Below are 70,181 nucleotides of genomic sequence, written 5' to 3' on the forward strand. Positions count from 1 at the left end.
GGCTGACCCATTGGAATGTTGCAGGGCTTAGACCCTGTTGCATCACAATGCGTGACAGCCTCTGGCTTGGGGTCACGTGACCACGTGGGTCAGGCAGTGCTGGCAGTGGTGGGCAGAGACTGGCAGGAAGTGAAACCAGGCTAGGAGGAAGGGGGGGGGGGGGCGGGAGCACAGACTCCAGTCAGACTGAATGCTAACGCTAACTTGCTTCCTGGTGAAGGTTTTCTATGGCGCTCAGCCTTTGCAGAACATCCATTTCCAAAGATTTCCAAAGACTTAAAAAATCTTGTAGGTATTCAAATATCTATTACCAACACCCATATGCTTGCAATCACTGCAGTTAAATGCCATCGTTGGTGACAATGGTGCCCCCATCTCCATAGTGCCCTTACAGGCTTCCTGGTAACCCAGCACCCCCTCCCCCCCCCCCCCACAGAGGTATATCCCCACCCCACTGTCTACACATGGGCTTCTACCGATAATCAAACATGCGCTCCATATCTTCACAAGTACCTTCAGGGGAAATATGGTAATGTGATGATTCATTTCTCACACATTGAACCCTTTGTCACAAATGTGCTTTCTGCTTACTTGAGGACATAAAAGATTGCACAGGGACAGCGTACAGCAGAATATCGTCCAGATGCAGATGTAAAATGAATGCTGCTCTTTTCAGTTCAGGAAACGCCTGCTCGTATTACAAGTTTGGCATAGGCTGCCGTGAAATTGATGTCTCTGTCCATATAGTATTACCACTCGCCGCATGTTCAAGGTGATGTTTCTGCGGATAGAATGCGTTTGTTTTCAAATACAAAGTTGTTCGTGGGTGATACACTTTCTCTGAGATGAGCAGTACTCCTTGGCCAGCCACACTCTCAACGTACTTTTTAACACACCTCCACATCTTGCTAAGGACAACTCATTTTGCATGACTTTCGACACAGTCCACGTTAAAGTCTTCCTTTTTTATAACACGTATTTGAAGCGCGCAAGTAGCAACTTTGTCACACAATGCACTGAAAGTCGCGCGAAGGCAGCAACGCAAAAAGGGTGTTGCACATCACAGCGTCGTTTTTTTGAGAGCGCAGTCGGATGGGGGAGGCCGCGCGTTCAGGCCGCCTCAGGTTAACGCGGGCGACGTCGCGCACGCGTCGTGACGGGCGAGCTCGGCGCGTCGCGTTTCCTTCTCGTCCGATTGGCCGCTCAGCTTCCTCTTCGCATCGCGCTACTAAATGCTTGTTTGTCTAATGGCTTTTAACAGACGAGCCTTTCTGCAGACGCGGATGTACAAACGCGCTAATGTACACAATTTAACTGGAGCTGTGACTCCGAAGGGCATTATTGGGACAGCAATTTAAATGCCATTTTTTTAATGAATAATGAAATTATTAATCATTCATTAATTTACCCCTGTTCTTCCTCCTGCCTCTAAGAAGTCAACACATTTTAGAAAGCAAAACATTTAATATGTAGCCTACAGGCCAGCTCTCTGAAAAATGAATTAAAATAATATGTGCTGAGTTCAAATTTCTTGGAAATATATGGTCATAAACAAGACCAGGTCAAAACCTAGTACATGGCTGGACCGGCCGACCAATGGCGTAACTTCGTAATTCGGCCGACCGATGGTGTAACTTCATCGCTCAGTGACTCAGTCACAGACATTCGCGTTTGTAGGGCTGGCCCCGCTGTTGCGGTCCAGCCAAAAATGACAGTCGAGTCGATCTACCATTGCAGACTGAAAACACATCTGTTTGCATTTAATTTTGGCTCAACTAACGCTGAACTCACTACACAGTCAAACCCATGTGCTACTTAAATCATTAAATTCTCAATGTCAATTGTGCTCTTACTATAACAATTATGTCATAGGGTTATGTACTGACTACTCATATAGGTGGTGATGCTGATGACTTGGGGGTCATATGACCCTGCTCATTGCCTCAGCTTTCATGTGTCCATTTTTGTAGTTTCTCTGAATAAGTACTGTATGTCTGCTCAGTGCCTAAATCGGGGGTGCACAGCTCCGGTCCTGGAGGGCTGATCTGCGTGCTGGTTTTTGTTCCAACCGATTATCATTTCTGACAGCTCTATAAACTACACTGCTTCATTCCTGTACTTGAGCACAGTACAGTCTCTAGGATACACTTGCAGTCTGTGGCTGTAGCTGGTGCTTATACACATGTCAGATCAAGATATGATTGGGCTAATCAAATAAATGTTGGCAAATGTCCGCACAAAATCCTGAAATGGATTGGCCCTTGTCGTGCACCCCTGGCCTAAATGTAAAGGTTAATGACACTGATTAATGAAGCTCTTTGCAAGAGGTAACGTGGCACATACTTAAGAATGTGACGTACCTGGGCGAGAATGAGTCGGACATTATGTTTTTTAACCCCTGGAATAAAGTAGCCAGCCAGACGGTAACAGGGCATCCAGATGTCAGACTAGCAGCGTGGTCTTCTTGCCAAGTGCTTTCGAGAGACGTCCGATTGACGGCAGTGTGGTCGTAACCTGTGTGCCCGAGGGCAGCGGTTAGGGCATGTAAACAACATCGGTTTGAACGAGATGAGGAATTTTTGTCCCCTTATTTTCCGTCTGTGTCTCTGGATGTAACGGTTCCACTCTGTATTGATTTCACTTCTTGTTTTCCAGTGCGTTTAGCGCGCAAAAAAAATAGACGGCTTAATTTCCCCACTTTCTGACCATGCACTTCTCCCTCTTGAGCTTTCGAACCATGCTTGAGGGAAAAGTGACAGCCTTAGAGTGACAAAAAAGTAGTAAAACACAGTATCTACCTGGCTACCCTGGTGACAGGTCTACACTTTTGCGCTGTGTGAATTTCATGCTGTCAACATTTATTTATGGTTGTGCTGTTACTGTGTCCAATGGTGCACAAAAGGTTTGAAGACACATAATTTGAGCAAGAAGGCTCATTTAAGATAATTTAAAACCAGCAGTTAAAATAATTTCACAATGCATCTGGCAGCTGTTCTTCTTTGTCCACACACTAAATTATGATTTAAGCAGGACCAGCAGTCTGCCATATTGTAAACGTATTTTAAACTGCTTATTTTAAATTGTCTTAAGTGAGCTTGCTTGCTCAAATTATATGTCTGAGGAAAGAATGTCAAAATGTACATTGCACACCCTTGGTGTTTCTATTGGTTTATTTAAAGTATGCATTGATGATATTTATGCAATCTGTTTACTTAAAAACCCAACGTCAACTTTTAAAGTGGCGGAACTAGATAAACCTGTGCCCGGAAACAACAAAACAATAAGCGGCTGCACGAAGCTCTGCGCCCGGTTATTGATTGATTGGCATGCCAGCCACTAGATAGTCCTCCCGCCTCCATTACTGTAGCACACTGTTTTGTTTATCTGCTGATGATGACGCTATACTGCAGATCCTCAGATGACGTCACCCTCATCTCGCGAGTTTATGGAAAGCGATTCCAAACTAGCCCGAGATACAGCTCTCTGCCCCCCTCCCCACGCCCCAGTGCGCTGTGGGATAGTATAAAGTATATCCTGTCCTCACAGAGAGATAAGAAACCAAGGCAGGAGAGGGGATGAAGATGGCGGACGCCAAGCAGAAGCGGAACGAGCAGTTGAAGCGATGGCTGGGCTCGGAGACGGACCTCGAGCCGCCCGTGCTAAAAAAGAAGAAGACGAAAGTGAAGTTCGACGACGGCGCGGTGTTTTTGGCCGCCTGCTCGAGCGGCGACACAGAAGAGGTGCTGAGAATGCTGGACCGAGGTGCCGACATCAACTACGCCAATGTGGACGGTCTTACCGCGCTCCATCAGGTCTGTTCTGCTCGTTTTAGGTTTTCGCAGTTACGCGGCTAATGAGGTGTCGGATCTCAGTGACCTGTGTTTGCAGGTGAACCAAAGCCTGGGTCGTTTATGTTTACACGGCGCGCCGACACACTCGTACAGGCAGGGCCGACCGTGAAGCTATGTTGTCGCTCTCTAGGTTTGAATTGAACACGGGGGCTAAACAGAACAACCACAAAAAGGTTTTTGGGTTGATTTAACTTCGCTGATGTTGTGTGTTTTCAATGACGTTTCATTGGCAAAGATGGGCGTGTTGGCTGGCTAAATAGCTAGCTATCGTTAGGCCAGGGGCTTTCAAAATTGGTGCTGCCACCCCCACCCATGTTTGTGTTCTGGACTTTCGGTTAACGTTTTCCATAATTATTCCCACAATCTTGTTTTTAACACCGTGTTGGTTTTACTAGTTGCCATTTGCTTCGCATTTGAAATAAGACAATGTTTTAATTGCATGTACAGGTAGCGCAGTGTTCAGATGTTAGCCACTGATATCACCTGTCATGGTGCCATTCTGTAGTTCTGGCTAATGCGTTTTTAAAAGAAACTCCTTTCTAAACAAATCATTTGCCGCTTGGCACTCTGTAGAGAAATGAAAGTTGATCAGACTGATTGAAATTCCTGGGTTGCGAGCATGAAACATGAATTCTTCAGGCCAGGCAAGGCTGTAGCTATCTGGCATAATGTGGCCTCTAAAGCCTAAATCACGCCTCTAATGATGTGGAGAACGATGCGGAGAACTCTGGCGTTGCACTTATGATTGGAGTGAAAACCAGTATGAACTTATGGCCTCAGACCGAGCTTGAAAGACCCCGAGGTCTTGGCTGTAACATTGGCTAGCAAGCTTGTTAGGAAATTGATATCACATGATTACTTAGCGCTATGTCAAACGTCCATATATATATTTAGCTAGCGGTCTAGGCGATGTCTGGTGCGGCTGGCTGGTATTAAGTTTTTATTTTTGTTGTTTCTCTAATTGTATTCGAAATAGCTACCGATTTAGCTATTGCTAATCAAGCAACGATAAAGCTAGCATGCTTACTTGACAAGGTATGTAACGTAACTGTATTTGTTGTGTTGTGTTTGTTTTGATAGCATAGCACCAATGTGACCTAACATTACAGGAAAAAAATAAACTATGTAGAATAAAGAGTGTTCATCCTTGTTCCTGTTCCGTCTATTTGGAAATCTGAGCGCTGAAATTACTTGGCTATCTGGGACGAGCGCATTCCCTGATGTAATATATTTGGCGAGCAAACTAATATTCAGCCTGTGCTCCGCGCAAGTTGAAGGGGCAGAAGTTGTGAGTAATGTTTCGGAGGGACAGTCACAAGTTAAGGATAAATGTGACATTGTCTCCGAATTTTCCATGCGTAACTTGAGCCTCGATGCCAATGTATTGGTTTATTGTATTCTCCTGCACCGACAGCTAAATGTCAAGATGCTTTTCAGACACAGAATTGCGCCTTTGATTTGACTTAATTCGGACTTTTTTTTTTTAGAACGTCCACAGTTGACAAGTTCATGGACGTCGTCCAAAGGCTAGCAGAGGCCCGCGTGCTTGCTAAATTAGATGGGAATCACCAGCTGCGCATTTGACATCAGCTGTGCAGACACTGATGTGTATCTACTGCGGCTGATTGGATGGCCAGGTCTCTCACCAGTCACTTTGCCCTTTTGGGAAAGTTTTGCTGAATTAAACGGTGGTCGTTTGTTGTCGTCTGTTATACCAGCTAGAGACAGCAGTTTGAACGTATTGGAGTCAGTTGCTGTGTACTTCATTTGAGCTCAGAGTCGGGTTGAAACTGCCAGGCCATGGCAGGAACTGCATGAGAACTAGAAGAGCTTCATGAATTTGTGACACAAGGGCTAGCCTAGTTGTTCCAGTTGTAATGCCTTTCTGTGGTCTAGGGGTTTAATCTCCAGAGGAAACCACAGTCACTCACAGAGTTTGAGACCGGCTACTTGCAGGAGTAATGTTTACTGGGAGTTAATGGCTTTACATGTCGGTTTTGTCGCTGGTGTGTTCTAACCAATTCAAAGCTTAGGTGGTGTAGAATAACTATTTGGACTAAACCTGCTAAGCATCATGCAAGATTTGCAATAATATGTGAAAATATTTCGAACCAAGTAATGTTTTTGGTTTTTGGATCTTTCAGATAACTTCTGTGGTAGATGATAGCATTAGAACAGCAATTGGTTTGAAAAGCCTTTCGGAGGTTTGTATACAAGGTTGAGAATTACACTGTGAGACTAAACATTTCAAGTATCAATACAGAGTAAATGTAGCATATAGCGCAACTGAACATCTTGCAAAATCCAAACCTGTTCTCAGTTGTATTGTATCATTCTGTTACCAGATACACTGGGCTTGATAATCTGATGGATTGGGCTCGACGCTAACATTTGATTTTAGAAAGCGCATGTGCTCCTGAGTTAAAAATTTTTTTACAAGCACGCTTAATGCACCCCCAATTAGTAGATTACATTACATTAGCAGCAGCAGATCTGCTGCTAAATAATTTTTTCCATTTAGAACACAGCAATTCTGAAAATGCTCCATTACATTACATTACAGGCATTTAGCAGACGCTCTTATCCAGAGCGACTTACACAACTTTTTACAAAGCATTTTTTACATTGTATCCATTTATACAGCTGGATATATGCTGAAGCAATGCAGGTTAAGTACCTTGCTCAAGGGTACAACGGCAGTGTCCTTACCCGGGAATCGAACCTGCGACCTTTTGGTTACAAGCCCAGTTCCTTACCCACTGTGCTACACTCCGTCTCTACTAAATTGGGAGCACCGTAGAGCCCTGCAGGGGGTAGATTTGCCGCTAAGATGTAGCTTAGCATTGAAGCGCGGCGATCCAGTACCGCTAGGCATAGCCAGTGCATTGCAGGAACCTCGCTCTCGGTAACCTGGGTAATGGTGTCTTAATGCACAGGGAAAAATTGCAGCCTGAGAGTTTAGGCTAGGTGCAGGCCGCTAACCGGTTTGCGGATGGGAGGAGTCGGTAGGTTTTGGGGGGGGGGCGGTGCTTTTGGTGCGCCCAGTGCAGCATCCTTACGGACTTGTCATGCGCCCCCCCAACTGGGCGTAAAAAAAAAAAAAGGGACGAGAAGCGAGCTTCGTTTCGAAAAGCCGCGTTCGCGGAAACGCGGCGGTGAGGTGCGGAGTCTCGGTATGTCGGAGCGCGCGGGCCTTGAGGTGGGCCTGGCGCGGCTCGGCGGTGAAAGGAAGAGGCGCGAAACCCAAGCTGTCGGCGGTTTGCAGTTGTGCAGCGCAGCGAAGGTGTCTGTCAGGCCCGGCTGCTGGTCCTTAATTCTGGAACAGCCCCCTGTCTTTAACTGCCCTACATCTCTGACCTGGTCCCCTTGAACGGACTGTCTGGCTTTGACCGTGTCGGTCTATCCCAAAGTGCACTAAAAATGCAGTGAGATTTGGGGCCGTGTTGCAGTGGAAACTGGGGATGATGGTTTGGAGGTCTGTGTGTGTGCGTGTGTTGTTTCAGTGAGCTGGGCTGTGATAGGATCCCGAGCCAGATTCCAGGCCCTTTTTTATCCGGAGCGGGGCCGTCGGAAGTTTGTTTTGAAAACGGGAAGACGGGTCGTTCTGTCCCCGCTCGTCCCCCAGATAAAATGACAGCTGCTTCGCGGCGAGCGGCTCATGCCGACCGGCCTGTGGAGGTTTGCGTCCATTTTGAGCCGAACAGACGGACCTGCTCTCTGAGAGCATTCGCTTTTTTTTGGGCCTGTGCGTCTGGAGGACAGGGGAAGTATACACACACACACACACACGCTGCAGACACTGGCAAACCATGTCTGGAGCAGCTTCTCTCTCAGTCTCTCTCATCTCTCTCTCTCTCTCTCTCTCTCTCTCCGTCTGTCTGTCTCTCTGTGTCCCTCTGTCTGTGCAGGTCTATCTCTGTCTGTGTGCTTATCTCTGTATGTGCATCCGCACACACGTCTGTGGATGTGTTTGCTTATACACATGTGCTGTATAAGGCGTGGGGACGGCTGTGTTTGCTGGTTTTTGTTCCATCTCTTGGTCAATTAAAGCTGTTGAAAACAGGTGTGCAAGTTCTTTCAGAATTGCCCCCCCCCACCCCTCCCCCCCCCCCCCCGAAACTCATCTTAATTGCACACAGGTTTGGCTCATTGGTGACCAGGTGTCAATCAACACAGTTTTGGATCTCGTTCATTTTACAGGTCAGCCTTAAACGGAAAAAAAATTTAACCAGTTTCTCTTTCGCCATGAAAGGTTTCTGCATCTAGGTTTATCCGACTGATGGAAAAGTCCTGGGCTGTTCTGTATGGGGGTGCGTAGTCATTTCAGTCATGCCGTGACATAAGAAAGTACGTCCTTCAATAAGCATTAGAAAGTTTGTTGAGGTCAACAGTCAGCTCGTTACTATTTGGGGTTTCGCTCTGACCGCTCGCTGCTGGAGTGTTCCCCCCACCCCCAACCCCCCTGGAGGCGGGGTCAAACGCCTCTTGGCGGGAGCACCTGCAGTTTAAAGCTGGCTCTGCGTTAGCCTGCCGCTACACGCGTTCATTGTGCTCTCTGACTCTGTCTAACTTCCCCGCCTCTAAGCTCGCGGCTAACTGGCTGGCTGGCTGAAGGTTCGAGTTCAGTCGGACCCTTCGTAAGACGCCTCTCTGCTCTGTCCGCCGCCGCCGCCCTCGCGCTACGGCTCCTCTCGTCCGTCGAGAGGCGTTCGCTCCAATCCTTCCCCCTCCAGTCCTCATCACCCCTATGGCGCTCACAGAATATCTGAACGGTGAGATGCCTCCTTCCTTCTGGAACAGTCTGAAGGAGATACGGGGGGGGGTTGGGGGGGCGTATATACCCGGCTGAGAACGCAACGTTCTCCCAGCGTTGCTGCAACGTTAGCGGCTTGTTTCAGAAAAGCGCGTGAGCCTCGCTAGCTCAGCAAGCTAAGAGCCGGCGGGCTTCTCCTTTGCGTTTTTTTCCAATGAGTTTTTCACCTGCTAAATCATTCTCAGCCTAAGGTTTTTGTGATGGCTGTTTTATACTCGTGTTTTTTTTTTTTTTGGGAGGTGGGTGGTGTCTGTCTGGCTTATTTCACACTCTTAGCACAGAAATGCGCGATGACCAGAAAAAAAAAAAAAAACTTGACATGCACGCATCTTCTGGGTGCGCTTCCTCATTCAGTTGTCACGGCAACGACGTGGGGCCCGCAAGGGGCGTCGGCGGGAGGCACTTCCTGTCCGTTCGTGGGAGAAGGCAACCCAGCTGGCCTGCGCAAGAAAGCAGGAACTGACCTGGGACCAGCGTGCGTTCTGCAGAGAGTTATGGGAATTGTAGTTTTTTTTTTTAAGCCGTGTGTTCCTGTGCTGGCTAAGATCCCGGTTTAGCCTGCAGTAACATGCAGCCTCTTGGGGTAATTCATACTTAATTAACATGAATGTCCAATACCATTTAGCTAGCAGTATGCTACATGTTTCCTTGCTATTCTCCGCTAGCATCTAATGCTTTGCAAGTTAGAGGGCATGGCCTGGACATGAATATGAATGCTTGTTTCACAGCTGTGAGCTCTTCAGGCTGTGTGTGTCGGTGGGAGCAGCAGCTGCTGCTGGGTCTTGGCCGCTGGTCAGCCTCCCAGGGTTCCTCTTTTAGGGGACCTTCGTGTGAGTTTGGTGTGAGCTCAGCCGCCTCGCACCCGTCTGAGTTTCGAGCTCATTTCCATTTATTTTCCTGCTTGGTCATTGGTCGGTTTTTTTTTTTGTGTGTCTAGGCAGCGGCAGGAAGTCCTCGCTCTGTGTGCGGCGTGTCTGGTCGTCAGCTGTCCACGTGAAGGTGTAATTGCTTCCCACCCGTACTGAATGCTTTGACAGATTTCCGCTGAGTATTAGGCTGTTGGTTTTTAAAGACATCATATGAGGTTAGCGTGGACTGGTAAATGGACTGCATTTACATAGCGCTTTTATCCAAAGCGCTTTACAATTGATGCCTCTCACTCGCCAGAGCAGTTAGCAGTTGGGGGTTAGGTGTCTTGCTCAAGGACACTTCGACATGCCCAGGGCGGACTAGCTGGCTTGGGGTGTTCGTATCGGACTCGTGCTGGCTAACGAGCTTCCGCGGCCATTTTAATTAGGACCTCAAAGTTGCAGGGTTTTAACTTTAAACAGTTTTAACGTGGGCCGTTTCAGACTTAACGTTATCGTCCAAGCCCTGTTCCCTGTTCTTCCCCGACCTTTGCGTCTTTCCGGGATTTTTTCAACGCAGAAACCTTTTCCGAACGTAGTTTTGCGTTTGAAACGATCGGCCCAGAAACCCGGGCCCCCGCTTCCGTGCTCTTTCGAAACGCGCGGAGGACTTCCTCCGGGGCGCTCTTTAAAAAAATTCGGAGAATGCGGTCGAGGCGATGTCGAAATCCCCGCTCCCGCCGTCCTGTTCTCAGCCTCGCCCGCCTCGGCCTGCTCCGGACGGGGAGCTTGTGTTCCGTGGGCCGGCGTGTTTTTGTGGCAGGGCTTTGGGGTTATTATGGGATACTCACTGCTGAATGACACTGAATGATATAGCAGGGCCCAAGCAGTATAGTGTTGTTTTTTATAATTCATTTATCATATTTGTTTTGATGTCTTTTACAGTTTGATACTTTAAACAAAAATCTTTTTTGTTATTTTCTTTGAATGAAGCCATTCGTCAGCTATATTTACTTCACACCGATTTCATGTCTTATCTTATTTCGGGCTGGTATGCTCCCCTTGTTTCAACTATCTTTTGACTGGCAGTGTGAGACCTGGTCTGCATGTGCAGAACGAGACCCGGGCTGAGGCACCTGGGGGTCATGTGCTATTATATTTTGAAGGTTTTGATGCCAGGCTGTCTCGATCTTAGCCTGGCTGTTTCAGTTAGTTGTAAATATCTATTATGTACCTAGTTAGTGTGATCCGCTCCATTTTCAGTATATACTGTTATGTACCTGGGTCTGTGTGATGCTCCTGGTCTCTCATGTGTCAGTATATACTGTTATGTACCTGGGTCTGTGTGATGCTCAGGTCTGTCATGTGTCAGTATATACTGTTATGTACCTGGGTCTGTGTGATGCTCAGGTCTGTCATGTGTCAGTATATACTGTTATGTACCTGGGTCTGTGTGATGCTCCTGGTCGTCTCATGTGTCAGTATATGCGTGGATGTGTCGTGACTCACCGTTTTGTTACGGCTGTGTGTCAGTGCGGAACGTGGACCTGTGCTGCTTGTCACCCCCCACCCTCCCCTTCCCCACCCAAACCATTTCTCTGACAGGCATACATTTCTGTGCACTTCTGTCAAATACAAAAGTGGAAAGGCCAACACAGGCGATGCGTTTCCTGTGGCGTGACTGTCGCTTTCAAACGCTTCTCTCGCTCTCTCTCTCTCTCTCTCCCCCCCTCTCTCTCTCTGTCTGTCTCTCTCTCTCTCCTCTCTCTCCTCTCTCTATGTCTCTCTGTCTCTCTGTCTCTCTCTCTCTGTCTCTGTCTGTCTGTCTCTCTCTCTCAAATTCAAATTCAAAAATGCTTTATTGGCATGAAATACATTTGTACTTGTTGCCAAAGCGTACACACACAAACAGGAATAGGAATACAAGCAACAGTGAAATACAAACAACATTGTGGTAACGATAACAATGCAATTAACAGTGTGGTAATGGCCACAGCGAGTAGGCTATACAATAACAATAATAATAATAATAATAATAGTAATAATAATGTAGAAAAAAGAAAATGGGGGGGGGGAAAAAAGTTAAAAAAGAATTAATAATTAAAATAAATATATTCGTGGTGGTCAACCAGTGTATGGTTAACAGTCAACCTCTCTCTCTCTGTCTCTCTCTCTCTCTCTCTCTCTCTCTCTCTCTCCTCTCCCCCCCCTCTCTCTGTCTCTCTGTCTCTCTCTCTCTCTCTCCCTCTCTCCGCTCTATAGCGTGTTCGGACCGCGCTGCTGCGAGCGTGTGAAAAGCGTAGAGACGTCCGGGCGTGATAACCGTATACTGCGCACGTCCACTTATCCGATTTAAAAAAAGCCCCTGACTAAACCCTCTCTAGACTCTCTGCTGAGGAGCCTGTGAAGCGTTTGGTAACAGTACGTGGGGCCCGCTGTGCTGCCTTTGAGCTCGTTCCTCGGCGCCGTTTTCGGGTGTCCTCGCCCCGGCGCCTCGTTTACGGAACGCGTGCCCGCTCGGGTTCGACCGCGGACTGGCGAAACGCGGCCGTCGTTATTTCTAAAACGTGAAAAAGAGTGACTCTGCAGCTGTCGCAGTTGTGTGATAAATAAGGCTTTATGTATCTCTCTTAACTCTTAGGATGTGTGGACCACAGGTCAGATTTAAGGTGTTACTGAGATGAGTTTGTCTTGCATATTTATTTTTTTAAATGACGATGGCCGTTCAGGTCGCCATGGTTACCAGCTAGTGCCGCGCGTGAGTTGCGCAGCGTCACGTTCGACAGTCGCGAGCGTGTCAGAAGTCTTGGAACACGGAGCAAGTTGATGTTCACGTGTGACCTACGCCAGCCCATTCGCCCGTGGGAGGAGCACTGCGGTTGGGGGCGGGGCTTCTCGGTTGTCTATTATAACACGTTACGACGCGGGGCGATGCCGGCCAATCGGAGAAAAGGACCGGGGCGCTGAGGAAGCGCTCAGAGCTCGCCACAGGGCTCGGCTCTCCCGGGCTTGACGAATTTGAACGTCCCCGGGCTTTTTTGGACGCGGTTCAAAGCACCCGCCCCGGCGGGCGCCCTGCCCAGACGACGCCGCCGCCCTCGGATCCGGGCCCCCCGGTTAATTTCGGGCCTGGGCGTCCTCGCTGTTTCTTCCCTCTTACGTCAGGCCACGCGGTCTTTTGTGTGGAGCATCTTGTTTTTTTCTTTGTTTTTCTTTTGTTGCTCGTCGTCATTGTCGTAGCCGGTTTTTATAATTGCGCCCGGTTTGCCTTTCTGGCAGACGGGTCCCCGCGGACAGACGGGACGGACTCGCAGAACCGGGCCGGCGTCCCCGGAGAGCGGGGCTTTCCCGCGCGGCTTCCGTGTTTTTCCGCCGCCGCTCGTCTCCGCCGTCTACTTTCCGCGTTTCGTTGGGCGGCGACTGCCGAGCGGCGTCATCGCCCTCAGAAGATGCGCTCTCACGTGTGGGCTAGCTTTTTGTTGTTTTTTTTTGCCTCCCCTGGGGGAATTGTGGGAAATGCGTTCTGAGGCAGAGATGGACAGGAAGTGTGTGTTTACTTCCTTGGTTTCCGTGCCGAGGCAGCTGCTATAGGCCCCACCAACCCACCATGTTTCGGCTATCTCTTCCTCTGCATTACGGTCCACGGTCCTTTAGGTTTAACCTGAAGGAGGCTGTTGGTTCAGCTTGTGGTTCAGATGCCATGGCGGGCAGAGAGAGAGCGTGGGATTATGGGTAGTGAAGTCTCATTGCACGAGTGAGTCGGCGCGCGTGTTCAAGTGAATGTGCGTGGTGGCTGTGTGTGCGTGTGTGTGTGTTGTGTGTGTGTGTGTGTGTGTGCTCTTGTGGGGGGGGGGTTGAGGCATGTTTGTTTCTCCCCTCTGAAGCTCAGAGTGCGGCGCTTCACTTCGCTAACGGTAGCGCGCGGCTCGGCGTGCCCCGGCGCAGGGCTGCTTCCTCCACGGGAATCCCGCGCCCTTATATGGGCAGCTGCAGCTGGCTGTGCTGGAGAGGCCCCTCTACTGCTTCAGCCCTGGAGCACCTATACTCACACACACATGCACTCACTCTCACTCTCACTCTCTCTCTCTCTCTCTCATACACACACACACACACACACTCACTCTCACCCACACACTACACACGCACACACAAACAGAGGAACTCATGCACGCACAGACCGCGAAAAGCCTGTGACATCACGGGGGGGGGGCGGGGCCCGGAGCCTTGTTTACACGGGAATTCCTCCGACGGACGGGGGCTTGGCCGCGGGGCCAGCCAGGTGGAGCGTCCTCCTCCTCTTTATTCGGGTTGGAGGTCTGCCCTTCCCCACAGAGAGCACGGGACCCTCAGTGTTGAATTCCCCCCCCCCTTCCGTATGGTCTTGGCCTGGTAGTCCCATCAGGCCACACTGCTGACTCACAGAGACGTGCAGCCAGGTTTCGTTTTGTCTTTTTGAAACCCAGGCCACTTGACGGATTTCTGTGACAACCACTCGGATGCTGAAATCCATTGCCCCCCTCCTCTACCCTCCCCAGTAAAACAAATGGCAGCAAGTGGTATGAAAACGTATGAGCTCAATTCTGGATCATCCTTAACTCTCCCCCCACCGTTTCCCCAAACCGAAAACGGACTTCTTATAATAACGTTTCTGAGCTCACAAGACTTTGAGGCTTCGGCCGATCGGCGGGACGAGCGCCGACTCTGACGTCGGAAGAACCCGGGGAAAGGTTTCGGTTGGCCCACGTGTCAACCCTTCCCCCCAGGCTGTTATAAGCTTTCATTGGACGCGTTGACCACCTCCATAAAGACTGAAGGTCATGTCAGGCCTCAGTCACCTTCTATGAACACCCACAGCAGGGTTTTATTTCTTTATTTTTATTATTCTTATTTATTTTTAAATCCAAGAACATGGCGGTTTGTGTGGTGTCACGGTCACACGGTCACACACACGCACGCGTGTGCAGAAACGCCCCAACCGCCAGCCGTGTGGACGCCCTACCTGCGGCTCACTCAGAAGAGGGGTATAGCGCTTCTCTCGAAGCCACTTCCTTCCTTTAAGAAAGGCCAAAAAGAAGGCAAGCTGGCAGCCTGTTGGCGCGGGGGGGGGTGGGGGTTGAGGCCCGTGTCACGCCCGCGGCGATGGGCCACTTTCGAAATGTCTTCTCTGATCTCGACGTTCAACAGGAAGATGCGCTTCTTGAAAAAAAAAATCTACAGTTCGGGGCTCACGTGAGGCTTGGTGGGTGTTGAAAGACTCTCCCAGCCTGGGTTTCTTATTTCCTCTTTACTAACGTCCCTCTGCTGCTGCTTCCTTTGCACATTTAACCCTTTGCGGTGTGACATCACAAGCACGCGATTAGAATGTTCTTAAATGGACTTTCTAATGCCGATGTCACAGTGACTACCGGTAACTGAAAGCAATATGACTGGCCATCACTGATATGATTGCCTGTAGCTACGATATTAAAAGCCATTGTTGTTATTATTTTAAGGATGAAATATAGCCTAAAATATAAGATTTGTTAGAAATAAACGGGTGCGTTAATATTTCATAATCAGAAAAATCTTGTCAAGTCTGAGTGGAGCATCTTTTCCCCACAATCTTTTCTATTTAAGTTTCGCCTGGCAACAGTGTTTGTATGCTTTGTTTTAAAAAAAAAAAAAAAATTTGGTTATCATTATTTGCATATTGGCATATTAACGGTGGCAATCATCTGATGCTCAGTTATTTGATCCGATCTCTGTAATGGAGAAGGGGATCCTCGTGTTTGTAAGTGGGGGCGACATAGCTCAGGAGGTAAGACCGATTGTCTGGCAAGTCGGAGGGTTGCCAGTTCAAACCCCGCCCTGGGCGTGTCGAAGTGTCCTTGAGCAAGACACCTAACCCCCTAACCCCTAACTGCTCTGGCGAATGAGAGGCATCAATTGTAAAGCGCTTTGGATAAAAGCGCTATGTAAATGCAGTCCATTTACCATTTAAGTAACGAGATGGTCCCCTGTTGGGGAAAGTCACACCAGGAAGTACTCGCGTAGGCCTGTCACAGGAGCGAGTGCGGAGCGCCACAGGAAGCGCCGCCTCTCCGTTGCGTAACTTCCTCAAAACCCGAGGGAGCCACCGCGCTCGTTCTCCTGGCCTACGGCGCGTAAAACGAGAAGGAGACGCGGAAAACGTCCGAGCGGTCGCCGTTTCGAAAACTGTTATCTAGCGAGTGTAGCATTGTTTGATTTGATGTCACGTTACGCTATTTAAACGTTCATGCTTCTTGTTTAGCGTTTGTTCCCCCCCCCTCCCCCCCAAGTGTTCATATGCATTTATTAGCCCGTTTACGCTCATTTTTAAAGTAAACGTTACTTATAAAAGTCGTTGCTTTAAAGTTTTATTTGATTTAAGCTTATTGTTTGCAGTTAATCATGCTGTAACTAACTAAAGGAGGCTGAGCTAAGGCTATGGCAGTTCGAGTGCAATGCCAGCCGTCAATGCCAGGCCTACAGTTTCTCTTTTTTTTCACCTTCCTTTGTTCTTCTAAGACGTCGTTTGTCTTCCTCTTTTTTTTCGACAGGGTTTTTTTTTTTGTCCCAGCGATGTGTAGTCTTTGTTTGACGGCTGACTGATGTCGGATAATCGTGGCTGTTTCACAGAAACTGTTGACGTGAGGTGTTGAGGTGCCGCTCAAGCAGGTGTTATGACCGGCGATGAAAGCGGACCGCGGGCACAGTCCAGTCAGAGTAGCCGGACAGACATGAGGACTTGTGGGAGTTGAAGTCCTGTGAGCACTGTAGCCGGGTGAACTTCCGCGTGTGCTTCTGGGATTTATTCGACAGCCGAATTTCTGCGTAAATAAATTGCAGAATCGTGCTTTAATGTGGCCTTGTGCGAAAGTCTCTTCGACGTGATGCTGAAATGTCGGTCATTAATATTCATGAGCCCCTGTGATTTTCCCGGGACCAATCACTGCAGCGGTGCAGCGGCCGATGGGCGGCTGTGAGTTGATTATCTCGTTTTGTTCGAGAGGCTCTCTGCGGTGGTGAGGGGGGGGGCCGCGCCTCGCTCCGTTAGCCTGTGGGTTTCGTCACGTGGCCTGTCGTTGGCTTCGCAGACGCTAGCTTAGCTCAGCGTGAATCTTGTAACCGCTGCCCTGCGCCAGGGAAGGTAGCCGCTAACGTGCTAAAACAGCTCGTTAGCGACCGCGCTAGCTCGGTGCTAATGCCCTGTTACCGTAACTGGCCGTATCCTAGCGGAACTCTGCAGGCTCTCTGGTGGAGGGTGCTGCACTGAACTTTCCGGGTTATTTCTTTTTATGAGCGCCTTAATTTAATTTCCTTTTTTATTGGAAGGGTGACTGAGCTAGACTGACAAAAAAAAAGATTATTTTTTTTCCTTTTACAATTCGAGCTGGGAAACCGGGAAGTTGGTAATGCCCTCATGACTAGGAAAGTGTGTGTGTGTGCGTGTGCGTGTGCCCGTACGTGTGTGTGTGTGTGTGTTTGCTCGCGTGTGTGCGGCTGAAGTTTCCTCCTCCCGGGTGCCATTTCGGAGGAAAGCTGGGGGCCTCAGGGCCGCAGACGCGTGACCCCCACCGAACGCGTGTCATCCCAAACATCTGCAACTGCGTTTGGCCGTTCAGCAGATCACCTTAGCCAGAGCTGAGCTTAGCAAGTGCATACTAAATGACAACGAGCATAAGTAGCCTTACTGGCCAATTTGTATTTGTATGGCTTTACTTTGTTCAGTTATTGGGAAAGTGCTTTAAAAATATTGTGTGCATAATACTCATAAAGTTTGCTAATAATAATGATGATGATGGTGATGATGACGATGATGATAATAATAGTAATAACAATGTGTGCAGTGCTGTGGTAGGTGCCCAGGGGAGTTTAAGGATTCAGGTTCTTTTAAGTCAAAGAATGGGTTTGTGCGCACGTCTTCGGTTGCATAACTTAAGTCGTAAGGGTGATCGGCCCAGGACGGCCACCGAGCCCAGGAACGGGGGCCCCCCCTCCCCCCCGGTCGCTCGGGGGTTGGGTTAGGAATGCTGGGTATTTGAGCCCTCTCCCCCTTGTGCGCCGGGGCGGTGTACATTCCCCCCCCCCCCCACGTGCTCCAGTGTCAGAGGTGGGACGCTAATGCTTGCTAGCGCCGCGCTGGGCGCTCCAGGCCTCGGGAGTGGTGGGGCTCCTCCTGGGCCCTGATCCGTCAGTGTGAGGTTTGGCTGGGGGGGCATTTGTCTGCTCTTCCTGCTGCTTCCGGGGAAGGGAGGGGTGGAGGACCCCCTCCTTGCAGGGAAGGGAGGGGTGGAGGACCCTCCCCTTGCAGGGAAGGGAGGGATGGAGCACCCTCTCCTTGCAGACTGAATAGAGTTTTTCAGGCCGTCTGGGTTTGGGTTTGTGTGGGTGTTGAGTTTACGAAGCTGTTGGCGGTTTTCGGGTCAGCGCGTTGGGCTGGGTGAAAACATGGCCGCCTGCAGGCGAGCGCCGTGCTAGCGTGCTAAGCTGGGGCTCTGTGCTGATGTGCGGAGATGTTTCTAGAACCCGAACGCCCTGGGCCCTTTTTTGAAATAGTGCTCCTTCTTCATCAGAGGTGATGCAAGGACGGTGAGCGCGGAGCGCAAGATTAACCACAAAAAAGGAAGCTGCGCTTCTGCTGACTCGTACCGAGAGCGATCTCAGCGGCGCTTCTGCGCTCTGATCTTTTTACGGCAGTTTAGCAGCTCCGCTAAGTTCCAAGGTGACCGATGTGGCCGCACTCTGTGTGTGTGTGTGTGTGTGTGTGTGTGTGTGTGTGTGTGGGCCAGGCCTGCTGGCTGGCTGGCCGGAGTCCCTAGCCGTAGATGTGTGTTGCACTTGCAGAAAATGCATGCCGTGTGAATTCTGTTAGCACGTTAGCATTAATGCTAGGCTGTCGTGCTACTTGTGTTAGCATAGCAAAGCGGGAGACTTCTTTGCTAAGTGCCTAATGTAAACTGTGTCCCACCTGACCTCTCTACCATGCATCCCAAAGGACCATTGGGGAAAAAGCCATGGCTACATGCTACATGCTGTTTCCCTGCACCCCCCCCCCCCACCCCCCAGGCACTTAACCCAAAATGCTACAGAAAAATATCCAGTTGTGTAAACGGATTGTGTGTTTATGAACTCCTCTCCTGGCTTCTTGACTTGATTTAAATTTCATTGTGGCGTTGTTGGATTAGAATGGCGCTATTAGACAAATGGTCTGGTTTCGGGCCTGAGCCATTTCCATTTCAATTTTGTTGCTGGTCTGAGAAGGTGCATTTTTTAGTCTAAACCCAGTCTGAACACAAAATGTCCCCACGATGTGACCAGGATGTCTCGTCAGTGTTCACCCCTGCGCGGCAGCAACGTTGCGAGAGCGTTTTGTGTGTTTCGTTCCTTACTTTGCTACTTCTGAACGGGTGTGCTGTTTCGCCCTCACCACTCGGGGACTTGGGCTGTGCTGGATCAGCCTGCCCCTGTTTTAGCTTAGAGCTGCGATTAAAAACAGTTTTCCTGGAAAACAGGAACCGCGGCCAGCAAGCGATAGACTTGAACTAGCTTGAGGAAACGTGCGTGTGTGCACTTGTACGCGCGCATGCGCACATACAAATACACACACGCACGCACACGCACACGCGCTCTGCATTAATAGGATCAGCTGTGTTTCTTGGCCTTCGGGAGACGGTAGACCCAGGGAATCCAGTCCAGGAGCCGGGAATCCAGTCCGCGTTTTCCACGACGTCCCCGCGAGCCAGGTTCTCGGAGCTGTCTCTCCCGGCAGTGTGTGTGGAGCCCTGTCGCCGTGGGGACCTGTCGTTTAACCCCCCACCCCGAGGCTGTCGCAGTCACACCCGCCGCGCGTCGATCGCGGGCTCTGCCCTGCCGCGCTCGCTGGGCCTGGGGACGATCGGCGTGTACCATGTGACCTACCGACACACAGGATCACGTGTGTGTTTCGCAGACTGTTGAGAGATTCCAGTAAGTAGAGAGGTGTCAGTAAGGAGAGGGAGAGAGGTGTCAGTAAGGAGAGAGGGAGAGAGGTGTCAGTAAGGAGAGAGGAGTCAGTAAGGAGAGAGGGAGAGGGAGAGAGGTGTCTGTAAGGAGAGAGGGAGAGAGGTGTCAGTAAGGAGAGAGGAGTCAGTAAGGAGAGAGGGAGAGGGAGAGAGGTGTCTGTAAGGAGAGAGGGAGAGAGGAGTCGGTAAGGAGAGGAGGAGAGGGAGAGAGGTGTCCGGAGGAGAGAGGGAGAGAGGAGTCGGTAAGGAGAGGAGGAGAGGGAGAGAGGTGTCAGTAAGGAGAGGGGGAAAGAGGGAGAGTGGGAGAGGGAGAGAGGTGTCCGTAAGGAGAGAGGGAGAGAGGTGTCAGTAAGGAGAGAGGGAGAGTGGGAGAGGGAGAGAGGTGTCCGTAGCCTTGAGTATGCACAGTCATTGGATAGAGGTTCTTGCTCTTGTAACGCGTTTATGGGTTTCGGCTGCGTAAAGTTCTGGGCTTTAAGGGGGCTAGGCTCTGGTCAGTCCGCACTGATGTTTAACCATGCCCCTCTCTGGCCAATGCTCACTGAGCTTTAAGGGTGCCTGTCTTTCAGCCAATCCGCACTGAGCTTTAAGGATGCCTGTCTTTCAGGGAGCCAATCGGCAGTGGGCTTGAAAGGGTGCTCATCTTCTAGCAATGTCTCGCATAGCGGACTCCACACAGTGGAAAAAGAAGGGGCCGCAGTCACCATGTCCTCAGATGCCCCCATTCCAGGAGGAACAAAAGTAAAACGGGAGGGTTAGAAACGAAGGTATTGGGGGGGGGGAAATGGCAAGTAGCACGGCTCTGGTTCGAGCAGGGCATGCCGTTTGTGAGCATGCTCAGTCGGGGGCAGTGATGTCAGAGCGCACCCTTTATATATATGCGCACTCTCAACTCCGCCCACAAATGACTGAATAAAGCAGCCATGTTTGGTGTTCCAGTCGGATGGTCATCCAGTGTGTGTGTGTGTACCTCTCTGCCTTACAGGGGTAATGACCTAGGCAAAGGACGGTCGTGACTCCACCTTATCGGTGTAAAACGCGCGGGAGCTCCACCAATCGCCGAATACGCTGCTGACGGCCAGGAGAACAAGGCCGACTGTGATTGGTGGAGACTTAATTCCTGCGAATACCCCTTAGGCACCCAGGAATTATAGCCAGAAAATATCCCCCCCAGTCAGTTATTTGCCGCTACCGTCGTGTTCCGCGATTGGTGGAGGTCCCCTTCTGTTCTCTCTGCGGTGATGTCACAGCTCTAAATCGCTGGCTCTGTGCTGAGGTGAGAGGCGGACGTTTCTAAATTCGGAAGCCTGGGCGTGGGGGGGGCGGGTGACGTCCTTCGAAGCCTTCAGACGCGCGAGTTAGCGACGCTTGCAGCCGAAAGCATCTTCTCCTTCCTGTTCAGCAGCTTCCGTCACTTGCGTGCGATTTGCATATTTGTTGTCGTTCCTTCCAGGAATAATCGGGCTGCTCTGTAATCCGCCGTGATTTATGGCGCTTGCATTCCACGCGGATGCCAGCGTGTGCGCGTGAGGTCGTTTTGGCGGCCGGATGGATTCTCCGTGTACGGTTTTGTGGATGCTTGCATAACCTCGCTTGTGGGCGGAGTTACAGCTGCTCGTGTGGGATTTGAACTGGCAACCCCTGGGGGCTGACTTTACCTCAGAGGCTGTTGTGGTTCCTGGGAGACGTACGTAAGTGAGGAGTGTGGTCAAGGTGAAGTGAACCAGGTGACTGGGTTCTGGCAAGTATCCTAAAGAAGAAACAAAAATATGTTAAATTTAAACTTTTTTTTTTTTCCTGGTAACGAGTGGGCACATTAAAGTACATTTTTTATTCTCCACTTCACAAGCGTTGAAACTGCATGTTTGGTCCCGGTAAATCACGTGGTGTGAGGATGTAGATTGCTTTTGCAATGTGTTGCTCAGCTGTATTGATTGTTGTTCTTAATGGACTTTCAGTATGTTTTACATCCGGTTAAAATGTAGATGCACCCTTCAAAGCACAATTGTGTGTGTGTGTGTGTGTGTGTGTGTGTGTGTGCACGTTTGTGCACTCTCGACAGTTCAAGAAGTTCAGCTTGTCTACCACTGAAACTGAAAAATGTAATTAATCTAATTTGAATATTCATAAAGGGGTCTGACCAAGGATACTGCTACCAGCCAATGGATGTTCTGTCCTGGGGCACGCCTCTTCCTGGATATTCAGTTTTGTAGCACCAAAATATCCCTGTTGCCCTGTTGCCTATCAGGTTAGCCTGTAGCAGGGGCCTAGCCTCCATTACCCAGGTACACATTCTCCGCACACTCCCAGCTGCTCTCCAGGAGCAGGTCCGGGGAGCCCTGTCCAGTGGGGTCTGTGGTGCCCCCTCGGGCGTAGCCGTCCTTGTGTTCTTCGCTGGTCTCACTGGTCTCTCTCCCTCCGCCCCCCCCCAGGCCTGCATAGACGATAACCTGGACATGGTGACCTTCCTGGTGGAGCACGGCGCCGGAATCAACCAGCCCGACAACGAGGGCTGGATCCCGCTGCACGCCGCCGCCTCCTGCGGCTACATGGACATAGCAGAGTGAGTCACATCCACCCGCTAAACTCACATCTATAGCAGAGTGAGTCACATCCACCCGCTAAACTCACATCTATAGCAGAGTGAGTCACATCCACCCGCTAAACTCACATCTATTGCAGAGTGAGTCACATCCACCCGCTAAACTCACATCTATAGCAGAGTGAGTCACATCCACCCGCTACACTCACATCTATAGCACAGTCTCCACCCGCTAAACTCACATCTATAGCAGAGTGAGTCTCCACCCGCTAACATCCTAACATGCTAGCACCTCAAGTTACCGTACAGTGCGATCAGCCCCCGGGGTGATCAGTCACGATTCGACACCCACCCCACCCGCCTCCCGCGCCCGCAGTGGCCCACGCTGTCCAGCAGGGGGGCGGGCTGTGGGAGTGTGGAAGCGCGGGAAACGGCGCGGGCCGCCGCACACTTAACGCCGCACACTTAACGCCGAGGACAGGACGGCAGGACGTGCCCCCCGGCCCTGATGGCATCCAGAGCGGGTCGAATCACAGACAGAAAGCGCTTCCTGGCTAACGGGCGCGCTCTGAAAGGAGCCGTCGCGCCGCAGTTCTGCAGGAAGCGGCCGCGGCGGGGCTAACGCGCGCTCGCTTCCTGTTTAGCGTGCCAGTTCGTTAGCCCTTATTCATTAGGAGGAAGTTAGCTGAAGCGGTTTAGCTTAGCGCCGTCGGCCCTGACTCACGTTTACTTCTTTACTAGGCGGCCTGGTCACGTTTACTTCTTTATTTTCTCCTGTTGAGAATGACGGCTTTGTCCTGCAAGCATTACACTTTCCCTATGATCGCTGATAGGAATGTAACTTCTCCTTATTTGTCCTTATTCAACGAGCAAAAGTCAGATTTGCAGACCCTAAATGTAGGAACCAGTGGTAGCGGACTTAGAGGTATGTAGGTAGGTGGAGGTATATCATGAGTACGCAAATAAATAACTTTTGCCGGCTTTTAACTGTTGATGGTGACATAGCTCAGGAGGTAAGACCGATTGTCTGGCAGTCGGAGGGTTGCCGGTTCAAAACCCCGCCCTGGGCATGTCGAAGTGTCCTTGAGCAAGACACCTAACCCCTAACCCCTAACTGCTCTGGCGAATGAGAGGCATCAATTGTAAAGCGCTTTGGATAAAAGCGCTATATAAATGCAGTCCATTTGGTTTAACCTCAAGCCAAGCTGAAGGTTTTATAAGGTTAACTTGGCTAGGCTTGTAGCGCTGTGAGGCTAATGTTGTCAGGGTCCTAGCACCGTAAGATTAACCTGGTCAGGCTCAACGTACCCTAAGGTTAATGTGCTCAGGCTCGTAGTTCTGTAAGTTCTTGGCAAGGCTGTGACATCACAGTGCAGTAGGGTTAAACCGGCTCCTGGCGTCCTTACTTACCGAAGTGACTCTGGTTAATGTCCACGTCTCCACGTTCGTGCTAAAGCGTGCCATTGCCTCCTGCCTTCTCGCTCAGTCGCGATAGCGCCGTTCGACTGCCGAGCTCACGTACGGTCACGTGACCAGCGCCCCTGGGAGTTGACCCCGCTCCGCCCTGTGTCTGCAGGTACCTGATCAGCCAGGGGGCCAGCGTGGGCGTGGTCAACAGCGAGGGCGAGACCCCCCTGGACATCGCCGAGGAGGAGGCCATGGAAGAGCTCCTGCAGAACGAGATCAACCGGCAGGGTAACGGCGCCGAGACTGCTATGCTTAGCGTAGCCTTGGTGTGAATGGGAGCTGTGTTTAGCCTGCTTAGCGTAGCCTTGGTGTGAACGGTGTGGGAGCTGTGTTTAGCCTGCTTAGCGTAGCCATGGTGTAAACGGTGCGGGAGCTGTGTTTAGCCTGCTTAGCGTAGCCATGGTGTAAACGGTGCGGGAGCTGTGTTTAGCCTGCTTAGCGTAGCCATGGTGTGAATGGTATGGGAGCTGTGTTTAGCCTGCTTAGCGTAGCCATGGTGTAAACGGTGTGGGAGCTGTGTTTAGCCTGCTTAGCGTAGCCATGGTGTAAACGGTGTGGGAGCTGTGTTTAGCCTGCTTAGCGTAGCCTTGGTGTGAAAGGTGCGGGAGCTGTGTTTAGCCTGCTTAGCGTAGCCATGGTGTGAACGGTATGGGAGCTGTGTTTAGCCTGCTTAGCGTAGCCATGGTGTAAACGGTATGGGAGCTGTGTTTAGCCTGCTTAGCGTAGCCATGGTGTGAACGGTGTGGGAGCTGTGTTTAGCCTGCTTAGCGTAGCCATGGTGTGAACGGTATGGGAGCTGTGTTTAGCCTGCTTAGCGTAGCCATGGTGTGAACGGTATGGGAGCTGTGTTTAGCCTGCTTAGCGTAGCCATGGTGTGAACGGTGTGGGAGCTGTGTTTAGCCTGCTTAGCGTAGCCATGGTGTGAACGGTACAGGAGCTGTGTTTAGCCTGCTTAGCGTAGCCATTGGTGTGAACGGTAGGAGCTGTGTTTAGCCTGCTTAGCTAGCCTTAGTGTGAACGGTGGAGCTGTGTTTAGCCTGCTTAGCGTAGCCTTGGTGTGAACGGTGTGGGAGCTGTGTTTAGCCTGCTTAGCTTAGCCGTGGTGTGAATGGTGTGGGACCTGTGTTTAGCCTGCTTAGCGTAGCCATGGTGTGGGAGCTGTGTTTAGCCTGCTTAGCGTAGCCATGGTGTAAACGGTGTGGGAGCTGTGTTTAGCCTGCTTAGCGTAGCCATGGTGTGAACGGTGTGGAAGCTGTGTTTGGCCTAGCTGCAGGGGTGAATTTTGGGGGGCGGAGCGTGTTAGTTTAGCCGCGGCGTGTACGCTAGGGCAATTGCGCTTAGCATAGCCGTGGTGTGAACGGTGTGGGAGCTGTGTTTAGCCTAGCTGCAGGGGTGAATGTTGGGGGGGGAGGTGCTTAGCGTAGCCGTAGTGTAAAAGGCGTGGATGTTGTGTTTACATGCTGGAGGTTGCTAACAAGCGGTACTCTCCACCTAACCAATGATGTGCACATCTGGTGACTTTTGTTTTCAGGTTTTACTGGTCAGGTGACAATGGTTTAAAAAAAAAATGCTGCCTTAAAATATAGCGAACAATATTATCGTTCCACACTCCTTTGATTTAAGGAAGTTATTGCGGTTTTAAGTTCCTCTTCGGTCACAAAGGCTGAAAAAGTATTTTCTTCCTTTTCTAGCAGACGGTTTCCTTTTCAGTTGCAGACTCGAAATGCTCAGCTCTTGCGTGTGAATCTGCGCCGGCAAAGCGGATTATGGTCTCGCTTGAAATTTGAACAAACTGTTTTCAGGAGCAGTTTGCCTGCGCTGAAAGCTGCTTTCTCCGAGCCGGGGGGCCCGTGTTCATCCCGTAAAAAAGCACCATTTTCAGAGATTAAGCCTTGGGTGTTTTTTTTTTTTTTGCATAGTGCTCTATTTTTAGTCGTTTGTCCCTGGAGTGCTACTGGGTGCTGTGCCGTGCGGGTGTGCTGGAATTTGTCTCGCGGCTGTGACATCATGTGCCGGTGTTCGTAAGGGGCGTGGCTCAGCTGCAGCTAGCCACGCCCTTCTTACGTGGGTACATCTCTGGCGACGCCCTGTTTAAATGCGCACTGCTCTGATTACGCCCATTCGCTCTCTCAGTTGCCGACCCCTCCTGAACCTGCAGATTGGTTTGGTACGTTGTTAGGCTGTAGCATGCAACGAGCTTATATCTCTAAGGGCACCTAATGCTTTTCTATTACAAATACAATATACATTACAGTGCAGTGGTTTTCTATTACAAATGCAGTATACATTACAGTGCAATGAACATGTAGAGCTTTATTATATTATGTGCATATACATGTGTTTTGAGGGCTTTATTATACTAATGCTAGTTTGGTTAGCAGTTTTGTTAGCAAAACCTATGGCGGCTTCTTCTTGACTGGCAGTCTGACAGACTGTGTATAAAGGTAACTGCAGCATGGCCTAGTCATTTCGGTGTTTACCCACGCGGTTCAGGCTGGGCGCCTCGGCAGTGCCCTCGCCGTGGAATCGAGCCTGCAGCCCCCCGCGGCGCCGCAGACCGGCTTCCGTTCTGGGAGGAAGTGTGCAAACGCGCAGGCCTCTGAGCGTTTGCGGGTGAGAGGGCGCGCCCAGCGCATAGCCGCTGCTCCTCGGCTTGGGTTTTGAGCGTTCGGGCCGTCCGCGGCTCTGCCTGATCGAGAAGTAAGAGGCCCTCTCGCCGAGCTGAAGGAGTGCTTGTCTCTGGGAGGCTGGGTTATAGTACAGAGGGGGGGCCCCTCCCTCTAATCTCCGGACACTCGGGGGGGCCCATTGTCAGTTTGCTGAGGAATTTTGAGCAGGCAGATCTGCGGCCAGCACACGGACCAGTCCCTCTTTACAGCACAGCCCCATTGGGCCTTTGGATCTGGGACTGTGCTAGCAGTCTGGTAGGTCAAGTAAGAGTTAATGTATCGATTTTACTTGGTGTACATCTGAATTAATTCTACCGAAAAGCCTCAATCTGGGTAACTTCCTGTTCTGGGAACCAAATTTCTTTTTTCCATTAGATAACCCCCCCCACCCCCGGCCACTAAACTGTAGCATTCCGTGCTGCACGTAGCGTCTGGCTGCTGGTCCATAAGGCAGGCTACCAGCGCCAATGGAGCTGCAGACAGATTCAGAGCACTTGGAAAGTGACTTTGTTTATTTCGGGGACCCCACGAACACACCAGGACGGAGTGTAGCACAGTGGGTAAGGAACTGGGCTTGTAACCGAAAGGTCGCAGGTTCGATTCCCGGGTAAGGACACTGCCGTTGTACCCTTGAGCAAGGTACTTAACCTGCATTGCTTCAGTATATGTCCAGCTGTATAAATGGATACAATGTAAAATGCTATGTAAAAATGCTGTGTACGTCGCTCTGGATAAGAGCGTCTGCTAAATGCCTGCAATGTAATGTAATGTAGTGGCTCCTCACTGGGCCCCGATGAGCGTTTGAACGTCGGAATGCCGCACGGTTTCGTTTTCTCCTTGCGCGGCGGTAACCAACCCTGTTCCTGGAGATCCGCCATCCTGTAGGTTTTCATTCCGACACTAATTTGGCACGCCTGACCTTAATAATTAGCGGTTGAACGAGATCTCTGGCTGTCTGAATGAGGTGTGTGTAGCTTTGTTAGGGTTGGAGTGAAAACCTAACAGGACGGTAGATCTCCAGGAACAGGGTTGGACAGCCCTGCTCTAGCTGTTGAATAAGATGCACTTTGTTAGGGTTGGAGTGAAAACCTACGGGATGGTAGATTTCCAGGAACAGGTTGGGCAGCCCCGCTCTAGCTGTTGAATAAGATGCACTGTTAGGGTTGGTAAACTACAGGATGGTAGATCTCCAGGAACAGGTCAGCCTGCTCACTGTTGAATAGATGCACTTTGTTAGTTGGAAACTACCAGGACGTAGTCCAGGAACAGGTGGCCCTCTGCCCTGGCAACCAGTGCGACCGCTCGAGCCATTAACGGCGGGTTGCGCCTTTGAGCTCGTTTTATTGGCTGGCCCGAAGGCCGCCTCACGGAAGAAACCCGGGCGGGTGCGATTCGGGACCGCGCTCCGGCGCCGCGCGCGCCGCGTTACCCCTCGTCCCCGGGCCGCCGGCCGCTGTACGGCTCTCCCGATTTCTTCCCGCTCCCCCTTCGTAGCGACATAGCTCAGGAGGTATGACCGATTGTCTGGCAGTCGGAGGGTTGCCGGTTCAAACCCCCGCCCTGGGCGTGTCGAAGTGTCCTTGAACAAGACGCCTAACCCCTAACCCCTAACTGCTCTGGCGAATGAGAGGCATCAATTGTAAAGCGCTTTGGATAAAAGCGCTATATAAATGCAGTCCATTTACCATTTACCTTCCGTCCGTCATGTTGCCCACTGACTGTGCGTGTCTCTGTGCGAAACGGAGAGTGCCTGTGCGTCCTGAGGGCGTTCCCTTATCCGTACCGTGCATCATTTTAGGCCACAATTGAGAAAACGACCGATAGCTGTAATGGTGTCAGTGAATCTCTTTCTAACTGCGGGGATCTGAATCTTTAAAATTGGGTCACGGCTTCGACGTTCAACGTCGCCCTCTGGTGTACAGTCGGTTTGGTGCATCGTTTTTTTTTTTTTTTGTTTGTTTTTGGTCTCTTAACCCTGGATCATGCATGCGTTATTTTTTCCTCCTTCTCGTCACTGTAACGTGTTAGCATTAGCGTTTGAGTATATATCTCTCCAGACAATATTTGCTATTTAGAGAAATCTGCAAAGTCTAGCTCAGAGAGTAAGACAATTGTCTGGCATCGGAGTTGCGGTTAAATCCCTCTGCTAAGTCAAGTTCACTTGAGCAAGATATAACCCTAACCTTAACTGCTGTGGCTTGATGAGAGGCATTAATTAGCGCTTTCAGATAGATGCGCTAACACGCTGCAGTCCATTTCCATAGGATCTCTTCTGACCTTTAAAAACCAGACGACTGCTTTTTAAAAATGCTCTTTTTGGCTCCGCTCCCGTCTCGCGTTCCGTTTATTTCGATGCCGAAGATTTTCCCCGCAACCCGTTTTCAAAGATTTCCTCTTCTCCGCTTTAGCGAGTGCAGAGATTGGTCGAAAAAAAAAGGGGGGGGGGGGTGGGGGGAGAGATCCGGTTCCGATTAGGCGAATAAGATGTCTTCCGGAGGCGGGGCCGGTTGGAGGAAACGTGCGGAGGGGAGACGGGCGTTTACCCTCTCTCTCTCTCTCTCTCTCTCTCTCAGGGGTGGACATCGAGGCGGCCCGTAAGGAGGAGGGCAGCGCGGGTCCATGCTGCGGGACGGACGCGCGCAGTGGCGACAGGCGCGCCGGCAAGGGCACGCGAGGTGTGGCCGCCCCCGAAACCCCCCACCCGCGGTTGAGTCCCCGAACCCCCCACCCTACGCCGAGGTTTTAAAGTGAGTCCCCCCCGAACACCCCCCACCCCCTACGCCGAGGTTTTAAAGTGAGTCCCCCCACCCCTACGCCTAGGTTTTAAAGTGAGTCTCTCTGCGGAACCACCGGCCCATCTCCCTTACCAACGCAGATTATAATCCTAAATATCAATACAGGCTTAGAGGAAAGATCAGGCCCATCTCCCTTACCAACAGATTATAATCTAGAACCATACGCAGAAGTACAGGCCCTCTCCTTAGTATATCAGGGAACCATACTGTAGAAGTACAGGCCCATCTCCTTTACCGATATAGAATATAATCATCTGTACCATACTGCAGAAGTACAGGCCCATCTCCCTTACCGATATAGAATATAATCATGGAACCATACTGCAGAAGTACAGGCCCATCTCACTTACCGATATAGAATTATAATCATCTGAACCATACTGCAGAAGTACAGGCCCATCTCCCTTACCGATATAGAATATAATCATCTGTACCATACTGCAGAAGTACAGGCCCATCTCCTTTACCGATATAGAATATAATCAAGGGAACCAAACTGTAGAAGTACAGGCCCATCTCCCTTACCGATATAGAATATAATAATCTGTACCATACTGCAGAAGTACAGGTCCATCTCCCTTACCGATATAGAATATAATCATGGAACCATACTGCAGAGGTACTCATCTAGGTACTCTGTCTGTTCATCTATCGTAAGAAAAGCATAGCTTTTATCTATAGAGGCTGCAATTTTATCTGTAGAGGCTGCTAGGCAGATCAAATGGACCTTAAGCGCAAGATGGGTCTATGTTGTGTGAGAGGGGGGAGATTGTTGCAGTTGATTGCTGCTTTCCAGCACAGTCACATTTCCTGTTTGTCTCCCCCCCCCCCCCCCCTGTGTGCGTTCGTTTAGGCTTTTAATCCAGGCAGGGTATGATGTAAATATTAAAGATTTTGACGGCTGGACCCCGCTCCACGCCGCGGGCCACTGGGCGAAGGAGGAGGCCTGCCGGATCCTGGTGGAGAACTTCTGCGACATGGACGCCGTCAACAAAGTGGTGCGTCCCCCCCCTTCTCCTCCGCCCGCCCCCCCCCACCCCTTCTCCTCCATCCGTACCCCCGTTGAGTTCTGAATGTTTCAAAATTAAAGATGGAGACATGTGAGGCTCTGTGGAACATGGGGTACTGCCTCTCCCTCTCATTCTCCCTGTCTCTTTCTCTCTTTATCTCTCTCTCTTCCTCTTTCATTCTCCCCCTCAGTGTCTATCCCTCTCATTCACTTTCTATCTATATCCATATCCGCTTCTGTATATTGTGGAACTGTGGCGATAAAGGAGGTTTAAGACTCATATTCTCTCTCTCTCTTTGTCATCGCTCTCTTTCTCCATCAGGGCCAGACAGCGTTTGATGTAGCAGACGAAGACATCCTCGGGTACTTGGAAGAACTGCAAAAGAAGCAGAACCTGGTAATCAGTTCTTCCGCTGTCTCGTTCAACAGGAAAACACACACGTGCACTAAAAATTCTGTTATTAAACGACGTGAACTCTGTGTACCATAGTCAGCTTCTGGTAACTGCTAATTAAATCAGATTTTTTAAAATAATGTATTTGCATTTTTTTAAGCTGTTGAGCGAGAAACGAGACGTGAAGAAGTCCCCTTTGATTGAAACCACGGCGGGGGACAACAATCAGCTGCTTAAATCTCTCAATAAGTAAGTGGCCCGCACCCGCTGACAGGTAGGAGGTTTTTGCGCTGCATTCACTCTGCCCTCTCAGGTCTTATGCTCCTGACTGTTTTGCACGGGGCAGAGAACCCGGGGGTGGCTGTCTGTTTGGACCACCTCTGGGGGCAGGCAGAGCTGGGCTAGCGCTGCCTGACTAGCGCTATGCTCAACAGGGCTAGTGCTGCATTGCTAGCACTATGCACAACTGGGCTAGCACTGTCTGCCTAGCGCTATGCAGAACTGGACTAGCACTGCATCACTAGTGCTATACAGAACTGGGCTAGCACTGCATCACTAGCACTATACAGAACTGGGCTAGCACTGCATCACTAGCGCTATACAGAACTGGACTAGCACTATACAGAACTGGGCTAGCACTGCATCACTAGCGCTATGCAGAACTGGGCTAGCGCTGCCTGCCTAGCGCTATGCAGAACACGGCTAGCGCTGCATCACTAGCGCTATGCAGAACTGGGCTAGCGCTGCCTGCCTAGCGCTATGCAGAACTGGGCTAGAACTGCATCACTAGCGCTATACAGAACTGGGCTAGCACTGCATCACTAGCGCTATACAGAACTGGGCTAGAACTGCATCACTAGTAAATATACAGAACTGAGCTAGCACTGCATCACTAGCACTATACAGAACTGGGCTAGCACTGCATCACTAGCGCTATACAGAACTGGGCTAGCACTGCATCACTAGCGCTATACAGAACTGGGCTAGCGCTGCATCACTAGCGCTATACAGAACTGGGCTAGCACTGCATCACTAGCGCTATACAGAACTGGGCTAGCGCTGCATCACTAGCGCTATACAGAACTGGGCTAGCACTGCATCACTAGCGCTATACAGAACTGGGCTAGCGCTGCATCACTAGCGCTATACAGAACTGGGCTAGCACTGCATCACTAGCGCTATACAGAACTGGGCTAGCACTGCATCACTAGCGCTATACAGAACTGAGCTAGCGCTATACAGAACTGGGCTAGCGCTATACAGAACTGAGCTAGCGCTATACAGAACTGAGCTAGCGCTATACAGAACTGGGCTAGCGCTGCATCACTAGCGCTATACAGAACTGGGCTAGCACTGCATCACTAGCGCTATACAGAACTGGGCTAGCACTGCATCACTAGCGCTATACAGAACTGAGCTAGCGCTATGCAGAACTGGGCTAGCGCTATACAGAACTGAGCTAGCGCTATACAGAACTGAGCTAGCGCTATACAGAACTGGGCTAGCGCTGCATCACTAGCGCTATACAGAACTGGGCTAGCACTGCATCACTAGCGCTATACAGAACTGGGCTAGCACTGCATCACTAGCACTATTCAGAACTGGGCTAGCACTGCATCACTAGCGCTATGCAGAACTGGGCTAGCGCCTTTTGTGCTCCCTCGCAGCAAAGAGCCGGTCGTGCTGGAGCCAGAGAAACCGGCGCCGTGCATCGAGCCCCCGGGGCCCGGGAAGGCCGACGGGAAGGACGAGTCCAGCTGCTCCAGCGTGGACGACGACTCGGACGACTCAGACTCTGAACCTGACACAGGTTCGCAACTTTCTGGCCTCAACATGGCCTCTCTCAAAGGAACAATGTCAACATATGCACTATATGACATTAAATAACATTTATTAAGGCCCTAATAACATTTTATTAAGTCTAATAAACACTGTCCACATGTAGAATGCTTATGTTCGAGTCGCATGTGTGGTTCTTAACCTTACGCACTTCCTGATGCCCAAAACAGTAATAGGACTAGTTTTACACGATTATATATGATCAGTGTTATAGGAGCTAGTGCTATATAAACGCAGTCCATTCCATTTACCCATGGTAACACTTGACGATGAATGAATATTGATGAATATTTGCTGAGGACTGTGCCTCATTTGTGGACCCCCTGGTGGTCTCAAACCCCAAATTTTGGGAGTTTTAATCAGAATGTAGGTTTTTTGTGGAATGGCGTGTGTGAGGCCTTGGCCGTGACCGAAGCCTCTCCCCTCTCTCCAGGAAAGAAGAAGCCTACCGCGACCGTGAACAGCGGCTCCGCCCCGGCGCCCGCCCCCGTGTCCCCACCGGCCACGCCCACCTCCCCCACCTCGCCAAGCAAGAAGGTGAGGTCACGCTTTAGGGGGCGGAGTTTAGCCTGCTCGGATGCGATGTCCTTGCGCCCGTTGCTTGGAAGTGCTTGTGATTGACAGCGGCGTGCGGCCTGTTAGGGTTAGCGGAATGATTTTGACCTGGGAGGCCCGGCAGAGAGCTAGCCACGCAGAGGTCTCCGATCGTCACGGCGACGGTGTCTCGTCGCCACATTGTGACATCACACAGTGACCTGGAATTGTAGTCCTCTGTGAAATTGCTGACTTAAAATCTGTCCTCAAAAGAGCCAGGAGCATCTTATGTCAAAATAATTGATTAAGACGTCGCTTGAAGATTCTTGAAATGCACCTCGCTGTTGGCTTGATCGGTTTCGCGATCGGACCAAATTTAACGGCGTTTTTGCCTGTTCCGTTCCGTGCGTCTGCCCTCTGCAGGACAGATCTGGCACTGCAACTGAGAAAATTCTTGGACTGTAACTCTATATACTGCGGGCATCTCCAGTAAATTAATATCTTATAACCGCAGGGCTTCTGAACAAACGCTGGCCTTGTGCAAAATGGTAGCTTTTAAGTGTCAGACGCAGATGAGTAACTTTCCTCTTTGTGTTAGATTTGCTGAGATCTGTATTCAGTGTCTTTTTATTTCTGTCCAGTGACCTTGTAGTCAGCCTGAGTACAGAGAGGTGTTGCCTCTTTCTCCCGGCTACACTTGCAGAGAAATAGTTTCGGGATTTGAAAGGTAATTTATCATTGGAGGAACTACGTCATGATGCCTGTCATTGGCTCGTTCCAACCAATCCGGAACCCTCTCTCTCCTTGGCCGAAACGCTCTGATCGGTTTGAATCATGGCGACCCTTTGCTACCATTAGGGAGCTCGCGAGAACCTCAGTCTGCCGCCGCCGGCAGGCACCGTTTACGGCACTTTCCGAGGAGAGCCAAAATGGCCGCCTTTCCTTCTGACGGAGGGAATTTAGCGCTGGGATTCGCAGCTTATTCTTTACATGCTCTGCTCTTCATTCCAACCATTATTACAACCCCTACATTGTAAGGAGCTCTTAATGGTTAGTAATAACACTTCTGTCGATTGAGCGATGATTTGTCCTTGCTTTATTTCAGAAGTTGCTATGAATGGCATAAAGAATAAATAATGTCCAGATTAACATCATTGGGCTTTTAAACGGTTAGATTGTCTGATGCTTTAGTTCTGTGTAATATGCTGTTATTACAAATTATTCCTTTAGAAAGGGGTTAATTTTTACAAAGTTGATTGAAAGACAGACTGGCAGGTGAATTCCGTGGGATAATAATTTCTTAAAGGGTATTCACCTTTTATTGGGGTTGAGCATAGATTGTTTGTGGAAAACGAGAAATTAAATGACAAAAAAAATGGCCATGAGCCCAAGCCCTGCTTCCTGTTAATCAAGGGAAATAGATAAGATGGAACTTAAGTACGTGTCTCGAAAGCTTAAAAGCTGCCTTAATTGAGCACGGACGTGCCCAGGATAACCTCTTGTTTGATAACCTCTGTTCCAGAACATTCCGGGAATGAAATGCCTGAGACACTATTATAGATATGACATGCAGGTCTTTCCCCCTGGCAATACGCACTGTGAACCTTTCGAAGGGTCGCCAAGGGTATTCTGGGTGGAAGATATTGTGCGCTTGACTTCAGCTTCTGCAGTGCTGTCTCATTCTCTCTCTTTCTCTTCTCTCTCTCTCTCTCTTGCTCTGTGGCCCTTGAACTGTGTGTTTTTATCTGTGCTCCCGTCTCTTCCTCTGTCTCCGCCCACCCCTCTCTCTCTCTCATCACCCGCTCTTGTCTCGATTGGTTCAGTCTGATTTTGTTACCCCCGTCTCGCCCGCGCCGGAGGCCGGCGGTCCCGCCTCGTGGCGTCAGGGCTTGCGCAAAACCGGCGTCGCTCTCCTCCCCGAAAAAGTGATGGTGAGGCTTTGGTGTGCCCCCCCCCCCCTCCACTCCCCCACCAAACCCTCGCGTCAAATAATATGTGACCAAATCCCCAGACCGCCCCTACTAGGGATGTGCTTTTGGCTCGGGATTGCTTATTGGTTGCCGGGGCCAGTTCTTACCGGTTTACCATTAGGACGCTACCGTTTATTCGTTTATTATTATTTTTTTTGGTTATGTGAAGTTCAGACAGAGAGCAGTATTTTTTAAAAAAATTGTTTTGTTTTGTTTCAGTAATTTTTCCTGTACGTTTGCCCATTTGTTATTGTTCTCATGGTAACCGGTTTGAAAAATCACATCCCTGGTGCTAACCCAAAATGCCTTTCCGCTAACTGTTTGTGCGCATGGAGTCTAACGCAGCGATGGGGACTGCTTCGGCCTGCTGTGACCTACGACCTGTGACCTGTGTGTTTGCAGCGTCGGAAATACAGTCTCCATTTTTGTAGTCATTGTGTGCGGTTGTGTCTTTTTTTTTTTCTTAACAGAACAAAGCGATTTTTTTTAAGTGGAAAAAAAAAAATGCTTTTAAAATCAATCCAGCTGATCCGTTTGAGACTTATGCCTCGAGTTCAGGCTGCCAGCTTTTTGACCAGACCCAGCTTTGTGTTGTCCACAGCACTAACGCGACAATATTTAAAACTAGTGGTGTCTGTTGCAGCTGTTTTTCAAAGTCGATGTACCGTACATGCGTTTTTCAGTCGGGAATACGGGTGAAAGACTACAGCCGTCGGTTCATTGGCTGGCAAAGCATGAGGTCAGGCCTGGCCACGCCCCCTTACCCAATGTCTGTTCTCCAGCCTGACCTTCTCTAGTAGACCTTCTCCCAGTGTGTTCCTGTCCTGCACAGCTCTGCTGCCTCAGGCAGGCTACCGCTAAAGTTACCCGTTTCCTGTTTCACTCCCGTGGTTAGCATTTTGAAAAACATCTCGGCCAGCAACAGCCAGTTTAATAAGTTTTTTGGGTGCTAGTTCTAGTTCGGTGACCGCGTAGGACCGATGGCTAACCGTGAACGCTAACGTGCTAACGTGCTAACTTGCCCCGCCTCGCCCCTTTTTTTTTTTTTTTTTTTTTTTCCTCAGCAGGCCCCTCCCACCGAGAACCTCTCCCCGAAAGAGGAGGAGGGGGGCAAGGACAAGTCGCCGTCCTCCTGGAGGCAGGGCCTGCGGAAGACGGGCAGCTACGGGGCGCTGCCCGAGATCGCCGCCGCCAAGGAGGCGCAGAAGGACAGGGAGCTGTCGGGCGTGACGCGCTCCGCCTCCAGCCCCCGCCTGTCCTCCACCCTGGAGAACAAGGACAAGGTCAGAGATCATGCCCTTCAACCCCCCCCCCCCCCCCACATTTACGGTCAAGGGGAAGGCTTCGAGGCCGGCCTTACCCAGAAATCTCATTTTGTGGTGGAAAAGAAGTGGGAAATCCAGGTTCAGCGTAAAAAGTAAAATGTAAAATTAAGATTTAAAAAAAAAAAAGTGAAAGTCCTCCCCAGTATTTTGTTCCAGTCACCTGGATTTGCTAGTGAGCCACAATTCTTCAGCCAGGTGGTGGAGGAGCTACTCCGTGAAATCAGCCGGCTGAGTTCACGGGTGGAGGAAACACACGGCAGGACTTTTACTGCCTGACCCCCTGGACTTTCCACCTCTGAAGTGATTTTCATTTCTTTCCACATAACAAAAGGATCACAGTGTGACAGCAGCCCTAGATCCTGCTCCGATTGAGCGTGTAAACTTCGGTTGTGCGTGTGCTTATCCCGGTTCCCGCACAGGAAAGGGACAAGTGGACCAGGCTGGCGTACGTCGCTCCCACCATCCCCTCCTCCCGCAGGCTGGGCAGCGCGTCGGACGCGGACGAGAAGGAGAACAGGTAAAAAAAAAAATAATAATAATTTTTTTAAACTCTGTCTGCGCCACTCTGCTTGTTGTGTGGGCTTAGGCTTCCTCGCTTGCGTCTCGAACTGTCACGCGCTTCATCAGTATATACACACACACACGAGGAAAACGGCCCGTTTGTTTCCTGTGGTAGTACAGCGGCCTTATGTGGGCGGGGTTTTAAATAGAGGAGGAGTTTCGAGACAACTGGGCCATGAGGCAACGCTGGCCAGAACCAATCAGAATGCAGCGTTTTACAGAAACCGATTTTGTTCGAGATGCCTCCTTTCTACTCTGGAGCAGATTTGCCTCGGGCTCATCTGTGGCTTGTAGGAAGGGTGTTGGGTCAGGGGCGTTGGGTAGGCGCGTGGGCGTTGGGTCAGGGGCGTTGGGTCAAGGGCTTTTGGTAGGCGTGGGTTTTGGGTTAGGGACATTGGGTCAGGGACATTGGGTCAGGGGCGTTGGGTAGGCGTGGGTGTTGGGTCAGGGGCGTTGGGTAGGCGTGGGTGTTGGGTCAGGGAGTGGGTAGGTACAGGGTGTGGGTAGGTGAAGGGGTGTTGGGTCGGGCGTGGGTGTTGGGTCAGGAGCATTGGGTAGGCGCAGGGGTGTTGGGTCAGGGGCGTTGGGTCGGGCGTGGGTGTTGGGTCAGGGGCGTTGGGTAGGCACAGGGGTGTTGGGTAGGCGTGGGTGTTGGGTCAGGGGCGTTGGGTAGGGCGTGGGGCGTTGGGTCAGGCGGGTTGGGTAGGTGCGGGGCGTTGGGTCGGGCGTGTTGGGTAGATGTAGGGGCGTTGGGTCGGGCGTGTTGGGTAGATGTAGGGGTGTTGGGTCGGGCGTGCTGGGTATATGTAGGGGTGTTGGGTCGGGCGTGTTGGGTAGATGTAGGGGCGTTGGGTCGGGCGTGTTGGGTAGATGTAGGGGTGTTGGGTCGGGCGTGCTGGGTTATATGTAGGGGTGTTGGGTCGGGTGTGTTGGGTAGGCGCAGGGGCGTTGGGTCGGGCGTGCTGGGTAGATGTAGGGGGTGTGTGCAGGTCGCGGGGTGCTATCTCAGGCTCTGGTTCCCAGGGACTCTGCGGCGAGCCTGGTGCGCAGCGGCTCGTACGGCAGGCGGCGCTGGGACGAGGAGACGCGGAGCGGCGAGGGCGCCGCCCCCCAGGACAAGCCGCCCGGCTACCAGCGCAGGTTGGCCCGCTTCGCTCATCCCCGCCACCAGGGGGCGCTCGGTAGCTGAGCGGAAACTTAGCCCAAAACCTAATCTTTCCTCTGAAATCCGCGAGCTGGAAATGATATACAGAGCCGACGGGCTCATTTTAATACCATTTGCTTACCGACGTCCCCTGGTCGTTCCATTATCGTGTGTGTGTGTGTGTGTGTGTGTGTGTGTGTGTGTCTTGCTGTTGACTGGGCTTCAGTTGGTCCTCTGGAGTGTGTGTGGAGCATCGGAGCATCTTACTCCGTACTTTCCACAGTAGCCAGGATAAAGTGCGCTTGAATGTGTGCACTTGTGTGCTCGTGCGCTTGTGTGCTCATGTGGTCGTGCGCGGTGTGCTTTTCGCGCGTGCTGCGCCCGCTAACGCGCCTCTCTCGCCCCGCCCCGCCCCGCCAGCACGTCCCACTCGCTGGCTCTCGGGCGGAGCGGCGGCGGCGGCGGCGCCCGAGACGTTCCCGCCAAGTCGCCCTCGGCCGGCAGCCTGGAGCCGCTCTCCTGCAACGCCAAGCCCGGCCAGTCCTACAGCGTGCACCGAAGGTACCGCCCCCTGCTGCTTAGCCCCGCCCCCCTCGCTGCTCCCCCGCCCCCCCTCGCCCCCCCCCCCCCCCTCCTGCCCCCCGCCCCCCACCCCCCCCACCCCCACCCACCCCTCTGACTGCATGCCACTTTCGGGTCACGCTCGTGTCTGTCCTATCCGGACTGTTTGTGCTCCTTGCATTGAGCCAGCATGGTGCCTTTAGGTAGACAGACATGTTGTTTAATTTTTCTTCATGTTTTTTAATTAATATCAGTTTAGATGTTAGATAGCTGTAGAACATAGTGTATGGGGCAGTGTAGTATATTGGTTAAGGAACCGGTCTTGTGACCTAAAGGTTGCAGGTTCGATTCCCCCCGTGGGACACTGCGATTGCTTCAGTATATATCCAGCTGTATGTGGTATGAAGGACCTCCCTTGTACTGAAGAGAAGCTCATTGTGAAAGGGAGTCTTTTTTCCTCTCTTTGCTCCAATCCCTTCTTTCCTCTTCCTCCTCCCCCCGCCCCTCAGCAGCTCCTTCGGCAGGAGGCAGGAGGAGGCGCAGAGCTCCGTCACCTCCTCCTCCGCCACCTCCCCGTCCGTCACCTCTCCCACCGGGCACCGGGGCCCGCTGACGGGCTCAGGCCCCTCCTCCACCCGCTCCAGCTCCTCCTCCTCCACGCCCTCCAGCGTGAGCAGCAGGTACTGCAGGCCCCGCCCCCCTGTTCCACGGCCCCACCTCTACAGCAACTTACCCCACCCCCCCCCACCCCAGATTTAAAGCTCTGCACATGAAAATTGGATGGGTTCTAAGTTTTTCCTAAACTTTCATAAGCGCGCTTTATCGGTTTGTTCTGTCATGTCACGTGGGTTTTTTTCCTGAGGGCCTGAGGGTTCGATGCTGTAACGCTCGCCGTCCTCTTCCCCACCCCCCACCCCCACCCGCCCGCAGGCTGTGGTCGGAGGAGAGCACGGCGAGGGACTCCGTGGCCGTCATCCCTACCGTGGTGGGCCCGGTGTCCGGCGGCACCACCACCACCACCACCACCGCCGCGGGCACCGCGCTGACCTTCGACGGCAGGGAGAAACGCGGGTAGGCTAACGCACACACTGTGCGCGCGTACAAGCGTTCGGCTGTGTGTGTGTGTGTGAAAGGCAGTTGTGTATCGAGTGTCTGTGTCCGGTGCGGGGTGCAGGTGGGTCGTACCTCGTACCCCGGTGAGAGAGTTCTGTATTTGACTGTCTGTGTTTGGTCGCGGGGTGGTGTTGGGGCGGGTGCAGGTCGTACCTCACTCCAGTGCGGGACGAGGAGTCGGAGTCACGGAGGAAAGCCCGTTCGAGACAGGCCCGGCAGTCCAGACGCTCCACGCAGGCACGTCCTAACTCCAGAACATCCCCCCCTTCTCCGCTTTCACGCTCACAAAAGACAGGCCATTTAGCTGTAGAGCTTGTTTTTACATTACATTACATTACATTACAGGCATTTAGCAGACGCTCTTATCCAGAGTGACTTACACAACTTTTACACAGCATTTTACATTGTATCCATTTATACAGCTGGATATGTACTGAAGCAATGCAGGTTAAGCACCTTGCTCAAGGGTACAACGGCAGTGTCCTTACCCGGGAATCGAACCTGTGACCTTTCGGTTACAAGCCCAGTTCCTTACCCACTGTGCTACACTCCGTTTTTAAGTTACATAAGCCCATTCCGTAACAGAAATTAAGTTTGTTGCCTACTGCACATATGTCAGTGATGTGAAGAGGTAAACAGTCTGCAGGTCCCTGTTAAGCTGTGACCTTTGACTTGGTTTCACTGTACGCTAACCTGTAAGCTTGTGACCTTTGACCTGGCAGGGCGTGACCCTGACCGACCTCCAGGAGGCGGAGAAGACCATGGGCCGGAGCCGGCCGCCGCGGACCCTGGAGGAGGAGGAGAAGGAGAAGCAGGACAAGGAGAAGCAGCAGCAGCAGCAGGAGGAGGAGGAGAGGAAGGAGGCGGAGGCCAAGGAGGAGGAGACCAGGTCGCGCTACCGCGGCTCTGAGGAGGTCAGTCCCCGGGGCCCCCCCCTCCCCCGACGCCCTCCGGGCCCCCGTTAGCCTTACCCGGCTAGCCCGCGCTCCGGGCCCCCGTTAGCCGTACCAGGCTAGCCCGCGCTCCGGGCCCCCGTTAGCCGTCCCAGGCTAGCCCGCGCTCCGGGCCCCCGTTAGCCGTCCCCGGCTAGCCCGCGCTCCGGTCCCCCGTTAGCCGTACCAGGCTAGCCTGTGCTCCGGGCCCCCGTTAGCCGTCCCAGGCTAGCCCGCGCTCCGGGCCCCCGTTAGCCGTCCCCGGCTAGCCCGCGCTCCGGGCCCCCGTTAGCCGTACCAGGCTAGCCTGCGCTCCGGGCCCCCGTTAGCCGTCCCCAGCTAGCCCGCGCTCCGGGCTAGCTTGCGGCAAAGCCCGGCGACGCTCTGACCTCTGACCCCCGACCCCTCCCTCCCCTCTCCCGCAGACGTACCAGCGTTACCGGCCGTCCGGCGGCTCGACCGCGCCGTCCCAGTCCGGGCCCCTCAGCCGGCCCAACAGCCTGACGGGCATCACGTCGGCCTACTCCAGCCAGGGCAGGACCCCCAGGGAGGAGGACACCGGTGGGGCACTGTTGCAGAGCATGCAGACTGTGGAAGCCTTTAGGGCTCTTTGTGTGTGTGTGTGTGTGTGCGCATGTCTGTGTGTGTCTTTGTGCGTGTATTTTGGATATGGGTGAGTGTGGGGTTCAGTTATTTGTGTGTGTGTGTGTGTGTGTGTGTGTGTGTGTGTGTGTGTGTGTGCGTGCATGTCTGTGTGTGTCTTTGTGCATGTATTTTGGATATGGGTGTGTGTGGGGTTCAGTTATTTGTGTGTGTGTGTCTGTGTGTCTGTGTGTCTGTGTGTCTGTGTGTCTGTGTGTCTGTGTGTCTGTGTGTGTGTGTGTCGTTCGGTTTGGGAGGGGGAGCTGTGACCTGGCTCCTCTCTCCCCTTTCCCCCGCGATGCGCCGCAGAGCCGGACAGGAGGGAGGAGGAGGAGGAGAGGGACGGGGACGACCGCGCCCAGCCCCGCTCCATACGGGAGCGCAGGAGGCCGCGGGAGAAGAGACGCTCCACGGGCGTGCCCTTCTTGACCCAGGATGTGAGAGACGCTCGCGCGCGCACACACACACACACACACACAGGCGCAGGCGCAGCGCGAGTCATTACTGTAAACACACTCTTAATGCGCGTGGCTGCCATAAGCTAAGAATGTAATTAACGGGGAAGAAGAACCTCTTTCTCAATGTTTATATTATCGGTCAACAGTAGTATCATTGGGATACGAACGATTCCTTAGCCAGTTAGCGTTTGGCAGTGGGCCCCAGGTGTCAAACGTGTCGAGCGTAGACCATGCCAGTGTTGCTTTACGTTGTACCTTCATTACATTACATTACAGGCATTTAGCAGACGCTCTTATCCAGAGCGACTTACACAACTTTTTACACAGCATTTTACATTGTATCCATTTATGCAGCTGGATATATACTGAAGCAATGCAGGTTAAGTACCTTTGCTCAAGGGTACAACGGCAGTGTCCTTACCCGGGAATCGAACCTGCGACCTTTCGGTTACAAGTCGATTTGATTCGTAATATCAAATGGAACGCGAGTCAGTGGGTTTACTTCGCGTCGTGCAGCCATTAGATTTAGTCGATCCTTTGACGTGCCTGCTCGCAGGCACGGGCAGGAAGTGGGCTTTAGGTGAGGTGCATCGTGGGAAAGGAGGGGAGTAACCGTTTCTCCCGTGTGCCAGAGCGACGAGAACGATCCGGAGCGGCTGTCGGACACGGAGGAGGGCAGCGACCGGACCGCCCCCCAGGTTAGCTCCTCCCCCTCCCCTGGCCCGGAGTCCCGCCCACCCCACCATCGCACCTTAGCCTTAGCTCCACGCACTCGCTCTGAAGGAAGGCTTTCACTTGCAGGAAATAAACTAAAAACACATTGCTTTAACACCCTTTGAAGGCTGTAAAGTAACCACCTGTTTTATTTTTTTTTACAGAGCGACAGGCTAACAAGGTATGTGTGCCTTTCAGTCTTTGCTTGAGAGAGAGAGAGAGAGAGAGGGAGAGAGAGATTTTGGGGTGTATTGTTATTGCTGCTTATTTTCTTTTTTCTTAATTATATATTCTTACTGTAGTTAATTACCGTTATCACTACGCTTTGGCAATATATATTTTTAAATATGTCATGCCAATAAAGCATTTGAATTTGAATTTGAAAGGGTGAGAGAGAGGGTGTGTGCGTTTGCCTGCGCACGTTGACGTGTCCGTATCTGGCGTGCTAAAACGTGCTAAAACGTGCTAAGACGTGCTAAGACGTGCTAAGACCTGGGCGACGCTTCCCCAGGAACGACCTGGGGCCGTCGAGCACGTCCACTGCTGAGCGCTGGGAGCGTGGCCATGGCGACAGGCGGCGGCCGTACTCCAGCCGGGCGGAGCGGGAGGACTCCACCGACTACAGAAAGGTACCGGCCCCGCCCGCGCAACGTGTGCGCCAAGCCCACTGTGTTAAGGGCCTGTGACTGTGTCTTACTGTGTTAAGGGCCTGTGTCAGTGTCTGACTGTGTTAAGGGCCTGTCAGTATCTGACTGTGTTAAGGGCCGCAATACCCCAAACTGTGGGGCGCGTCTGAGATTTGTGCGGTTTGCTGTCCCAGCTTTATGAACAGATCCTAGCGGAGAACGAGAAGCTGAAGGCGCAGATACGCGACACGGACCTGGAGCTGGCCGACCTGAAGCTACAGCTAGAGAAGGCCACGCAGGTGAGCGTCCTGGGCCCGGCCAGCCAAATCAGCCTCAGCATGCAAAACACCAAAATCAGGCTCAGCATGCAAAACACCAAAATCAGGCTCAGCATGCAAAACACCAAAATCAGCCTCAGCATGAAAAATGGCAAAAACAGCCTCAGCCTGCAAAACACTAGAATCAGCCTCAGCATGCAAAACACCAAAATCAGCCTCAGCATGTGAAATGGCAAAATCAGCCTCAGCATGTGAAATGGCAAAATCAGCCTCAGCCTGCAAAATGCCACAATCGACCTCAGCAAGTACTTAATCCAGCCTCAGCGTGCGAACATTTAATTCAGCCTCAGATAAGTGAATGTTGAGCACTGCAGGTTCAGCTGTGGTTTCAGTCCTGTCCGCCCCCCCCCCCCCTCCCATTGGCAGTTAACCAATCAACACTTCTGTTGTTTCAGAGGCAGGAGCGGATCTCTGACAGGTCGCAGTTGGAAATGGAGAAAAGGGTAATGATCCGAGTCTTATTCACGCACTGCTTACTCATTACGTGCTTATTTAATTTGAACTAATGGTAATCAGTCATTGGTTTTTTTTTTTCGTTTTTTTTCTTTTTTGAGAAGGGGGGGCGGGGATTAACAGCTGCCCTGTAGTTTGTTCCTTCTCGTGTGTGATATGTGCGCTTTGGGAAGGAGCGCACACTGTTAGCCCCTTTGGGGTGGGCGCCCCTCTGAATGCCCCCCCCCCCCCCCCGAGTTTTAAACCTTGTGCTGGGGGATGTGTGCTCTGTGGGATGTGAGTTGTGTGGGGATGTGAACCGGTGGGATGTGAGATGTGGGGGATGTGAACCTGTGGGATGTGAGCTCTGTGGGATGTGAGCTGTGTGGGGATGTGAGCTGTGTGGGGATGTGAGCTCTGGGGGATGTGTGCTCTGTGGGATGTGAGTTGTGTGGGGATGTGAGCTCTGTGGGGGGCTGTAACGGATGCAGTCTGTGGGCTCTCACAGTGGCCTGCATGCGCGTGCTCTCGGACGCACGTTGCTTTGGAAACGGAATAACGGACACTTCTTTTCTCCCTGCCCCCTCCTCCTCAGGAAAAAAGGGCTCTAGAACGGAAGATCACCGAGATGGAGGAAGACCTTAAGGTACTGACCTCTTCACTTTTGCGTGCGTGTGTGTGTGTCTGTATCTCTGCGTGTGTGTGTGCGCGAGACCACTGTGTATGCTGATCTGCTTTCAAACCACAGTTGCAATCTCAGAATTTTTTCTTAATTGCGCTCTTCGGTTCTGAGGCATTGTTCACCCTCTTGAGCCACATTGTGTGTGAAATGGCTGTACGTGTCTCATTCTCGCATTGTGCTATATTACATTCCATAAATTCCAAAAACCAATTAAACACCGAGGCAAATCGCTACGCCCCTAATTACTTTGCGATTTATAACGAGCCAGACCTGTTGCAGGTTTGGCTCGTTGCAATTTGCAAAGCAATTAAGAGCCTGGTGATTCACCTCAGTATTTAATTCGATCGGTTAATCTTTTTTTTTCCCCCTCATTGTTACCATTATATAGCAGAATGGGAATGTGACTGTTTCTGGCATGATGTGGCTTCAGAGGGTAAAATAATCCCTCAACTTGAAAAGCGTAATTAAGAATAAAAAATGTACAGCTTGTTAAAATGCTGGGGATTGCCGTCGTGGTTTAGATGAAGACCAGCGGACTTGGGCATTAACACACAGCGGTGTGGGGCTTTTAAAGGGTATACTGAACCTGAACCATCACTGAACCTCCAGCTGGCAGCCCCCTCCCTCTCTGTCTGGCTCTGTCTGTCTGTCTGTCTGTCTCTCTCTCTCTCTCTGTCTGTGTGTCTCTCTCTGTCTGACTCTGTCTGTGTCTCTCTCTCTGTCTGACTCTGTGTGTCTCTCTCTCTCTGTCTGACTCTGTGTGTGTCTCTCTCTCTGTCTGACTCTCTGTCTGTGTCTCTCTCTCTCTGTCTGACTCTGTCTCTCTCTCTCTCTCTGTCTGTGTCTCTCTCTCTGTCTGTCTGACTCTGTCTGTGTGTCTCTCTCTCTCTGACTCTCTGTCTGTCTGTCTCGTGCCCTGATGCAGACTTTCTGAGTGGTCACATTTAGCTGTTCCTCTAAGTTATTTCCCTCCACGTTGGTTTTTTGGGTGATGTGGAGTGCCGCGGTGTCCACTCTCCCCCTCTCCCCGTCTCTCTCTCGCCCTCTCTCTCTCTTGCTCTCTCTCTCTCTCTCTCTCTCTCTCCTCTCTCTCCCTCTCTGGGTGTGCTGTTCCCTGCAGACTCACCCTCTCTCTCTCTCTCTCTCTCTCCCTCTCTCCCTCTCTCTCTCCCTCTCTGGGTGTGCTGTTCTCCTGCAGACTCACCCTCTCTCTCTCTCTCTCTCTCTCTCCCTCTCTCCGTCCCTCTCTGGGTGTGCTGTTTCCCTGCAGACTCACCCTCTCTCTCTCTCTCTCTCTCTCTGGGTGTGCTGTTTCCCTGCAGACTCATCCTCTCTCCCTCTCTCTCTCTCTCCGTCCCTCTCTGGGTGTGCTGTTTCCCTGCAGACTCACCCTCTCTCTCTCTCTCTCTCTCTCTGGGTGTGCTGTTTCCCTGCAGACTCATCCTCTCTCCCTCTCTCTCTCTCTCTCTCTGGGTGTGCTGTTTCCCTGCAGACTCACCCTCTCTCTCTCTCTCCCTCTCTGGGTGTGCTGTTTCCCTGCAGACTCTCCCTCTCTCCCTCTCTTTCACCCTCCCTCTCTCTCTGGGTGTGCTGTTTCCCTTGCAGACTCACCTTCTCTCTCTCCCTCTCTGGGTGTGCTGTTTCCCTGCAGACTCACCCTCTCTCACCCTCTCTCTCTCTCTCCCTCTCTGGGTGTGCTGTTTCCTTTGCAGACGCTCCCCCAGGTAAAGCAGGTGCGGGCCCTGCGGCAGCTCAACGAGAGGCTGCAGGCGGAGAACCGGGCCCTGGCCCGCGTGGTGGCCAAGCTGTCGCAGTCCTGCAGCCGGCTGCCCGGCCCCGGCCCCGGCCCCTAGACAAGCCCCGCCCCCCCCCCCGGCCACGCCCACTACCCCCACACACCCCCCACCCCCCAGGTGCCGGCCTTCCCTGAGTGGTTTTTCCATCAGGCAAATTTTGCCCGGTCTGGCTTCTGTGCATGTCAAGCTTAGGCACCGTCTACAAATTCCCCCTCCCTCTCCAATCAGGCTTTTGCAGTGACATCATCCTGCTCCTTTGAGGGGGCGCAGGATGTGTTTGGGGTGTGCGCGTGCGTGCGTGTTTGTTTACGGTGTGCGGTTCAGCGCTTGGCGGCGGCGTGGAGGTCGAGCGGCACCGAGAGTTTTTTGATAAATAAATAAGATTAGAAAGATGGGCGGAGTTAAACCTCATTGGCCCAGGGGGAGGCCATGCCACGCCCACCTTTGACCGGGCCCCGCCCCCTCCCCCTCCGGCACGGCTTCGGGCGGCTTTAACGGCCGGACGGTCACCGCCGCTGTCGCGTGGTTTGACTACCCAGCATGCATCTGCAGCGTGTGCTGGCGCGTGCCGTACGCGCTGGCGTGCGAGTGTCAGCGTTGAAGTGGTGCAGCATGGGAACGCTACGGTGGAGGAGAGGGGGAGCCGGTGGATCTTTCGGTCCTGCGGCTTTTCGCCGAACGTCCGCCGGAGTTGTAAAATGGCCTCGCTGCGGCGGGCGGGCGAGCGAGCGGGCGAGCGAGGTGGGAGGACCGGAGGCCATGGGCCGAGAGACTAACTCCCCTCTCTCTCTCTCTCTCTCTGTCTCTCTCTCTCTCCCTCCCTCTCTCCCCTTCCCCCCCTCTCTTTCTCTCTCTCTCTCCCCCTCTCTCTCTCTCTCCTTCCAGATGCTTCCGGACTTGAAAGCGGACAACCAGAGGCTAAAGGACGAGAATGGAGCCCTGATCCGAGTCATTAGCAAACTTTCAAAGTAGACCCCCCCCCCCCCCCACCCCGCACCCCCCGCCGCCCCCGCTGCCCGTCAGCAGCGACTAACGGTATTGCACATTTAGATATTAATTGCAGCAGACATCAGCTACGAGAAGGCTCTTTCACTCCCCTCTCCCCTTTCCCGCCAAAAACGCCATCCTCTCCCGCCGTTGGTCCACGCTTAGGTTCCTGTCCTGTCCCTCGCTGCCGATGGCGTGCGCGCGGAAGGTTGGAGTTTACAGAACAAAGAGAAGCGAAGTGTTTCCGTGGCCAGCGAGCCCCGAGCCCTCGCGTTTACCCATAAGCCTTAGTTCGCCCCCTGCGAAACGCTCTCGTCCGGCTCGCGGCCGCCATCGAACAATTCACCCGTTTTTATTTGTGCCACTATTTTTTTTTTTCAACTGCTTGGAAGTGCCGTTTGCTGTTGTTGTTGCTTTCTGGCCACGCCCCCATATCCTGCCGGAAGTCCCGCCCCCCACAGGAAACCGTGTCACTTCCTGTATCGCCCGGCGATTATTGGGCGCGACTGGCTGAACCCTGCTGTATCCGTGACCCTGCACAGACGCTCACGCGCACACACACACACACACACGCTCGCACACACTCAAACAAGAAAAAATGCATGCACACACACACACACACACACGCGTGCCCATGTACAATGCCTTACCATCTCCAGTTTTCTTTCTTCCGCAGTTGAAGGAAAGTGAGTCAATGTTGTAATGGACTAGGTGGAGTTCTAAGCTTTCACTGTATGTGCAATATGCATTTGTTTCTTATGAAAATGCTTTAACGAGTCCATCGAAAGACTTCTCTGCCCCCCCCCCCCCCCCCTCACCGCCCCCTCCTTGTTTGTTTTGTTTTTTTTTTAGTAATTTTTTTAGTTCTTGCAGTGTAGTTGTTGGTTCATACCTGACCTGGTCCGTTTCGTTTTAGCAGGTACTGAGTGAATGCTGTATGTATATATGTATTGTTTGCGACCAGCAAAATGGCATGGATTACGGTTCCCTATGGCAAAACCCTGTCTGTTACTATTAAAATATACAAACTCCAGAGGACGAAAAAAGTGTGTTTTAACTTTTTATTTTTATTTTCATTTTCATTTCATAGTTTGATGACGTTTTGAACTGCAGTAGAGTTTCTCCAAGGGGGAGTGGCTAGCCGTAATCAATGACAGTTCATCCCCCCCCCCCCTTCAGTTTTTAAAAAGTCAATGATAATTATGAAAGGATAATATAATTGCTTCACAACATTTCACACCTTGTAAGCAGTACCCTTTATGACGTTTTTTTTGTTTTTGTTTTGTTTTGTGTGGTCTTTGGTGTTTGTATTGTAATGAAATCCCAGGTGTGTTGGAGCGAGTCTGTTCACACTGTCCACAAGGGGGGGCGGTGGGGTATTGGGGGGGGGGGGGGGGCACGAGGAGTACTGCCCGAAACATTCATTTTCGGAAACATTTTCAGTGGCCTTTTAAAATTTGCTATAGTAAAAAAAAAAACAAGTCTAGCATTTTAGCCAACAGTTTTTTTTTTTTCTCGTTTTTATTTTAATTTTTATTGCCTTCCCGCCATTTTGTGAAAACGCGAGAGTGACTTTGTTACTTGGCCCGCCGTGCTGTGATGACCACTGGAAGAGTTGCTTAAAAAGACAATTGTACATCGCAAAGCTTGTGTTAGCTGTTGTACCGTCATCGACTATATATATATATATGTGTATATATATATATATATATACACGTAAATGTGAATTTATACCCCTTAATAAAAGAGCTAATTGAGAGGGAGAGAAAAAGCGGTCCTCGTGCTCTGTGAGATATTTCAGTTTTCAAATTATGGGCCATCGTCTTTTATTTTTATAGAAACTTTTTTTTTTCTTTGTTTTTTTGGGTGACTGGTTTTTTTTGTGCTTTGAGGCGGGGCTCCTACCAACAGGCTCACGATCTCTTGATTGAAATTCCATAATGGTACAGTTTGAATGTTCCTTGTACCGATCCTGCGTGATTTGGTTGGCTGACCGTTTGACTGACGGATTGGGTTGACCTATCGGTTGGGCGACTGTCGACATATTTACATGGAGGATGTTGTGACTAATGTTTGAATGAGTGCGCAAACAGGCCAAATGGATTCCTTTAACTGTGAGCGTGTGTGCAGTCTTGACATAAATGCTTATTTTCTGCTATATTTTTTTGAGTGTTTTATATTTAGATTATTTATTCGTAAGATGGTTTAAGTGGCTGCAGCTCTCAAATGGTTTTATTCCTAGTTCAAAGCAGGCCTTGTGTCCGTGTGGAACCAGTCGCTAAAGTTATTTTGGAAAGAAAAAAAAAACAACTGTATTTTGACTCGTACAAATAAAAATGTATAAATTTGTTTTTTGTCTTCTGCTGTATTGAAAAAGGTAAGTTTTTGTTCTGTGGCATTTCTTTCCTCATACTTTTCCTTAGCCTGCTCTCATAAATATCCTCCTAAGATCTGGCAATTCATTTCTTTCCCCTGTAGGGGGCATGAGTTTGTGGTCTTAATTTCGAAAAACATTTTGTACTATGTAGAAGCCTACACCACACAAGGGACATTCAGTAAAAGTAAACTAATATTTTTGAAAATATTTTCCACTGCGACATGTTTTTTGTCGTCCAAGACTCTTGCATTATATCAAAAGAAGACTTACCTTATGTTGTGCTGGGACTCAGGAGGATATGCTAAATTGTATGTATATTACAAACGTGTTATGCAGAGACGTGCCACTAGATGGCGCACTTCATTGCTAATCTGCCATGATTTGTTTGACAGCAGCTTTGTTGTCCCAGTTCTTCTCGCGTATTAAGGTACGTGGGAAATCAAAGGTAAGGGCGCCTCTAAACAATAAGAACTGCATTCCTCGCGTATCTTGCTTTGAACTGACGTTCATACTCTGCGAGTCTGGTTCCAATTTTAGCCTCTTATGAGTCCTGAACTCTGTTGGCGCGAAAGCGACAGGCTTGCAGGGAAACTGAGCTAAATTCCAGACCTGAAAGATGTCTTTTATGGACTGCGCGGTCCAAGGTGACTGCGCAAGCCAAAACTGTGTTTCTCATTACAGATGGTGGGAGGTCTTGAGGCTTTTTATTTGAAGGTTAATGGCACCTGTTCAAGTCTCCTGCATGAACGTTTGAATAAGTCTGCTGCTTATCACTTACGTAACTTTTGAGTATAAAAATGGATGAGATTTTGGGATTGGATGAGATTTAACCTGTTTATACTTGTGCATATTTATCCGTGTGGTTCTGCCGCCGCGGAATATACACGCGGAAGATAGAAAGCACGAAAGCAACAGTGAGCTCTCTGCAAGGCTGCTCAGAGGACGCGACCCCGAGACCCTGCCGAGTATTGTGATGTCACAACAGACTCAATTAGGGTTTGGATCGATACACGTGCGCAAAGCAAAGGAGCTGAACACAGCCCGACCAAAAGCCTTCAATAGAAACGTGAAAGACAAACTCGGTGCGCGTTCAACTGCTTTCAAATCAGGCGACGGCTCCTTGTGCATAAACACCAGGTAGTGATGGCATTCACTATAGAGAACATTCTTACTAATGCCATCTGGTGTGGCAATAGCACCGAGACTGTACAAGAATGCTAACTGGTGGAGAGTGGTGCGCAGAGAACAGTTCTTGTCCCCAGCGCCAAGGACATTTACTCTGCCAATTTGATAGTGTTCTATTTATTTACCAGCCATTCTTTAAACTGTTCTGTTGTAGTGCTTCTCTCACAGCATACTGGCTTTTAGTTGGAGCCAATCTCTTGCTCGGTTTTCAGTTCTTTCTCATTTTCCCCCTCAACTTATTAATGCAAAGCAAGTTTGACTCGTTATCATTTGCGTTGCCTTCAAATTAGCCTATCTACCAAATGGTTCGTTTTAGAAACCAGGTGTGCACACTGTCACCAATTAGGAGCCTGGTGGTTTACCCCAGTCTTTAATTTTATCAGTTAAAACTTTTTTTTTTTTAAATCTTAGTGTAATTATTTGCAATAAGAACAATGTGAATGGGCGACTTTTATTCTGCATGTGACATGCCTAACCGTTTTGGCGTAATGTGGCGTAAGAGGGTAAATAATCCCTCAAAATAGGAATGGTGCAATCAATAAAAATTAAATTAAATTAATGAAAACCAGCATACACAGGGGTCCCCCAGAACCTAATTTAAGTAATCAGCCATTTCTACTGAAATCGGAGTTCCCATTGATTTATTTGAATCGGTAAATGCTTTGCATGCTGGTAAATGGCAGAACTAAACGACTGGCTGTGCACATGCGACTGGTTTGGTGTTAATGACCTACGGAGCTCCGACCAGCCCTCTAAATTACTGACTATAAATAATTAAAGCGCCAATTTGTGTACCTGAAACAAGTCTGATACGGAGTTATGGCCGCATTGGCCGTTTTTTTTTTTTTTTTTGTTTTCCATGGAATCGGAAACCACAGCCGCGAGCGCGTGTCGTGCGTGCCGTTCCCGCCGTCTTTTTCTTGGCTCTCGGGTGGCGCAACAGTGGAATGTTCCCCCTTCTGCAGCCGCACTCCGCCCGAGTTTGAGTGCGTGCGCTCCTCCAAAAAAGCCAAAAGTTTTTGTTTTCCCCAGGATTTGGGCCTGCAGCAAAACGTGTCTTCGCGTTTGTGCGCGAGCCGGTTCTGAAATGCTGTATTTCGGAAAGCTCTGTGAATAAATAGGCTTGGCAGAGAACAGCTTGTTCCTGTTATGTCTCCTAAGTATGCTGAAATAAAGCACTGTGACAGCATGTTCTATAATTACACGTAGTCCTGGAGCAGTTCTTTTTGGGGGACGGGGAGGGGGAGGGGGAGGGGCGGGTTGGTGGTTCACTTGTGTGCAACTCCTTCACTTGTGGCTGTGTCCTACCATCCCATTTGTGTGTTCTCATCTTCTACCATCAACTCCTTCACTTGTGGCTGTGTCCTACCATCCCATTTGTGTGTTCTCATCTTCTACCATAACCTCCTTCACTTGTGGCTGTGTCCTACCATCCCATTTGTGTGTTCTCATCTTCTACCATAACCTCCTGCATGTGTGGCTATGTCCTGCTTATCCGTGCGCGTTCTCACCCATTGGCTTCATCTGGATCTGCTATTGTTCAGTCAGTCAGTTTAACAGGAATGTATTGGTTTGTTTTGCCTCGTGATTAATTCCTCGAATGCCTTGGGAATGAGGCATGGATTGGACTCAAACCTGCAGTTGGAATTGGAATTTGTTTTTTTGTTGGTTTTTTTTGCCGAACTGAGCGGTGCGTGTGGTGAAGACGAGGGGGCCTGTATCGCAGAGCGAGCTCTCGGCTAGGCGCAGAGTTAGTGCGCGATGACGTCAGGAGACTGGAGCCGAGCTAGTGGAGCCCCCAACTCCTGCACTTTCCTGAGAGCAGCTGATGTCTTCCCGGTTGGAAGAGGGAATGATGATTTCTCAAGAGCTCCCGTTAAGTGTCCCCCCCCCCCCCCCAAAACATTACTCTGCTCTAATCAGCTCACCGCTTATCTTTCTAATGTTGCGGCGTACGAGATAACGGTGACAACGCAATCGCTCCTGTTGATGGAAAGCACCCGCCCTCTTTAAAACTTGTTTATATTTCTGTATGACATTTTTTTGTTGTTGTCCTGCAACACGTTTTAAAGTAACCTGCTTCCCATTCGACGACTTCTTGTCTGATGTGTTTTAAAAAATAATAATAAAAATGCGCCCGGTTGTGATGTTGCAGACACGCAAGGGCGACGTAGCAGCGAATGTCATCAGGCGTAGCCGCGCTGCAACGCATCAGACTAATTTTGAGTCGGTGTAAATCGGAACCGGACCGCCTGCATTATTATTCCCCGACGCGGAGTCCGGCTCCACCCACTTTCCCTCCGCTGCGCTCCGCGGGAGGAAACTAGCCCTACCCCCGCCCCCCCTCCCCCCAGCGCGCCGCTGTCCCTCTCCGCTCCGCTTCCTTCCGCTCTTTCTCCCCGCGGCGGCTGACTGATTCACTCCCCGTGCATTCCATTCGGCTCTCTCACTAGGGGGGGCCGGGCCGGGCCCTGTGAGGTTCGCTGGGGGGGGGGATTGCGTTAATGAGGTCAGCGCCAGCCCAGGGAACGTTCTCTCCAGCGCGTCGCTGCGTGTTACCGCAGACGGCCTGTCATCAGCAACGAAGCTATCATGTGATCAAAGGCCCAGTGGTTATTGTGCACTTAAGTGAGGCCTTTGCAGAATATTCCTTCTTCCATTTTCTTAATTTTATTGGATATATTTTTTTTGCAGGTTTTGTCTGACACTAAATGTTTCAAAGAAAAAGTCGTGCAAGGCATGAGTTTAAGTCCATCTTCCAAAGAAATTGTGATTTATTCATTTCCATAATGTCAAGAAGAATGTCAACAACAGGTAAGGATGTGCCAGTGAATTTAAGAACACTAAAATGCTTAGTGATGAGAACAGGCCATTCAGTCCCCCTGGCCCAGGGGTGCACAACAAGGGCCAATCCATTTCAAGATTTTGTGCCAACATTTATTTAATTAGCCAATCATATCTTGATCTGATGTGTATAAGCACCGACTACAGCCTACAGACTGCAAGTGTATCCTAGAGGTTGTACTGTGCTCAAGAACAGGAGTGAAGCAGTGTAGTTTATAGAGCTGTAAGAAATGGTAATCGGTTGGAACAAAAACCAGCACGCAGATCGGCCCACCAGGACCGGAGTTGTGCACCCCTGCCCTAGCCGCACAACTTCATTTGAGATTCGATCTTATCTGGAGCCCTGTTTCAGGAAGCAGGATTGCTGAGTTGGCTGGACAAGTGCACTGAGTAAAACCCGGAACTCACCTAAGTCTGGAACCTGGACTGAAGTAAAAGGAGCTGTTCCGATTTTTACTCAGAGAGTTACCCTGTTGCTCTGCTTCTACTACATCCACAAGAAAGCTCATCCGTACTTTGACAGCATCCTAATATCCAACTTCCTGATATCCAGTAGAACAAGGTGGGTATACCTTCTGTTTATCCTCTTATTCCATTGGCAGAGCTCAACATGAACATCTTATCACGAAAACCTGACTCTAGGTGGGCCTAGAGCTCTGTGACCACAAATGACTTTTTAAACCTTACCGTAAACTACATTACCCAATTCTCCAAAAAACTTGGTTGCGCGGATCATGTTATATAAAGGGGAAAACTGATATCTAAACTGGCGTAACTAACTGAGAAAATAACACAAGCCTCTTTTAGGGAAGTGATTTCATGCAGACGCATAGCATTAAGCAGAATGCCACTTCTGTAATGGCCGGGCTTATTTTGTTTGAGATACTGAAATGCACAGAAGGATTTAGCGGAGAAGCTTGCTGGAGAAGTACAAAGCTACGGAAGACCGGTTTGCTCTTTTGTACTTCGCCTTCTGAGGCACAAAAATCCCAAATATGCAGCAGGGTTTTTTTTTTTTTTTTTTTAATGACCTCAGCGCTTGCAGAAGGTGCTATTTTTAGGTCTCTGCGCCACGCCCGCCTGGTCCTTTTGTCCGTTTTGTATGATGATGTGCCGATGGTGATCCGGTCTGCCAGCGCAAAACAGGTGCTTTCGTTCCCGTGGCAACACTTAAAGAGCCGGCTTCGACCGACATACAGCACAATCTCGCAGAATTGTTGGCCTGCCGCAGAAACGCCGAGAGAACATCGGCGCGGTGGAAATGGCATCCTGAGGCGAAAGTCAAAAGACCTATACGCACATACCAGCCATTTATTTTTTTGTCGGTCCTTGCCTCCAAAAACCCGTGGGTCAACACCTTGTGCAAATCGTTAAATAAACGGGAGCAACGAATGCTATGTGTGACGCTCTGTGCTATGTGGCTATGTGCAGAGTTACTACGGGAGACAAAAGTGGTCACAAGAGGCCTGGAAGCTCTGTACACTTCTGTAATTTGTACACATCATAGCTCTCACTAAAGCAAATCTCAATGACGTCAGCAGGGCAATGGCATTTGCAAAAGGCACAGACTACAAAAATGACCTTTTTGAGATTAGCAGTCCAGCGCTGTTAGTGCACGTGAATCCGTTCCATACAATAATTGCATACTTGTGTATGTACTATACAAGTAGCCTTAAATAGCTTTATGACTTGAACTCTGTGTTACACCTGAACTACAGAAAAGCACTTGTTTCTTTGCACCGTTTTGCATTAGTCAAATGGAACAAGGAAGGACAACATTTAAGTGCATTTACTGCATATGAACTTTGAACCCTGAAGCACTGTTCCCAGACTAAGCAGTCCCCACGGTCCGCTTAGCACTTCCCAGAATGCTTCAATGGACGCGAGACCACAGAAACACAAGAAAGATTAAGAATGAACTTTAAAACCTGAAGCTCTGTGTTTGGAGACTGAGACGATGCTATTGGGCCACAGTGGCCTTAACACTTGCCAGGGTGTCATTGACTGGAGACGGTGAACTTAGAATAGAACTGCAGTACATATCATTTTTTAAAATATATATATTTATATATGAAAATATATCAAAATGTGCCCCCTTCACTCTCCTTGCTTGCTGCGACACACCCATCAGTTCTCCTCCTCACCGTCAGGGGGCAGCACCCACACTGTTGGAAGTGGTGCTGTCATTCTGGCAAACCTCTCTCTGATGTTTTGGCGAAAGTTTCGGTGTGTAGAGCTCTGTGAGGTGAGCGATAATTACACTTCTGGTATTTAAACTTCAGTGGAAAATGCCGGTGAGAATTAATGTTTTTTTTAAATACAGAAATAAAAGCAGCTGAAGCACACCAGTGGCACTAATTATAATGCCAGCGAATAAGAACCATTGCCCATTTTGTGCTTTCGAAGAGTCTTACATTTTTTAAAATATATTTTATATTCATCACACAGCGTGTACTCAAAATATCACATTATCATAAAAGTCTTAATTTAGTTGTTTGTGTTTTTATATTGGATTTGTAAACACTGGACAATTACCTCGTATAATTTGATATTTTGAGTACATATTAAATCAAATTCATTGATACTCCATGTGGTGAAAGGAAATATGGTTAATTGATTATTTGGATTCATTATTTAGATTGAGTTAATTGATTATTTATGTTTCATGTACTTCAGTACAACTGTCATGGCAGAAATCATGATAAAACGGCATGCTAATTTAATATCTCGTGGAATGTATTATTAATATTATTTAATATAGATATAGATTTATTAATATTTTAATATGATTGTAGTTTTGTGAGCATGTGTAAAAGTAGAGTTCTTATTTGTATCAGATTTAGGACATTGCAATTGTTACTGGGGTTGGTGAGTGGTCAACAGACATAGAATGGGTATTTTCTCCAAAAGCTCTACATACGACTTTAATACCATAAAACCATCTGAAGAAATGGTTGCTATTTCAGTTAAAGGGATGTGAATGCAATCTACACACAGGTTTTGTAATTGTAGCAAATTGTTCTCTCCTCTATATGCAACTTCAACACCATAAGACTATGAAGATTGTCAGTTCAGGGAAAATTGTTTCGTATATATAATAGAGACTGTGTTCTTTCTCTAATGGTTGCATTTATACCCCCTTTACTGAACTGAACATTTTGTTTTAATACCGTTTTAAGGTGTTTCATTTGCATACAGTTGCCTACTATTGAAGAATATGTCCATATTGGGGATCCTGGCCACTCGCCAACCCACGGAACAGGGCTGCCCAACTCTCTTCCTTGAGATTGTCCGGTAGGTTTTCGCTCAAACCGTAACAAAGGTCACCTCATTCCACTGTCAGACATCTCATTGAGCTGATAATTAATAGAACCAGGTGCGTCAAATTAGGGTTGACATGAAAACCTACAGAACGATAGATCTCCAGGAACAGGGCTGGGCAGCCCTGCCCCGCAACAATTGCAATGTCCTGTAATCCCTCGATTTCATTCGTGCGAGCTCGTGCGCATTCGGTGTGTCGACATTCTCGTGGTGCGCGAGAGACTGGGCAGAGCGAGCGCAGCTCCCAGCATGCGTGTGACAAATCAAACTGGCAGTTAGAGAGCACATCTTCCTACACCCGACCGCTCACCTGGCGACAGAGAAAACCGTACGAAATACAGGTAAGCCATATCGAAAACGCAAGTTTTCTATCCGTCTAACTTTGTAGACTTGTAAAAGGTTATAGCCTACGATAGAGGAAATTTGAGACATTTTTCTTGTGAGAAAACTTTGGTGGAAGTTTTGTGCGAGCGTTTGAAAAGTGTAGAACTTGCGCCGACCTGCGCGCGGGGGGAATAGCGTACTCAGGTGGAACCACGTCAGTGCAGAATTTCGACTTCCTTGGTTTTGACAGACGAGTGAAACTTGTTACAACTTGGCTCTTCGTGAAGAAACAGACTTTAACAACAACGCGCAATTTCAATTGCACTATATGCTGTTTTACTATTAAATTAACTGGTTTTCTCTATTCGTTTATTTCCCCTGATCCCCTACATATTTTGCTGCAGAAACGGTCTTCAATGGAATGCGGTGCTCGGAGCCGCAAAGAGACATTCCTTCGAGACCCTTCACCGTGTCATTTTGAAACGGCAAGAGCCCTTCGCTAAGACCTTGGCTTGCAACAGGTAGTTATTAAACATAAAAAAGAAAACATGGCGACTGGATATAGACCAAATGCAACGACAGACTTTCTGGAAGAATGGAAAGCGAAACGGGAAAAAATGAGGGCTAAAATGCTGGGGGATATTGCCGCATCTACCGGTGGGTGCAGCGTCGCCACCGGGACCCCTTCTCTTGGAATAAATAACAAAACTACCAACAGCGAATTAAACAACAACGGCAACGCAGGTAGCGGGGGCTCCTCGACTATCAATTGCGTGTCGTCCTATCCCGTGGTTCGGTCTTCGTCCTCCACTGCCCTAAGCCGGAGGCCGGAGGATGACCAGCACCAGGCACCGGTCGGTCGGGGAGCCGATCCTCCTGGCGGTAACCTGAAGAAGACCCCTCAGCCGGAGAAAGTGGTCGGCACCCCACAATCGGAGTGCAGCGAGAGCGGGAAGGACAGCCCCAGCCCTAGCCCTGTAACGGGCTCGAGCAAAGGCAAGGAGAAAAAGAGCTCGGGTCCGAGCGCTCGGAAGGGGAAAGGCCAGATCGAGCGGAGAAAACTGAGGGAGAAGCGGAGGTCAACAGGTGTTGTCAATATACCGTCAAACGAGGTCAGTCCCAAGTTCCCGTCAGTTGACAATTGTTTGTTTACGTGTCGCCAGTAGTTACGCCTAAACTGCTGCAGTGGCATGTATGTCGGAAGTAGCCTATATGGATGTTGATAGTGTATTCGAATCACAGACCCGATTACATATTTAAAATAAATATAATATAAAAAAACGGAATATAACAAATAGATTTACTATTTGGTCTGTGAAAACAAATAGGCTATACATGCTAAATAAAAAAGCAAGTGTCAAGCTCACACGCCCTATTACTTCTAGCCTATACTGTATGTAATTATATGGGAACACCCAAACGTACCAAAATCCTGATTCATTTATCCCTCCAAAAATTGTGCACGTAGGCCTACTGAAACGAACAAATAATTAGTACTGCAGCAGATCTCGCTGAATCACTGCTTTCTGGTGTGCACTAGGAATGCAAAACATTTAATTATGACAGACACATTAGTTGCTTGTCTTATTTAACCTTTCTGTCGCAATGACTGCAAAGACCGAATTAGCGAACAGCTAGTGCGTGACAGCTTGTTTCTGTTGTTGTGCGTAAATCTTGCCAATTTCCTCAATTGAATAGGCTGCCAAGTCAGCAGAGGGGCATTACAGCCTTATTTCTGCTCGGGCTCGGTGCTTGTTGATATGGGGGCGGTTTAAAAGAATCCTCTGATGAAAATGTGCGCAGTACTTGTCGCCTAATGGGCGCACTGCGCACATTAATTGAGCTCCAGGCTTTTTTTTTCGCTTGCTAAGGAAGTGGGGGGGGGGGGGGGGGGGGGGGTCTCGGTTGGCTATAATATCTTTTCCCGAGGCCGTCCACCCCGTCTGACTGGAGTAGCTGCAAACTGGGCTTCATCCAGGCTGTAATGACTGGGAACCCAGGCTGGGTTCCAAGCTCTGGGACGCTTTGGGCCAAAGAATGCGTGGAAATGCCCAGTTTTCTTTCTTTTCTTTCTTTTTTTTTTTTTTGCTGTCAGACATGTAAAATGTGCACGTGTAAATGTGAAATATGTTATTTCCAAAGTTTTTTTTTTAGGTAGAAACTGGAAAAAAATAGTTTCCTATCGCACAGGAATAGTGTCAAAAATGAGTGCACTTTTGACCTGCGCTATGAGGAAAGCCACATTCCTTACGTGCGAATGTGAACTCCGTCTATGCTTCCTCGAGCGCGTTAGAAGAAGCAGGTAGCCGGCTGATTTCCCCGACACACCGTGCAGATAATTGCTGCGCGGTTATGTTAGGCTAACGCGCGGTTAAGTCAGGCGAACGCGATGCCCGCTCAGTTTTCAGACCGTAGACATTCCAGTTAAAGGGTCTCCTTTACATTCTTGTCTCTCCTCCCCGCGGAGAGAGACAGATGCGTCTGTTCCGTTGGCGACCTTTAACCCGCAGGAGAATGCGGACGGCTCTAAAGACTCCCTCCCTGTTCCCTCCTGCGGGCGGGCCGGTCGGTGTCCAGCGCGCTGCAAGGTGCGCTTCCTGTTTCTGTGGCGCAGCCCGTGAGTGTGAGTTCCTGAAGCCGAAGGCCTGATTTATGGGTGCCATTGTTTGGTGTGTGTGAGAGTGTGTGAGTGTGTGCTTGTGCATGTGTGTGTGAGCACATTCATACCCCTGGTCTGGGCATTCCTGATATCAGCCTCCTGTTCACTATCTCAGCCTGGCAGACATGTAAAAGCAGCCAGCACTGTGATTGGATAGTGACCCTTGATAAACCCTGGGCGGATGGGTGGAGCTACGACAATCTGCCAGTCATGTACTGGCACGAACCAATCACAGAGAACACGGAAGAACAAAGTTCTGAATTCAAATCGGTGAGCTGCTGATAAAACAATGCAAGCAGGCCAAGAGTGATATGTTTATGTTAAAAGATCAAAAATGTTTTTAATGGTGTGATTTTTCTTTGAGAAAAGTGCACTAGAGTCAACTGTTGGTTTTAATTATTAGGTAGGGAGGTCTGTTTACTGTCTGTGATGGCATACGCCCCTTTTTTTCCATCTTCTTTGGCAACGGAATGGGCTTGTATTATGGGATGTCGTCTTTTCTGTCCCGAGCAAGAGTGCCCATCTGAGCAGAGTTGCTGAGAGGTGCTCGGTGGATCTGGCAAGCGGGGGTGCTTTGAAGCAGTGGCTCTCAAACTCCATCCTGGCGACCCCCGCGTATGCTGGTTTTTGGTACGGCCGATTGTCGCTTAAATAAGGTTGTCTTGAGCGCGTTTTTAAGTTCTTTCGTAATTTTCCCTTAAATTTATTAACACAATGTGGGTTTGGCTTGTTATCATTTGCTTTAAAAAAAAAATAAAAAAAATTATCTGCCAGGTAGTTGGTTTTAGTGTCCAGGTGTTCACCAATTAGTAGACCAGTGATTCAGTCTTTAATTTGATCGGTTAAAATGTTTTACCTCTTAATGCAATCATTTGCAAATAACACAGTGTGACTCAATGTCTGTGAGCACTGCTTTCTGTGAGACTCTGTGTCTGTGAGCGCTGCTTGCTGTGTGAGATTGTCTGTGAGCGCTGTTTGCTGTGTGAGACTGTCTGTGAGCACTGCTTTCTGTGAGACTCTGTGTCTGTGAGCGCTGCTTGCTGTGAGACTGTGTCTGTGAGCGCTGCTTGCTGTGTGAGACTGTCTGTGAGCGCTGCTTGCTCTGTGAGACTCTGTGTCTGTGAGTGCTGCTTGCTGTGAGACTGTGTCTGTGAGCGCTGCTTGCTGTGAGTCTGTGTGTCTGTGAGCACTGCTTGTTGTGTGAGACTGTGTGTCTGTGAGTGCTGCTTGCTGTGAGACTGTGTCTGAGTGCTGCTTGCTGTGTGAGACACTGTGTCTGTGAGCGCTGCTTGCTGTGAGTGTGTCTGTGAGCGCTGCTTGCTATGTGAGACTGTGTCTGTGAGCGCTGCTTGCTATGTGAGACTGTGTCTGTGAGCGCTGCTTGTTGTGTGAGACTCTGTGTCTGTGAGCGCTGCTTGCTGTGTAAGACTGTCTGTGAGCGCTGCTTGCTGTGTGAGACTCTGTGTCTGTGAGCGCTGCTTGCTGTGTGAGACTCTGTGCCTGTGAGCACTGCGTTGTCCCCTCTGACCTCGCCTTTTCAACATGGCTGTTTGCCGCGGATGTCACGGCACTGATGTTGTTGGAAGCCGAGTCTCTGGGTCCTGCTATGAAAACAGCCCCTCCATCAGGACCAGGGTCAGGCTGGCTCCCTGAGGGATTGGGCTAGGAGCCAAACTGGGTCTCTCCCTCTATCTCTCTCTCACTCTCTCTCTGTTTAGAGTACTATCTCTCTTTCTCTCTCTTACTCTCTGTTTAGAGTACTATCTCTCTTTCTCTCTCTTACTCTCTGTTTAAAGTACTCTCTCTCTCTCTCTCTCTTTCTCTCCCTCTCCCTCTCCCCCTCTTCACATCCCTTTGTTTATGTATTCAGTTTCTGAAGGCTTCCTCTATCTCTAATGGCCTAGATGTTTTTAGTCCTGGGGGTGTGGGGGGGTCGTCTCTGTGGAAGCTGGTCATTTCTGTGACCACATTCACAACCCCTGAATCACAGCAAGCTGTGTTATATACCTGTAATGTCTGCTGCTGGATGACTTGCGCTCTCATTCTCTTAAGGCTACGCAGTGTCGGAAATGGCTACGCGAGAAGAAGAATGAATGCTGCATATTTATTTCCCAGAGCTTTGAGCTTTGTTTATGTGACTTCAGTGCTTCGCGGTAAACGGTTCCTTTATTAAAAAGTTTCTTCTTTTGATTGGCTGTATTACAGACTGGCGGAGGTCCTAAACGTGCACACTCAGTTACTGGGACTCGATGATAACCGAACCAAACCTGCTCTGTGTTACGCGACATTCAAAGAAGTTGAAACACCTTTTTTCAACAACTTAAATTGATCAATAAACTGGGCTGGGACAAAGTCGGCGGACGCTTCCTTTCCTATTTCCCTGTGCTTCTGCTTTCTCATTCTGGAGAACACCCCCCCCTTTAACAGTGATCTGTTAATCTTCAAGCCGGATACACACGGATATAATCTATGAAAGACTATTTTGCTATTCCTGACAATATTCACTTTTGACAATTCTCATAATGTGTTTATGGCCATCACAATATTCGGGAGGTTTATTTTGTGTAAAGTCTTAGATGTGTGTAATTTCTGGAACATTTAAATGGGGACATTTTTTTTTTGCTGAGAACCCTCTGGAACTGGTTCACTGACCCTTGTGGGATCCCCCCCCCCCCCCCCCAACCGCGTTTTGTTTCCTCCCGCGTCCTGCACACGGCGGTGTTCTGGGAGGAAACGGCAGGCCGCGGGGCGGACAGGAAACGGGGGCTCGCGGGCGATGGAGGGAGCGGGCTTTAGGGAGGAGGAAGAAGGAGGAAGAAGGAGGAGGAAGGCGCAGTTCTGCTGAGTCAGAGTGACCAGCGAAAACGCCTCCTGCTCTGACGCCGGCTCTCCGGAACTGGGCTCTGTAACGCGAGGGGTTGCCAGTTTGATCCCTGCCTTCACCCGCTGTGCCCGATCACTGCGGCGCCTTTTCTGCATGCTCCACGCACGGCTCTGCCTGTAGACTCACGCGCTCCAGGCTCATTTGCATATTCATATAGACGCAGGTGTAGGTTTGATAACCGTGTGGCTCCACCGCTGAATCGCTGATAAAAGCCAGCAGTTTGACTGCCTCATCTTTTTTTATGCAGATTTTATGCTAATTTGTCAGCCATATAATTCACCCAGGATAAAGGTGACTGCCACATCCGCCGGTATGTAAGAAAAAAGGACTGAATACTTGAAAAACCCTTTTCCTGAAATGACTTTGAACGGAAACTGTGGGGATTTTTCGGCTCCCAAGGAATTCTGGGATGGTAGCAGCTGGGTAACATGGAGCGGAATGTTCTCTGTGGGATCAGTCACGGAGCTCCGGAAGCCAGCGCTGCTGTGCGACGCCCGTTTCCATGGGGACCGAGCTGGGCCCCCGGGGCGTTATCTAAAGATGGCGAGATGCTAAAAATAGACCTTTTTTACGACCCGGGTCCGTTGGCGTATGCGGTTTTGAACAGGAAGCCGTTCGCTGCTCTGTCTCTATCTCTGGTGCCCGCGGCCGGGCCCGCTGTCTGACGTCGCCGAGGTGGCCGAAGTTCCGGAACGTTTTCGAGCCGCCGCAAGCAGCTGCTCCTTTCAGGGGCTGTGGAACATGCAGCGGCTGCCTCGACACGCAGCCAAGCCAAGAGCAACAGCCCGCATTGCGTTCCGCCATTTTGGCTCCGAAACGGTCCTTTTAAGGGAGTATGTGCTGCGTGCATGTTTGTGCGTGCGCGTTTGTATATATATATGTATATGTTTAGCCCGCTTGTTGGACGTTTCGTAATTTCGTAAAAGTGCGCTGTGTTTCGTGATAACTGTGTAATCCTCGGTCTCTTCGAAGCCCGAATCCCCGTGCGATGCACGACGGGGGGGTGGGGGGGGGATTAGCGCGAAGTTCCTCTCCGGAGGAAACGCTGCGAGCGCGGGCGTAGGTTCGCTTCCGCTCGCGCCGTCGGTTCGCTAACGGGCTAGCAGCTCGCCCCGTTGCGGGGGGGGATCGAAGTTAGCGTGACTCACGAAGCGCTCCGGACGTCCGGTTTACCCGGAGAGTCTCGCCGCACTCGCAGCCCGACGGGGAGGCGGCAGCGTACGAGTAGACGGGCCGTTTCACAGGTGCATCGTGGGAGCTCTCCGATTACAGAGACACGGTGGCTCGCGGGTTCGAGGCGTTTGGTGAAATGCGCTTCCTCCTCGCGGGTCTCGTTGCCGGGTTGGGCCACCGCGCCGCCTCGCTGCTTTTCTGACTTTGTTTAACGGAAGCTGGCTTCCTGGGAAGAGACTGGGCTCATTGGTGCAGAACTGGACGTCGAAGGCTGTCCAGCGGTCCGGAGCAACTCTTTCAGTCGGGTTTTCTGGTTTTGCTGTCAGACCAAACGGCACTTTATTGCTGACTTAAATGCACGGTTTCAGTTCATCGTGGGCACGAATGAATATCCGTCTCCACAACTTTGTCTGCTGTGCTTTCTTCTCTCTCTCTCTCTCTCTCTCCTTCTTTCTCAATGTCTCTCTCTCTCTCTCTGTTGAGACTGGTTAACTGGGAGGGACACACAGACACGCACGCACGCGCACACACACACGCACACACACACACACACACGCATGCACATACACGCACACACACACACACACACACACGCATGCACATACACACGCACACACACACATACACACACACACACGCACACACACACACGCACACACTCTCACACGCCCTAATGGGGGGTGGGGGGTGGGATAAGAGCCAGGCCGCTGACCTGCTGAATGGGACCGGTCTGCTACAGCTGCTCTAGTTCCGCGGGCCGGAGCGTAACGCTGCTCGTCTGTCCAGCGCGCGGAGATCAGTGAGTCACAGGGACCCGGGTCATCTCCGCGCGATTAAGCACCGGGCCTGTCTGTTCCTGCTCGTTACGGTAGAACAACGCGGCCCTGCCCCCCCCCAGGCCTGAGAGACGGGGGCACTGCCACCATTGCGCCCGCCACCTCCGCCGCGGGCACCGCGTTCCGCCTGGACGATAGCGCCAATGCTAAAGTGAACTTTGTGTGCTCGGACGCTAGCTATCGTAGCGCCGATGTTAAAGTGAACTTTGTGAGCTCGGACGCTAGCTATCATAGCGCCGATGCTAAAGTGAACTTTGCGAGCTCGGACGCTAGCTATCATAGCGCCGATGCTAAAGGGAACTTTGTGTGCTCAGACGCTAGCTATCATAGCGCCGATGCTAAAGGGAACTCTGTGTGCTCAGACGCTAGCTATCATAGCGCCGATGCTAAAGTGAACTTTGTGTGCTCGGACGCTAGCTATCATAGCGCCAGTGTTAAAGTGAGCTTCGTGTGCTCGGACGCTAGCTATCATAGCTCCAATGCTAAAGTGAGCTTGCGGTGGGGAAACATTAATCCCATTGTTCCCGCTGTTGCAGACGCGCCGCCGCTGTCGCGCGCGGATCCGGGCTATAGTCCCGAGACTCTGAGGAACGCGTGACTCACTGTCTGTTCCTGGGTCCTGACAAAGGAGCCTGCTAAATATAGACACCTTTCACAACATACTTTTTATGTGGGGCTTTTTAAGCTGGGATAACAGCTCAACAGTAGAACAATAGGACCAGAGAGTGTGCAATACCTCGACCTGTCTACAGTACGTTGAGGCACACTTGTGTAATCATCCTACTGCAATAGTTACAACGCTTAATGCTAGCAATGGTAGCATCTGTGCTTCCTTCGGTGGACAGAAACGCATTGGGGTTTATGGTGCTCCTGCGACGCTGACCGCTTATGACATCACACTTTGCTACCCTCTCCGTTGCGTTGCGTGCAGTGGTCACGGCTGTGCCTCACAAAGGATTTGAACTCCCAGTATGGAAAAATACCCGGGGCCGGCGCGAGCGGAAAAAAGGAACCGCGACTCGGCGCAGATCGCCGTGGAGACGGCGGCAGGCTGCAGCCGACGCACCAAGATGACCCCCCCCCCCCTCGGAAAGAGGCTAACGCACAGCCCCCTGTTCGCTGAGCAGGCGGAATTCGAGCGCACCTGGAGTTAATGGCGGGTGATAAGCGGCTTCGGGGGAGAGGGTGGGGCGGGGCGGGGCGGGGCGCTCCCCCTCTGCAGGCCCGCGGGCTCCCCGCTTTTTGGGATAATTACTGGGGAGCGGGACACCTGCGCCAGCTGGGGCTCCGAGCCTCTAACAGCCGGGGGATTCTGCGTGTCGTAACACGCACAGAGAATCCTCCCTCCCTCTCTGTGTTCGCTCTGCAGGATTGGGAGCCCTGGACTTACAGCGCTGTACCTGGACTGATTGATTGATTGACTGACTGACTGATCATTGATTGTCCTTCGTAAGCAGGATTAACTTAACACACAAGCTGGAAAAGCCAGTCAGTCAGTAAGTCAGTCAGTCAGTCAGTCAAGCAATTTTATTGTTTTCAAATGTTGACTTAACTGTACGGGGTCTTTAAAGACTCCTCGTGTTCCTGGGCTGAAGGACTCTCCGTTACCTGGGGCCGTGGGCTGGGAGCGATCTGCAGGTGGGGTCCAAAGACGGCAGCCTTGCCTCCTAATGACGTCCACTTCTGTGGCTCCACCGGTTCCTGAGGCACGTTAAACCGACCAACGCGTTCGCCGTCCGCTAACTGATAAAATTAGAAAAATCACCCCCCCATGCTCATAATTTTTAAAATTCTGCTGATGTGGCACTCTGAAGCGCACAGAACAGATTACTTTGGCCCCGAAATGAGACGCAGCCAATTAACCGCGGGTGATTTGTCATGTGGCGCCGCGGCTGGAGATACCGTATCGCCGCGGCAAAGCGCTCGCTCCCAATTTTATAAAAAAATGATTTGTCACTTCTACGACGGTTACAAGAGGTCCTGTAGGCTGTTGGCACGGTCTGGACCGTGTGGCTGTGTGGACTATTTAACAGGCCACAGGGATGGAGGAGTTTTTTTTTTTTACGCTGGAAGGCTAATGTTTTTTGGGGCCTTGGTATTCTGGTTCCTGTTTTCAGGATGTCGTGCTGTAGGCGTGGGCCTCTGCGTGGGGCTGTTGTTATTGGCTGATTATGGATTCTGGAGGAACGGAGCGGTTCTGGGTATTCTCATAAGTATGAATGGTCCAGTTCCTCTGTCTTGTGTCGCTCCCCCTCCTCCCCTTTTTGACCTTTATTCAATGTTTTTATCCTGTTTTAATTTGTCTTTTGTTCCTCGTTTATGTCTAAATGGGGGGGGGGGGGGGTAAACTACCTTGTCTGTCAGACAGGTGTGATCCTGTCCTCGCGTAATAATGTAATTTGTGTGTGCCTGTGCCTGTTCGTGTGGCTATGCGTGTGCGTGTGTGTGGCTGTGTGTGTGTGTCTGTGCTGGTTTGTTAATCCCAAAATCCTTCCTGTGGCAGACGTCCTCATCCTCACTTCAAAATAAAAGTCCCAGGGCCCCCCCGCCTGCCTTGACTGCCACGTGTGGGAAAGTGTGGGTGCTGTGTTTCGGCTTGCCCCGTCAGGAGGGACCCGCCGTCCTGCCCCACCCTCACCCCCCCCCCACAGAGCCCCGCCCTCACCTTTTCCCATCCTGAACAAAAGGTTTCATTCATAGTCAATGACACCCAAAGAGGGTGTGGCCTTCTCCGCCCACGCAGAGCTGTCACTCAGGGCCGGGCCTGGCCTGTGGAAACTCCTCCGCTGCTCCAGCCATTAGGCCCGGGTTCAAGCCTCTTACACCTTGTAATAAACAGCTGTTGGGTTTATTACACATTCTGTGTTTGTCGCTGTTGTGTTTATTACACATTCTGTGCTTGTCGCTGTTGTGTTTATTACACATTCTGTGCTTGTCGCTGTTGTGTTTATTACACATTCTGTGCTTGTCGCTGTTGTGTTTATTACACATTCTGTGCTTGTCGCTGTTGTGTTTATTACACATTCTGTGTTTGTCGCAGTTGTGTTTATTACACATTCTGTGTTTGTTGCTGTTGTGTTTATTACACATTCTGAGTAACCTGCCCAACAACGCTCCCAGACCAGTGAGTTTATATGTAACTTCACTCAAGTTCACCATGTTAACCTACAGTGCAAATCTCCAATACATCCGTAGCAAGCTCTAAAAAGACCAATAATGACCTGAATTGTCTACATATGAAAATATAACAAGATATGATACCTGCAGTGTGTTCTTTGCTCTTTGACTCCACTTGAAAAAATGCATGCCCTTTAAAGACATCTGGCATACCAGAGTGTCTCGATGCGTCCCTCGCCAAACCCGGGCAGGTGTGCGGGGTCCGCACCAGAGTCCGTTCGAGGTGATCTGACCTCCTGCAGACCCCGCCCCCACCCCCACCCCACCCTCCTCCTCGTTCCCCAGGACCCTGAACGCTCTGAGGGAGAGAGAGAGAGAGAGAGAGAGACCGAGTTTGTTTTCCCTCCTGTCTGAGTGCCTCTCTCTCCTCACGCGGACCTCCTGTCCAAACACCGCCGCCCGTGTTTGTCCTCCGCGCGGAGAGAGAGAATTCCTGAGAAACCGCTCCGGAGAGGCGCGCTCTTTACATTTATATCTCCGTGGTATTTCCTGCTCCTGGGGCTAACGTGGCAGAGAAAATATGTGTGTGTGTGTGTGTGTGTGTGTGTGTGTGTGTGTATTATATGTGCGCTGACGTTTCTCGGACAAAGAAAGTTCTGTCTTCAGAGGTTCAACCACCGTTTTGGGTCGCCGGTGTCTGGGTTGCGTTCACAGAGGAGGTCAGCGGGCGTTTCGGCGAACCCGGGTGGGTTTGGATCGCGTCCCGAACCCCGGCGGCAGCGGCGGCGGCGGCGCGCGGGTGCTCGGCTCGTTTCCCTCGGAGTCCCCAGGCCGCGATCCCTGGGGTCGTATCGCGGGCGGGACACTGCGGCGGCGAAAGGCGGCGGCTGGAGATTCCCCGTCTGATCCCTCTGAAGGCGTACGGAACGGAAAGGGCGGCGGGCGGCGGCGCTGTCCCCCGCCGCGCTTTCGGACCCCGCGGCCCGTGAGGTTTCGGCGGCGGCGGAGGCCTCCAGACGGGCGGCGGTTACGTCGGTGCGCTGCTTTCCGCCGGGGGGACAGCTTTTCTGGATCATTCCGCAGACACGTGTGTGCGCTCTCAGATATGAGCAGTGTTGCAGCCCACAGGCTTCACTAGGCTCCGGCATTGTATGCCACTGGTATTTGCACACAGTGGTACAGTGTGTGTGTGTGTGTGTGTGTGTGAGAGTGAGCGAGAGAAAAAGAGGGTGTGTGTGTGTGTGTGTGTGTGTGTGTGTGTGTGTGTTGTGCTGTGCGTGTTCGTCTGTCCACATGTTCACGAGACAACTCCTCGTTAATCGCGGAGTTTCGGCAACCTGGCAACCCTGCTCTGGAGGGCTGAGAGAAAGAGGGGTCGTCCGATCGTTTGAGCTCTCCCGTGATGCACCCCGAACAGAGAATGCGCCGGAACAGGGCGGCGCGGTGTCCGCGAACAATCCGTCGGGCCGGCGCAGCGAGACGGCGGTGCGCCGCTCCCACAGGAGCGAGCGAGCGAGCGGGAGTCTGTTTAACTCCGACCTTTGACCTGGCCATCTCCCGGCCGACCTCCCCGGTAGCGCTCAGCCGGTCATATCGGCTCTTTACACGCTGACGTTTGTGCGTACGTGTGCACGCTCTTCCCGGGGTGACATAGCTCAGGAGGTAAGACCGATTGTCTGGCAGTCGGAGGGTTGCCAGTTCAAACCCCGCCCTGGGCATGTCGAAGTGTCCTTGAGCAAGACACCTAACCCCTAACTGCTCTGGCGAATGAGAGGCATCAATTGTAAAGCGCTTTGGATAAAAGCGCTATATAAATGCAGTCCGTTTACCGTTTACCATTCCCCTGTTAAAGCACGGGAGCGTGTTTCGACAGCGGGCTTTAAGATGGAGGCTGAACCGCAAGCCGCCAGCTCGCTCAAACCTCAGCATTCTTTCCCTGGGATAATTGTGGGCCTTTCTGCTGCCTTTTGCCTCCAGAAAAGACTAGCCTTCATCCGGTGAACGTTTATCTCTCACTGGTTCTTCTTTGTTTGTCCTTTGCGTCCAAGTACAAATGTTGTACAGTCCTTACTTCACTCTAGTGTTTCTTTTGCGCCTCTACATCATGAAACCTATGCACTTGTTGTACGTCGCTCTGGATAAGAGCGTCTGCTAAATGCCTATAATGTAATGTAATGTAATGTTGTGGCTTTTTTCCCCCCTATCACAAACAAAGTTTTAGTGTGTTAATTTTAGAGATTGCCGGAATAGCCGAACCGTGTTTGCGCAGGGGAAAAGAAATAAAAAAAAACAACTTTGGATTTGGGCTTCATTCTGGGACAGGGTAAATAGAGCTTAGGGGAAGTGTTGATTCAGGCCGGGCCTGTGCGTGCCTGCGAGAGCAGGAGACGTGGCGCTGTCCTTATCTGCACCCCA

The 70,181-nt window shown here is 50.7% G+C and overlaps 2 protein-coding genes across 2 annotated transcripts in view; both read left to right on the forward strand.

Annotated features, from left to right (window-relative positions):
• The first annotated feature begins 3,456 nt into the window (after window positions 1-3,456).
• On the forward strand, window positions 3,457-49,395 carry LOC135246032 (protein phosphatase 1 regulatory subunit 12A-like). Its single transcript, XM_064319525.1, has 28 exons — window positions 3,457-3,812; window positions 21,949-22,079; window positions 23,635-23,753; window positions 28,768-28,869; window positions 28,934-28,988; window positions 29,843-29,987; window positions 30,321-30,395; window positions 30,553-30,641; window positions 32,060-32,202; window positions 32,665-32,768; window positions 34,589-34,696; window positions 35,803-36,018; window positions 36,480-36,577; window positions 37,645-37,761; window positions 38,186-38,326; window positions 38,836-39,006; window positions 39,257-39,397; window positions 39,586-39,676; window positions 40,162-40,353; window positions 40,797-40,932; window positions 41,323-41,450; window positions 42,104-42,169; window positions 42,350-42,366; window positions 42,697-42,814; window positions 43,006-43,110; window positions 43,545-43,592; window positions 44,177-44,227; window positions 46,945-49,395. The coding sequence occupies exons 1-28, from the start codon at window positions 3,576-3,578 to the stop codon at window positions 47,029-47,031; spliced, it is 3,231 nt and encodes a 1,076-aa protein (XP_064175595.1). The 5' UTR covers window positions 3,457-3,575; the 3' UTR covers window positions 47,032-49,395.
• Window positions 49,396-56,725: 7,330 nt separating this feature from the next.
• Window positions 56,726-70,181, forward strand: part of LOC135245662 (PRKC apoptosis WT1 regulator protein-like) — a 27,739-nt gene continuing 14,283 nt past the window's right edge. Inside the window, exons 1-2 of the mRNA XM_064318863.1 lie at window positions 56,726-57,114; window positions 57,502-58,209. Coding sequence (XP_064174933.1) covers window positions 57,646-58,209 — 564 coding nt within the window. The 5' untranslated portion in view covers window positions 56,726-57,114; window positions 57,502-57,645. The remainder of the gene's footprint in view (window positions 57,115-57,501; window positions 58,210-70,181) is intronic.

This window comes from Anguilla rostrata, chromosome 19, assembly GCF_018555375.3.
Source record: "Anguilla rostrata isolate EN2019 chromosome 19, ASM1855537v3, whole genome shotgun sequence".
In the NCBI taxonomy this organism is placed as follows: Eukaryota; Metazoa; Chordata; class Actinopteri; order Anguilliformes; family Anguillidae; genus Anguilla; species Anguilla rostrata.

Bases quoted from the DNA above. Each gene is read 5' to 3' on its own strand.
- LOC135246032 (XM_064319525.1), top strand. From the start codon at position 3,576: ATGAAGATGGCGGACGCCAAGCAGAAGCGGAACGAGCAGTTGAAGCGA. The intron at 32,203-32,664 runs GTTCGCAACTTT...CCCTCTCTCCAG, and splicing joins AGACTCTGAACCTGACACAG to GAAAGAAGAAGCCTACCGCG. The intron at 37,762-38,185 runs GTTGGCCCGCTT...CCGCCCCGCCAG, and splicing joins CCGCCCGGCTACCAGCGCAG to CACGTCCCACTCGCTGGCTC.